General features: G+C 42.1%; 1 protein-coding gene across 2 annotated transcripts; it reads left to right on the top strand.

Moving 5' to 3' along the window:
- The first annotated feature begins 35,047 nt into the window (after window positions 1-35,047).
- Window positions 35,048-45,468, top strand: OSGIN1 (oxidative stress induced growth inhibitor 1). 2 transcript variants are annotated; one of them, XM_009947243.2, is made up of 6 exons: window positions 35,048-35,164; window positions 38,717-38,819; window positions 41,345-41,481; window positions 41,802-41,993; window positions 42,312-42,403; window positions 43,065-45,468. In XM_009947243.2, exons 2-6 carry the CDS (start codon window positions 38,735-38,737, stop codon window positions 44,056-44,058), a joined length of 1,500 nt encoding a protein of 499 aa, XP_009945545.1. In that variant the 5' UTR covers window positions 35,048-35,164; window positions 38,717-38,734; the 3' UTR covers window positions 44,059-45,468. The 2 variants fall into 2 exon arrangements, with proteins under 2 accessions (XP_009945545.1, XP_086325687.1); XM_086469561.1 differs by having other exon boundaries at window positions 37,485-38,819.
- The last annotated feature ends 19,148 nt before the right edge of the window (window positions 45,469-64,616 follow it).

Here is a 64,616-nt window from a genome sequence, read left to right as displayed (position 1 = left end):
ACAATGACACCAGTCAAGACAGGAGATCATTCCATGGATCTAGCAAGCTTTGCGGGCACATTTCAATCTCATTTAGAGGGCAACATTCAGGAATGCTAAGTGAATATATGCACTTGCTGGTACAGAGTATGTATTTGCTTGATATCCTTAGGATAATCTATTTATCCCAGCTTTCTGGTATATTTTTACACTTAGCTCCAAGGAATGTTACAAATGTAGTGCCAATATGGCAGAACTACAAAGCATTCTAAATGTGTGAATCCAGGTTATTACTTGGCTCAAACATGAAATATGTTGCAGGTATTAAATGTTTTGTAAAAGTTGCAGAAATTCATGAAACCAGAAGAGCAGTTGTGCCAGGATTTAGAAAAGGTGAATCCTGGTTGCCAGGATTCAAAGACAAAATGAAGTAGTAACTGCAGATGAGTTTGCTTCACGTAAGTTTTGGGCAAAATCATAGGAAAGCAGCGAAAAGATTCAGCTGAGAAGTAATCAGAATATAATGTCAACTAACATATTTTGATAGGAAATATTCACTTCTGAGAAAACTAACTTTATTCTTTGAGATTACAAATTCAGAGGATAACTACAGAGATATAACAGACAGTTTTGTTAAAAGCTTTAGTATGCCGTGATATTTCAAATAAAAAGTTTTACAAAAGTAAACAGGCATTTTACAAATGTTAAGCAGACATGAAGTTGATGATGAGCTAGTTTACAGGAAAATCTAAGTAGTTGTTGGAGAGAACTGCCATTTATTAGATTTATCACTAGTAGGGCTTCACAGTGGTTTGCAGGGTACCTAATACCCCTATCTAATCTGACAGTAAATGTGAAATATGATAAACTTTTGTGATGGATGCAAAAAATGGTAGAATATCAAAAAGCAATACAGAAGAGAACTAGTTTCTTTGCTTGCTGGGCTCATTCCAGCAAAATGCATTTTTCACGAAGGTAAGGCTGAAGCTAATGCATCATGGAGCAATAAAAAAGAGCCAGTCCAGACAATAAGACTCATCCTGGAAAGTAGTACCTCCAAAACTGAAATGAGGGCAGAGGAGATAGAAACAGGGCAGTAATGTTCATACAGAGGCACCATTGAGGCAGAAATCCACACACAGCTGCGGCATGTCTCTGCAAAGAATACTGAAAAACTGGAAAGAGTAAAGGATGGTTTGCCAGAAAAGCTGAAGATTGGCAGGAACACCTCACAGCAAGACACTAGAGAATGTTGTATGTTTCATTTATCAAAAAGACACTGAGAAATAAGATGTTTACAGGTCTTCAGTTCTTTCATGAGGAGGGAAGATGGGGGATCACAGAAAGAACAAGGACACAGTAATGAACAAATGGCTGGAGACAGAAACAGGCAGTGTGAAACAGAGGCACGCGTTTTTAACACTGAGTGTGATTGACCGTGGGAAAAAAACAGACAGGCACAGGAGTATAGTGTCTGCTATTTGATTTATTCAGTCAATAACTAGGTATCTTTTAGAAGTCGCATGTTACTCAGGTGAAGTTTTCACCTGCCGTATAGGAGCTAGGGGATCAAGCTGGATCATATATAGGAAGTCTTACAATCTGAAACGGCATGGATATGTGTGTATGCATAGCACTAACAAAAATACAGCCAGATTATCATTATAGCCAGGGTTCGTCTGTTTCTTATTGTCATCACCACGGCTGTTGTCTGTAGTCAACCTCATATGGTTAGACACATCTAAATACCTTTTACCTCTGGGCAAGATGACTGGTCTGGTTTTGCATGTCACTTGGTATATTCTTTTGAAGGCCAGTGGGTTTTCTCTCAGCAAAGCTTGGCTTGAGGAAAGGACAGTTTGCCATGTTCTTCTCAGCAGAACTTCTGGAATTTGTGTTAAGTATTTTGAGAATGGCTGCATTTGATCAGTAGTACAGTATACTGCACTAGCTTTCATTTTATATTCTTTCAAAAACTTTTTTTTTTCCCCATAATTTCCTGATACTGATGTATAAATAGGGATCTTTGTAGCAGTCCTGGATGCTCAGTGGTCTTAAGTTGAGAACTCAGAACCCTCATACTTCACAAATTCAATACTCTCATGAGGAAATCCATAGGTGCAATCTTGATCCACAGCTGGCACCACCGTTTCACTGATATCACCAGTGAGCCAGCTTGCCACACTTGCTTACTGTCCTTTGCCGTTGCACATCTGACATTCATATTTTGAAAACTCTTTTTACTGCTGTTATCAGCTGAATTGGATGTCACTGGCAGTAGTAAATGAGTTATAACTTCACAACCTGCCAGGAAGCTTTCTGCTTGTGGCTAGAGGGTTCTAGTGAAAGTTTGCTGCTTGCACAGCCTTATTTCACCACACAGAGGCAGCGTGGGATCACACAGCTTTGCTCCATGCACACTAACTTTTTTTGGACAGGACAGCGTGCAGTAATGCTAGACTGTTGAAGGGGCCAGACTTGAATTCCTTATGTGTGCAATATAGGGACAGGTCCTGGTCCCTTGGAGGACCAAGTGGAGAGAGAAGAGGACTTAGTTGTGGGAGGAAAGGAGCAGGACAGAGTGTTTTACATGATGCTCCCTCTGACTGAGCGGAATTTATGGTTGCTCAGGACTTCATTAACAGCAAATCAAGAGGCTTATGACTGCTTTATGGGACTTAACTCTGTTTGATCATATGAGAGCACAAGAGCAGAAAACAAGCATCCTGTCTTTTTTCCAGTTTGAATTATTTTCCTTGTCACATGAGCAGTATGGAGTGTAATAGACAGGCATGCCGTTTACAGTTGGTTGATATTCTGCTGATCCTGCACAGGAAAGGGAAAGATGATCTTGTGATTAAAGAACGGGGCTTCAAATCATGATTTCCCCTGAACTTGATGTCTCCGCCATTGATTTTTGGGTGTGACTGCAGGCAAGTCACCCAGTGGGTTGTGCCCCAGTTTCTTTCCCAGTAAAATTAACAGCAATATTTTTGTGAAGGTAGTTCAAAGGTTCATTTAGTGCTAATACTGTTTTTGATAACCAATGAAAGCATTAAAACATAGTTGTGGTATGTTCATGCCAGTAACTTGAAAAATAATCTTCTATGGTTTGCAGCCCTCCTATTAGTATAAAGAGGAATGCTCTTACCTTGAAGCAAGAATACTTGCTTTTGAAAAAAATGTTGGTTTAACTTATCTGAAAGAGTATTAACAGCAGGTTTAATTTGGCAGAACAAGTATGAAATAGCATCAGCTGTGCAGTAGAGGTCACTGCTGCGTTGTTTGGATAAATGTTGCCATGTGGCTGATAGACCTGACCAAAAGGATTTCTAATTCACAAGAAATACTGGGGTTTCAGTGAAATAACCATTTCCCTAAAATTTGTATTTCTTAGAAACAGAGAAAAAGCACTAGATGAGCTATATATACAAGTCTTGTACTCGCAGAGTTCTGCAGCTATTTGAAAAACTTGGTCTTGACAGTTTCACAGGCTGATAGGAAACTGTCACAGACAGATATAATACAGGCAGCTATTTTCACATTGTGTCTTTCGCTCTTAACACCCGTAGAATTGACAAGAATCACTTTTACAGAGAAGTCAGCTCAGGTTTATGTCTCATGGGAAACAGGGCACCTGAAAGGCTCAAGGTCCACAGTGGAGATCCTCAAGCATATGCTCTGTGGGGCTGATGGTGTGCACATAACTGGTATGCCCGTGCTGTGCAGGGCAAGTCCTGGGGCTGCTTGGCCTGCTAAGGAACAAGGGGAGTCGTGCACATACCTGGTGCCTGATCCTGGAGCAGTTGAGGTCACAATGTTGGGGTGAGTCCACTTGGCAGATCTGTTTTGGAGACACTGATTTGGAACACAGCTAGAAGTGTGCCACAGCGGTCAACAGTTTGGAGGGGAAAGGATGGGAAAAAGACACAGTCCTGGAATACTGGACCAGGACTGTAGGCAGGAATTCAGGTAGACCTGTCTTGGGTTTGATGGAAATTCATCGTAACTCAGGTGCTTAAATCATTTTAGTTTTAATACATAAGTATTTTCAGATGTAGCTGAACTACATCTGCTACATAGAAAACTACATTTTCTGCAGAGAAAATATTAGGCCTAAACTAGTTGTGCAAAATAGCAAATGTAACCTGGAAGAGCATCAGTCTTATTTTCCAGTGTTTCAGGCAAGTGTCACAGGTGGGTCTTTTCCACACAGAAGTTATTTGCTCTATCCTATTTGTAAATGCACAACAGCAGTAAATGGCACAAGTAAATCAGTTCAGGACAAACTGGTGATATTCTTTTGAGCAATGTAAGAAAAAATAAAGAAAAACTATCCCCACAATATTTTACCTTTCAAATAAAAAAATTATGAATGTGAAAATTACTTGCTATAAATAATACAAAAAATACTAAAGCACTAATATTTTATTACTAAATAAAATATAATACTAATAATACTATACTATAATACTAATAATACTTTCTCAACGTACACATTAAGTGTCAAATAATGTGTTAATAAAGAACAGCTCATGTGCCATAAATTTGTAATTCAGTTACTCCTTATGTATTATGCCTTAATAATACTTACTTGTGTAATAATGCTTACCCATTTCATATCATTGATCCGTTATAGATCCCTGCAATATTTCAGCACCGTTATGAAGTGAGGTGGGATAGACAAGTGGTGTGGTGTCAGATCTGCTGATGTTGACTCAATAGCATCAGGCATCTCAAAGTTTTTTCGGGATGCTTGTCAAGATAAGAATTCTACCCAGTGTTTTACCCTGTGCTGACTATTGAACCTGGAAGAAAGATGAAGAAAAGTGGTATTCTGCCAGGACTTTTTTTTTCCTTATTTAAGCAGAAGATTCATTAGTAACTTTAGATTCAAGTTTGTAATAAGCATTTTTATGCAGTCATAACAAAAGTGAGCCCGTTGTGCTTCAATAATTTTTGGAGTGTTATCAGGGGTTATTTACCAATTTGATCATGGTTTTGGAGAGTATTTGGAAATGTGGTGAACTTCCTAAATAGAAAAGTGTAATGAATGGCCTTTGTCCATTAAATGGAACAATAATTAAGCACAGCACCAGATCTCTCTGTTCTCAGGCATAATCCTGTAAGAACAGTGATCAAGGGATAAGCAAAGAAAAAGAACAGGGATGCAGCAATTATGATTTTCAAAATGTTAGAGCCTGCATTGAGGTCAGTCATGATGCACAGACCTAGGGAGACAGAAAGGAGGAGGCAGTGCATGACCCCACTGTTCTGAAGAAGCCTGTCAAAAACAGCGCTGGTGCAAGGAAGAAGAGTTTTGTTACCTTCCTTTGTTCCCAGAAAGCAATGCAAAAAGTATTTAAAACCAGAATTTGGGTTACAGGAGGCATAAGTGGCAAAGCCTCACTGAAATGGAAGGGGTTGTGTGGAAAAAAGTATTTCACCTTTGTCAAACAGCTAGCAGGGTCAGTGTCCAAACCATTTCTGAACAGTGTTTACATAGAGATTATTTCCAATCACAATTGAGCCAAGTTAGTATTAAAGTAAATTTCTGCGCTTGATTACACAGCGCCATACATTCTGGTTCCAGTCTAGTAGGTTAAGCGTGTCCTTAGTCTGCCTAAAGAGGGTTGTAGAATTCAGGAGGTGCGCTGTGAAATCAAGACCTGAGCTCCTGACACTAAGCAATACCAAAGCTACTCTGGGCCTTTCTGCACCGCATGCTTAGTCCTCCAAGCAAGACACTCTTCACATGACTCATTATATTAACCACTGCTTCACATTTTTAGGCCATATTTTTCAACAGGAACTTCTGGGTTGTTGGATCCTTAGCTATTTTCAAGAGAAGTCACAAGCTGTCTCTTCTCTTTGTAACTGTTTACATCTGTTTGGTGTTGTGAGTCCTCAGGCTTTCTGAAAAGCCAGTCCAAGCTATTTATCAAACTGAGCTACCAGCACAAATAAACCTCTAACAAACGTATGGATCTGCCCATACCAGTTGCAGTTCTGCAATGGATACAGAGGTTAAACCTCCAGTCATTGTGGATCCTGCTAATTCAGTGCTAGCTGACCATTTTTAAAGCAGTACTGAATAATTCTATCATCACTTTATACATGGAGCTTGGACCATTTTTAAAGCGGTATTGAATAATTCCGTCATCGCTTTACACATGGAGCTTATATAACTCTTCCCAGGAACTTTAGTGGATTTTAGATCGTAGATATTTACATATTATGATCACACATCAGTGTTGGCATAAGGAAAAAGTTCCTACAGTTAATACATAAAATCAAACCGTCCCAGGAAATCTTAACATGAGCACTCCAGAGTAATTTTGGCACTTGCCCCTGGCATTAAAAGTCCTTTACATTGTTCCATTATAGTCTGTTCTGTTCCTAATTATTTAAGAAATCAAGCACCTTGGATAAATTCCCACCTGATACTAGCAGGCAAGTGCTGTGGAGGCCTTTATATAACCATCCTTCAGCTGTGAAAGACAGCAAACCATTAGCAGCACAGGCTGGAAAGCAGCAGTAAGAATGGGAATAAGTGCAAAAATCTGTTGGTCTTTTCAAGGGAGTTGTGCCAGAGATGTGCTGCAATCATGCTTTCAGTTAGCCAGGAATGTCTGGACCAGATTAAGTGTTCAGCTGTCTGCAATTCTGACAGTGCAAAGCAATGGGGGTGAGCTTTTTTAGAAGCATCCAAGGGACTTACGTGCTTTCAGAAACTTTACCAAGAAACTTCTGTGTGTAGAAATAAGTTGAGCTATAAAAGATGATTAGTGATGTTTTTTAAAACAAACAAACAACAAAGCATTGCTTTAGTATTTTAGTTAGCGCTTAAGTAAAGCAAAAAATGTGAGCTATTTCCTGAGTCGATAGTTCTTCTTGCCAAAGTCTACAGTGAACACTCAGTCAAGAGTGCTACTTCATCCTCATGATCCCTGACCATGCTGAAACACATTTTTGAAACCTCCTGCTCCCTTGACTCCTGATTGTCCACTCTTCCTCTGATTGTTCCCCTTGGTGTATCTTCAGAAGTTTTTCCAAATCCTCTCTTCAGTTTTCTGTATGTGGAAGGCTCAAATGCCTCTTTTCTGCCACATTTTTTGCTGTGATTCGTATACAAAATTATCCACCATCAGTTGTTGAGGACTAAGAAATCTACCTTTTTATTTCTGTCTTCTATCCACAAGAGAGCCTTGGCTGAAATTTATACTTGTAGGTAATTTAACATAATGTTAAATTCAGAGTGGCTGAACAGAATAGTTGAGGTTGAAAGAGACCTGTGGAGACCATCTAGTCCACCCCCCTTGCTTAAAGTGGGGTCAGCTAGAGCAGGTTGCCCAGGGCCGTGTCCAGTGAGGTTTTGAATAGATCCATGAAGGCTCCACAACTTCTCTGTGCAACCTATTCCAGTGTTCAGCCACCTTCACAGTAAAAGTATGGCTCAACTTTCTCCCTCCTTCTGCAAGTCATTTTAACTAAGTTGCTGTGGAGATCATTGTCCCGCTTGTCAAAGAGCTCACTTTGAGTTTAGATTTATCTTTAGGTTCTCGCTTAGCATTTTCAGTTCTTGCTGCAGGACAAATACAATAGCTAAGCTTTCACCAAAACTCATCCTGCAATTGAATTCTCAGCCTGAGCTATTTTCTTCCTTTTCCATGATAAAAGTAGTCTTGGCAATTGAGATGTTTATGGAAGGGTATTTCTTTTAAAGTCTTCCCCACCTGCTATATTGTCTTGTCCTTTTTTATAGTTATCTCTCCTAGCTTCTGTCAGTTCCCAATCAACGTTTGCTTCAGGATGTAGAACCAAACCAAGAAGCCCTAGTAGATGTATACTGGCTGTCCTGTTTCTTCCACTGTGACATATAGAGGTGGGCCCAGTGAGGCACCTTCCCAATTTTCTTAAAACAGGTTTGTCTATAGAAAGGTCAGAATAACTGCTTGCCTGCATTTCCAGATCCGTCTCTGCATGACCTGTCATTGATTACAGTCTGCTCTCAAAAGCTGTCAAACAAACACTATTATTTGTCTCTCAAGGTGCACTCCGTGCTTGAGAGTAATTACTTCTATAATGTTGTATGGGTACTGGGAATGTGCCTTATCACTGACAAAAAATACCAACACCAAAATTGTACCAAAACTGTGACTTCTTTCTATTAACATCCAATCTGATAGCCTCATATTCAGCAAATGCAACTGATGTTGAAAGTCATGGTAAGGGACTGTTTTGTGTTCTGTAACTAAGATTCATAATTAATGTAAAGAATTGGAAATTTACTGAAGCCTCTGTGAAACTTCTGTACCTATCTGCAATTTTGAAAGCTGCTGTTGCTTGGTTACTAAGATATTGTTATTACTCAACACAAAACACAATCACAAGGGCAAGATGACGGCTTCTTTGTAAAGTTACGAGGATACTGATGCCAGTGTCACCAGTGTAAAGGACAATACTTTGACTGCAAGTCTGAGAAATTCAGAGAAGCAGGTCTGCTATTAAAATAGCAAAGAGCAAAATCAGAAAGTATCTGTTACTCATTATTTGTTCCTGGCACCTCACACTTCCCCCCCAAAACAGGCTTTAGAGCAGCAATCTAGAGGTTGATCCATCCACATATTCCAAGACAGATCAATACATCTGTCTTCCACTGAAGATGTTTATACAACCTGTTTTCAAAAATCCTCTGGGATAGGGACTCCAAGGCTGCCTCACACAGTTTGTTCCAGGCCGTCTATTAAGTGGGTGACTCTGCTTTCTGAGAAAGTTCTCCCAAATACCCCACTTAGATCTTCTTTGCTGTAATTTTATAGCATTGCATCCTGCCCTGTGTGGTCTGCACAGAGCTCTGCAGCAGCCTTTTGTGTTTTTAAATTCATTATCATGCCTCAGCCTTTCCTCTCTGGAATGAGCAATCCTAATTCTTTCAGTCATTGTGTGGTCACACTGTTCTCAGTTTCTCTTCTTTTCTACAGACTATATGTTGGGTTTGGTATATTCATTACCTAGGAACAGTATGTGGGATAGTTCTTGGAACTGCGAATGAATCACTGATTCCTATTCTAGTTTCTGGACATGATCTGAAGGCAACTTTCAGAAACCATAAGAAATTGTGGTACAGAAGTTCTTGGGGTGGCATTCAGTACATCGTTACGTTATTTTTCAATCTGCAGTAAGCATACTGTGACTATTCTATCTTATCACTGATGTTATTTAGAGTAGAACTGACCTTTTTATTCCTGTTGGGAGTTTGTGTTGTTTTACTTTGAAACCAGCATATATGTAAGCTTTTGTTGTGTCCTGTGCATATCATATTGGATGGAAAAAGCCTGCACTGGTATTGCCTGAGATCACTTGTATATTTAATGTGCTATATTCATACCATAAGCTGTAAGCACCAGTAACAAAGTACATCTATGAGCAGGTTTATTTAAGCTTCTTTGGACAGGTTTGATTTTATTTTGCCTGTTGTCTGTAAGATGCTGCATACTTAAAATATAAACTAGAAATATTTTTTTTAAGCCCAGATGATGAACCTATGGCATCTAGAACACATAACCCTAATCTATTTCTGAACCAAAGATCAGACTGTAGGAGTTATTTGGATTACAGAACACTATCCCTTTATATCCTTTGGGTTCTGACTCGCAGAAAGCAATTGAATTCTGACAGCGCTGGAAGGTGATTTTTTGAGAATGCTCACAAGGATGAGAGCTAATTTTGCAATGAAAGATCACATCTTTCATATTTGTAAGTGACATTTTAGACGTAGTATGGGACACAGACTGTTAGTTCCAAACGTACTACAATAAGTAAATACAGTAACAAAAGCTTACATTGTGTATGAATGGAAAAGGGCCAAACTGAGCAACATAGACCCATAGCAAAATAAAGGTTTCCCAAAGGATCTAGAAACTCCATCTACTGTTTAGATTCAACTTGTTTATTAAGCAACTGCTTCCTCTCACAAGCCATCAGCAGGCATGCACCTTGGGCTGCTGAAAATGTCATTAGATAGAGGAGAGCCTGTAATAAAGAATGGCAAACTAGCTTTTAGAAAACCAGCTTTTAGAAAAGAACTGCTGACCAGCCTTTAGAGATAGGGAGGGAGGCCGATTTGTGCTGGCCGTTATGCATATATCCATTGCTGACTAACTAACGCTTTAAAGATAAGAATGAAGCAGAATCCGCCAAGCAAAGGACACGAGGTGTAATCCTCCAATCAGACTGTGGGGCTCAAGGAACACAGAAGACTAAGCAGGAGAGATAGGGAGGGAAGCGAGCAAGAGCTGGTTCTGCGAATTGGAAGAGACCCAGGACGGTACAGGGCATGCGCCACAGGACAAGTTCAAAAGTTCAACCATGAGGAAGACTCGGACCTTCATCCCCAACGACCGCCAAGGACCCCCCCAACGGGGGCGTAACTTGGGCAGACTGAGGCGGGACTATGGGAGGAACTTATGTTAATGAATTCCTGGAAATAATTAGAATAACGCTTTTCTCAGAAATGTAATGAATAAACATGAAAGCTGTAAATATAAGGCAAGAATCCTAACGCTTGGGCACGCACGTGTGGAAGGAGCTATACCCCACGCTGCCCAGCGCCGCAATAAAGAATACCTGCTTAATATAACACTTAGTTGTTACTGAGTTTTCTCGACTTCAAGCCTACCAAAGGATTCTAGCTGTGGCTTTAGCTCCAGCCATGAGCAAATTGGAGACCCTGACTAGGTTCTTCCTTTTCTCACTGCTCAAGTTAAAACTTTTCTCAGCTCCCTTTCGTTTGGGAGAGTTTCATTGTTTTTCAACTTGATCCCTTTACAACAACTTGCTTTTCTTATGCATTACTCACCAAGCATGCTGTCAGGGAGAAACAAGAAAGGGATGCTTTGCGAGGGAAGGTGAGCAGGCAGGGGCATTGGCAGTGTCCTTCCCAGAAAAGGCTGCAGTCCTCTGGTACATGGACAAGAAAGCAGAGCAGGTCTGGTGGTCATTGCACAAGTCCTAAGCAGTAAGGAGTAGGTCTGAGAGCAAGACAGGAGCAGTAAGGCACTAGACTGTGTACAGCTCAGACAAGGACTAAGAGCAACGTCTGGAGCTTAAATGCAGTTCCTGGGCCAACGGGATGACAGTGCATGGGTGGAGACCCAGATGATTTTGATGAGGGCAACTAGGACCTCTTGGTGCTCTCGGGGTCCTGACACATTCCGGTGGGTAGGAAAAACTTGCACAAATAAGATTTTGCTTTTGTAAATGGAAGTCTTATGTTTAGTAATGCGAGGAGCTAAAAGTGTGAGTACAGGATTAGCTGAGCGACCAGGAGCAGATCTGGACCGGGGTGCCAGAAAGCTTTGTAGAAGGGGGATTTGGTATTCAGACTGTTCCAGGGATGTGTGGTTTTGGAATGCCTTGGAGCAAGAAAAACAAGTTATTTTTCTGGGTGGTGGGTTGTTTGGGGGTTTTTCCCCCTTGCCTCCAGTTATCTAACACTATCTTGGGTAGGCAGATTTTAAGTTACATTTTTCACTATCTATACTTCTGCAGGAAGAATTTTTTCTCTACATTTCCTTCTTCCACATAACTACATTGCTTTGAGTATGTCTTCAACCTAACTCTGCAGTACTTTTGTTTGGACACTGGTCTTTGAAAACAGCAAGGACACTGATGGTTATTTATCACATCACGCTAATCTGGGTATATTTTAGCTTCCAGTACAGTAAATATTTATTGGACAGTAAATAAAACTCCTAAATAAATGAATCCTTACAACGAGGAGGATGTAGAAGGATAAAGGATCCAATCTGAGCTGAGACAAGAATGTCAGTTAAAGTTACTTAATATCTTTGCATGTTGTGGGAGAATAGCTCCTCCATTTAATGGATTTTATTTCTCAAAATATCTTTGCATGCTCCTATCTCATTTAGAAATAGTATAAAAATTCTTCTATGTAAAAAAATCCATGATTTCACAAGTTACTGGAAGGTACAAATACATCTCCATATAGTACTGTGCTCAAGTTAGTAGACTAGAAATTAAAGAAGCTGGCTACCAATTTTCCCAAAACAAAAGGCAAAGATAATTTAAAAACTACTCTGTGAAGAAAAGTCACTTAAACTTGTTTGAACACAGAATATACATGGCCATTCTCAGGCTAACTTGTTTTCCATTTCTATTAAAACATGTGCCTGGCAGCGGTACTGTCCTATGAAACATGGTTAAAAAATCAAATATAAAGAAGTTATCTACTTGAAGCCCTTTCTGCCTGTAATACTGGCATTGGGATATAAATGACAGGGTGAAACTTTTTTCCTTCTCTAATGAGATAAAGTCAATGTATAAATCTTTACTAACAAGCTTTTCTATCTATTTCTGTAAATAAAGTCTTTGGACTTTCTTATTGTCTTCCATTTCCTTTTTGAAGGTAGGCAGAAATCTTAGCTCTCTGAGGATGTTCTGGTGGACTTGGAGGAGTATTCTCCTTGTGGGTACATTGCGCATCTGAGAGCAGAGAATTATGAACCAGTATTACTCTGTATATTGTCACAAATAGTCAAAGTTTTCACTCGGGCAGCTGACAGACCTATTGCTTGAAGTAGAAGCTAGGCAAGGTTGGGTAAAGTTCACGTATGTTGAAAAATCTTTCAGCTGGGAAGGTTTTGCTTTATTTTTTTAAGTAAATTAAATTAAAGGCAAATAATAAAGCAAGTAATCACATATACCTTGCTGTTAGGTATGAAAACAAATGATAAGGTTGGAAGGAGACACCTTCACACCAAATTGAAGTAGGAAGCATTTCTTAACAATGGATTTATAACCTATTTAAGGCTTCAAAAGTGCAAAAGATAGTTTAAATGGCAGATAATTCCCAGAAGGAACAGGAATTCATTTGGGGCATTTTGAAACATTTGGGTTTGAGAGTCCCAATGCCTGGGACTCCAGGCTGTGCAAGCTGCTATGCACAGTGCTGCCACCCCTAATTTTTGCACCCAGTGTATCATAGCTGGAAGAAAGGGGATTATCAGAGGTGCCAGTGGGATGAAGGAGCCTAGGAATTCATGGTGCCAGAAGAGGTATAGAGGGTCAGACAAGGTAATAGGGACCAGCTCATTCTCACATGAGGCTTGACTCATTTTCTCTCTCTTGAGAATAATTGACATCTTAGTGTTTGATAGCCTTGTCATGTGCTCTTTGCAACTTCTTTGCCTAGAGGACATATCAGTGAGAACCTCGTGGGAATTTAATTTCGTATCTTTTGTTACAGGAAGCTACACAGCTACATTCAGTTTCCTCTTGCCTGGAGAATCATAGAAAGTTCTGCCATGCTAAACAGGCTAGTTTTCTGGGTTTCTATTAGGAGGGTGATGTGATGAGGTAATGAATGCTAACCTGCCCTTATGATTCAGATAACTGTCTTACCTGTCCCCAGAATCCAGATTTCAGAACTGCCAATGTCAAGTTTATGTTTTAAGAGATTATGTAACAGAGATTACATTGGTCAGAGCACTGGCAGGAGAGCAGAAAGACTGACTAGAGATCCTGTTTCATGCAGAAGAAAATTTGCTTTATGTTTGAGTGACATGGGGTAAACTGACCTTTATGCATACTGTCACAGACAAATTTTTCCATTAGATCCAGAGCTGTTCTGGAGACAGTTCAATCTGGTTGAGCTGATGTCCTGGTTTGGCTGGGATAGAATCACAGGCCAGCCATGCTAGGCAGGCTGTTAGCAGTTTTGAGTCAGCCAGGGCAGTTGACCTGAGTTAGCTACAGGGGTAGCCCAAACCATAATGTCATCCTCATGCTCATGCTTATAGAGGGAGAAGGTTTACTGAGGAAGGAAAGCTCCTGTGGGATGCTTTCTGAGGTTCTCTTTGTTCCTCCTCTGGCTTCTCCCTGCTCCTGAGGACTGCTCTCCTTTTGGTTGTGGCTGCTGCGTGTTCATTTGGCTGAGTATAACTTTGTATACCTTTGTTGGTACTGGTGGTGTTTCATTAAATGTGTTTTCACTTCAACCCATGGGTCTGCTCTCCTTTTCCTGATTTTCCTTCCTGGCTGGTGAGGGATTGTTGGGTGATGGAGCAACTGTTATAGTTTAGCCCTGGGTACAGGCTAAATGTAGACAGCTGAATAAAATGTTAAAAATCATAAGTCGTTCCTGAGCCCACCTCCAGCATACTCCAGTATCTGCTGTAGTTATTTCTTTAATAACTCCTATTATTCCTGAGAACCATGTTGTCTGTGCTGCTTTCAAAGGACAGCAATCAATACTCAATTCAACACTGTTAAAACCCAAATTTTTTATTTATGTCATGCTAGGAAATTTTTGAGGACTGCTGCTCAGGAAGATCTCACACAACCTATCCTCCCTTCCTTCCATTCTTCCTTTTAGCTTCATTTATAAAATCGAGGTATGATTCAGACTGTTGAAGTGAATGAAAAGACTTTCGCTGATTTTGCTGGCCCTTCAGTTAGGGCCCCAGATGTTAGATGAAGTTTGATGCCAGTCATTTCATATATGTGTATACATATGTGTATATATAATAACTACCAAGTGTAAGGAGAACAGTAGTGTTCATGAGCCATCAGATTAATAACCATGGAGGTGAAAATTGCCTATTTATCCATGCAGCAAAAGGAGAAAAAGTTAGCCATGTTCTGCTGAATGTGCTTGCTTTTGTTGCAGAAGGATACGTTTCGGAGTATTAGGGAAGTCTTACTGACCACTGTGATTTATTTCTTTGTTTTCCTGGACAGATTGACAGGAGCCTTGATGGGACTTATTTTTATAATTGTGAGAAGCTGAGGGCAGGCTTTAGTAGTCCTGGGCAGCCTCACCTGGGATCTCTGTCCCACCCACCTCATGGGCCCAGGAACTCATTTAATCTTGGTCCTATGCCTCTGGTCTCTGCCTGAGCTGTGGATGGGCTAGTCTTGAGGCCTGGCAGTGGTTCTTGCTGCTTCTGACCTTGTCACTATGGATCTGTTTAGCAATCCCTGGCTTGCATCTGACCTTGGTTATCCTTACTGGAGATGACCTGCATATTGAATTCATAGCTTGACCTTGGACCTGCATTGTTGCCACGAACCTTTCTCATGAGCTGGGCTCTCAGCTGGCCCTGGCTGTCCCCCCTGGTCCTGGTCGTAGGAGCCTTCAGACAAAGTTTCAAGGCCATTTTTCCGGGTAGCTACTGATTTTCATGACCTACCTCAATCTTTCACTATTCTTAATCAGCTTGGAAGCAATGAGATATTAATCATGAGATGAAAAGCAAAGCAAGAACCTAGCTTGTCCTATGATGACTAATACAGTGATTGGAGCCACAAGGCGAAGTGGATTGGTATTTACTGGCCTAGAGAAGACGCAAGCAAGCTTTTATTTTTAAGTAGGAGTTTGCTTCTGATTCTAATTGACTGTCACAACAAACAGTGTATTGATACAAATGAGGGCAGAGAGTCAGTAGGATGAGAAACCACTGACAGAAAAGGTGGACAAGTGGGTTGACTTAACTGTTTCTGTTGCGATGGTTTGTATCATCAAACCATGTCCTGAGAGTCCTTTTCTTAATTACAGCATGGATTTGGGGGTTAGAGTGGAACGCAGTTTATAGAAGTGATTTTTGTGTTGAGATTTTAAGGTTGTTTAAAGTGAATATGAACCTGTGCAGTGAGATTAAATTCACTGAACAAGCACAAGGAGGTTGTTAAGATTGCCACCCCTCTATGCCAAGCCTTCTTCACTTTGACTGCAATCCTGATTCAATTTTTAAATATTAGCATTAATTAAAAGCAAATTATTTCTTTTTTATAAGATCAAATATGGGTTAAATAGTTCTTGAAACTCATCCGGAATTGTATAGCAGTGATATAATCTGTGACAGTTTAATTGGATCTGTAGCTTCTGCTGAGTGTTCCTCAGAGGCTCTCAAAGTACGAATTCTACTGAAATCCATAATATCTGTCAGGGTGTAATCTCTGAAACTAGGGCTTTGTGGTTTTAAGTCACCTAGTTGGGAAAATACTGGTCTTTAATTGTTTTCAAAGCATTTCTGCTAGTTGAGAAGTGAAAGGTAGAGCTAATACAAAGCTGCTATAATGTAAAACACACTGATCTTTCTATTATTATCTTAGTATCTGTAGAAAACTGGTTAGTTATCTTTTAAGTGGTTGAAGGTACATGTATGTGCTTGTTTGTATATGTATGTTTGGGAATCAGAACAGTATGCCTTACTACTGTGCATAAACAGTATTGATATTGCCTAAAAATGAACACTTCTGATATTGGGCTGGAATGTTATAAAGCTTTTGTAAGCTCAGTCTTGTAGTAGAGAAAAGTAAATGTGGTAAATAAAATGGAAAATTCTTTTTTTCTGGAACATTGTCTTCTTTCTAGAACCTTTAAATTGTAAACATAATTGTTAATGTTGTCGTGAGATGTGAGTAGTTAAGGTTTTTTTCCTCCTCATCTTATTAAATGTATGAAAGTCTAAGCTTAGGCAATGTTGCAGCTGTGCGATGCCTGCTGGTATTTATTAGCTGTGTAATAACTTGTGTAGTGTACCTTCCCCTCTACCTTCTGCAGGAGCAGCTGTGTTGGTTCGATGCAGTCAATGATTACAAGCACAAAGTACTATTTAAAAGAATTTTAGTGTTTTCTTGCCCCCTTTTATTGGAAAGAAAATACTTAATCTATACATTTGCTCTTCTTGGTCTCATGAAGCAGGCTTTATCCTAGCTTTTCTTGGCTTGCACTTATGCTTGTGTGGACTGGAGTTGAGTGTAGTATTCATCTCATAGTTAAGGAGCCAGAACCTGCTTTGTTACTTTCTTGGGAGCCAGACGGTATTGTGTCAGCACAGGATTTGTTCTCTCTGCTGTAACTGGCAGCTATATTATTTCTAAAGCAAAGTTTCCTACATAGTGCCTTTCATCCAGAAAGTACCTCATACCAGTCTAGAACCCTCTTTTCACACCTTTTTCACACAATTGTTTTCCAGCTCTCTTGGCTGCAGTGGGATAGTTTCTGATTGAGCTGGGCTAAGCAGACTATCTTCACAATATTTATGGATCTATAATGCAAATAATACCAGACTGAGAGCCAGCAGCCTGTTGAATGTTACTGTATTTTGCTGATTCCTCAGGCTGTAATGATAAAAATCTGAATTTCTTTTGTAACTGGACTTAAAATGCCTGGTGGTTTCTTTGGTTGCTAAAGTTGCTCAGTATCTCAGACTGACCTTCCACAAGATGGCACTTCAAGTATCCTGATGGAATCTGTTGAGTACTAACATATAGAAAACTATACTGTATTATGTATTTCAATTTGTTTTTTCAGTATCTTTGGACTGGAATCAGACTGGACACCTACATCCCCAGGTACAGACTCTCTGAGTGCAGTCATATCATGTAATCTCATTCAGACTGTCCTGCTCAGCTTCATGCTTGTTAAGTTGTTTTCCTTGGAAGTCTCCATCTAAATATGGCTTGGTCAGTCCTGTTGTGAAGCTGTATGAGACAAAAGGAGGTATGGCTGCAGGCCACTTAATACAGATATGTGGCCAGAAGTCTTCTGAGTGTGTCAGCTGCAGTTCAGAAGGACCATGCCGGGTTTAGAGACATGACAATGAAATACCACAGGAAGAGAGGCAGTGTTTTTATGGAGAGTAATATATCATATTGATTAATACAAATGTAACTGTATATAACTTTAAAAGACCTCAGGAAACCATGAATATGTAATTCTGGAATATGTTCAGTTTCTATTGTGGTGTTAATATACCAAATGTTGGGATTTTCAGATCACTCATCCGGAGGCATGAAAAGTATACTTACATATTTGGAAAAGGCCTCCAATTATGTGGTTAAAAAAAAATCAGATGTGCATCGTTATAAGTCTGTAGAAATGATCTGTTTAAACTGTTTGTATTAGCTTTTGAAGCTGTAAAAGGGATTGCAATCTCATTTTTCTCAATACTGTGCAAACATTGTTTGAAAAATATTCCCTGCTCATGCAGTATAACTACAGAGGACAAAGTTCAGAGAGCTCAAGTGACTTACCATTTAAGTCTGGAGATAACCTTAATATCTGGGTTATTTTTATCTATCAGGTAATACTTTTGTTAACCAACAATGTAAACTCTTCCTTTCACATAGATGTCTTCTGTTATTCCTTTGCATCTTTCCCACTTCTCATAGAAAGAGGTCAGGAAGTAACTCTTTTTATGCTAGAGTGATTGTGTCAAGACACAGGACTTCTAAATCTTTCTACCCATTGCTTTTAAAATTATATTCTGAGTTTAAATTATTACTTTTAATATCTACACATAACTGAAAAATGCTCTGGAGCACCGGACAGACAGAAGTAAAGCCCCTTCTGCTACTGTAAGGTGACTTTGGTACTGTCACATCTTCCAGCAATTTGGGTGTTGGATAGTGGATAGAGAACATCCAGGGAGGTATAACAAGTTGTGTAACTGAGTTACTTCTTGAAAAGGATGAAACCCTTTTTTATCTCTCTCATAGGACTCATTACTTACTGTTGATCTTGCTGAGGATGCACAGGTCAAAAAGATCATGTCCCTGGGCAAAGCAGGTGCCAATGCTTTTTGCTGTAATATAGTGCACTCTCTTGGGAAGCTGGATGCCTTTGCAAAGTAACAGGCTTCTGGTTTCTCTGGGTGTAAGTCTTTATCTTTCACAGGATCTCAGACTTGTTCAGATTGGATACTTCTAGTTCAAGAAAACATTGAAACCCTTTCCATTTTTGAATTCTCAGATAAAGTATTTTATTCTTTGATTATGTAGTGAAACTGAATTTGGAAGTGAGGGGAATGTGATTGCAAAACTGTGGGTACTGTTGTCTTGAGTTCAGTACTACTTGCAACTGAGCTTCATATGTGTTGCATTCAGCAATTTTTTTCTGCCAACTGAATTGTAGGAAATAGCTGGTTGTTAATCACGGATGGTGAGATTTTTATTTGCCCATTCCTTGTTTGATTAGTGTGTATGTGAGATGCAGGTAAAATCCAGTTTTATATTATAAATGAGCCTTGTCAGACACAACTTGGTTTTGGGGTTTTTTTGAGATCTAATAAAACACCCTGAATGGGGCAGTTAGAATAAGGGAATTTGCTGGCAGATGTTTAATAAGATGAGGGAGGGAGGAGGAAGCTAAGAGACAAGTGATCAGTGTGGATGAGGGCAGCATCCTGCCCTTGTCAGCATGAATAAAACCCTGGAGCTGAAAGGTTAAAAATGTACCTGTCAGTCTCAAACTGGCACTTCAGGAGTTGCCTGCCAGGCTTTTGTAAGGGGCTAAAAATGTGCAGGTGCTAGATTGGAGGAACTAGAACATCGTCTGTGCTGCTCTCAGCAGCAGTTAGAGAATTGAAAGAGCAGCTGAAGATGTTTTGAAAGCAAGAAAGGGATATCTGAACTCCTGTTTTCACATAAATGGAAGCGGCATGTGGTGGACTGCAACAGACTGTTCAGATCAGCTCTGAATTATTTGCACAGACTGCTGCTGTGAGCCAGGGGAAGAAAAGACTTGCAGATATAACTTAAAGAAGCTGATATAAATACAACTGCAAGCTGGTCAAGGTTTCTATAGTCTGTTTGTTTTTATTAACTTGATGTTTTGCACAAACATTTAATACTCTTGCATCATGTAGGGCTGTGTATTTACTGTGTGAGTAGTCATGCACCTTCTTTCAGGTTTTTTTGTTTCTGAGGAGAGTCTAAATAAACGCCTTCGGTAGAGGTTGTTACAAAGACTGGTTAGGAGCATATCCCTAAGAAATGGAGAGTGACTGGCAGCTGATAGCCACAGACTGTACTTTAACTGGTTAGTGTTACTGTTTTACCTATGTACATGAGCTGGAAAATGTTTTTCTGGGCTTTCCTTTGAGAGATGTAGGATGGAAGGGAGACTGGTCCAGCTCAAAGCGCTAGAAAAGACTTATGCTCATTTTTAGTATTAATTTGACCCTCTGTGCTTAGGAATGCAAGTGTTTTCTAGGAAAACACAAAGCCCTACTAGAAAAGAAGCAATCTGATCCTAGTTTGATTAATCTTCTCTTTACCAGGCTTCTTCCTATAACTTTGAGATTACTGCCTTGGTGTGTAAAAAAAACATTGTACCTTTTCCGATATTACAAAAACATCTTAATGTATCAATTATATAGGAAGGCTAATCCAAATGCCCTTGAAACTAATTGAAATGCTTACCTTTGTTTCAACAGGCCTTTCTATTTTATGTGGTGTGATTTGGCTCAGACTCCTCTTAAAAACAAAACACAAGGTGTTCCAAAAGTAAGTTTTCAGGAATGTTGACAGACATCTTCTCCCTGAAACAGAATAATTCTTGTTAGTGTTTCGGGTGAGGAGATTGAAGTGGGTAATTAACATGTGTGAGCTGCATTTACAAGCTGAAAAAAGTTTCTTGTTTTATCCCTTAAAGACTGGCTGCCTTGCTCAACACTAAACTGAGTAAAACCAGGAAGAAAATGATCCCATTTTTTATGAAAAATATATTTCTGAAAGTAAGGAACCAACTGGCTAAGGTTGTACACAATTCTGGCAGCTATCTTATGGTATCTCACCTAACAAATTACCTTTCATCCATCACTGATACTCAGCCAGAAAACTCCTTTGTGATACCGCATACTAGGCTGTTATAATGAAACTCTATAAACTTGAAATTCAGGCTTGCTTTAATGTGTTGCTCAGACACTTTTTGTATGTCTTTGACTTCTTTTGATACAGCTTTATGTTTTGGACTTTAAATAAACAAACCAATAAGGTTTTGATTGAATTGGAGGGATGCAAGGTACCTGCTGGTCTTGCAACAGTTGATTTCCCCAGTAGACAAGGCATCTCTGGAGATGTGGTCTAGTGTCATTCAAATGAAATACATTATGATCTATATTTCCCAGTTTTTTAGAGTGATTCCGTGGTGAGCAATGTCGTGGGGAATAGGATGTATTGTGTGATGCCTCTCTCCACTGGTGGAAGCTGGTTGCTGCTGCAACTAGCAAGTTTCCTCCAAGGAGCTGTTGCACCTATCAGCTAGAGAAAGGTTTATTTCCCTTAAGGCTCTTTTTCTCCCTCTGCCAGCTGTAACTAGTGAGCCTGCCTTCCTGTGCTAGGCACATTCTTTTGATGCACCAAACACTCGTGCAACAAGCTGCTGAAATATCTGTTCTGCTCAAGTGAATACACCAGTATTATTCCCAAAGTAGTATTGGGCAACTGATTTCCAAAGACTTTGGCAGAATCTTTAAAGGACTGGAGTTGGTATTTGGCAGAAGAGGTTTGGTGTGGAGTTCTGCCTGACTTTATTGTTTCATTTCTCAACAAGAGTCCCAATCTCAAGCTCTCTGCTTTGTGGCATGTTGCTTTTGATGAGCTTATACCTGTACCAGGGCATGAAGCCATCTTTTGCAAGTTTTAGAAAAGTATGTTGCTTCTTGGCTGAAGAAGTAAGGAACAGAAAAAATAATTTGGTAGGTTTCAGTAAGGATTTTTTGTAGGGAAAAACCCGTGGAGGCAGCACAGTTGCAATATATGAGTCATCTGAAACACATAACATGAATTGGGTTGTAAAGTCGCCATCCCTTTTTCAGAAAATTAAGTTAATTATTATTTCTAGAAGATTAGGAAGAGTAGGGGAGAGTGGATAGATGTTTAACAAGTTGACCTTCCAAAGTTCATGGAAGTAATTTCTCAGTACAGGCTAAAGATAAGATCAGAACCTGTGGGACAAACATACCTCCAGAATAAATGCAGCATACAAATAGTTTTAACACAAAGTTCAACAAACTTTCTGTAATAGACTACTTGTTTTAGTTATTAACATATATATTAGGAAATAAATGCTTGTATATTGGAAAAGATGCAAAGTTTCTGTAGACACTGCAATTCTGTAGAAAATTGCAACATCTTGGAGAGATGTGAAACTGAAAAATGATGTAGTTATAAGATGCAGGAACATCTAAGTCATAGGCTGTTCCCATAGTGGCCTATCACATGGGTTGTTGGGGGATTTCAACAAGAATGATTGATAAGAAATGCACCATATCCTAGTGATTCTGAAGGGTTTAGCAACTGTAGCAGAGATGCCTGTTTACAACAGAACATGCCTGAACAGTCCTTAGGTATGTTACAGGATGCTGCATGGCTGAGGAGACTGCACAGGCATCTCAGGCCAAAAAAAAAATCCTACTTAGAGCATGCAAATATGAATTCCTGGGGGATCATGTTCTGTAACTAAAAATGAATTTGTATTGTAAATAGCTATCACAAATCACTTAGTCTATTGTATTAGAAAGTTTTAGCACTTTTTAATGAGATGCTCAGTATTTGTGATCAGGCACAGAAAGGTGTGACACAGGTTCTCTCGTAGCACAGCAAGAAATCTGGGTAACTTTTGTGCTAGAGTAGCTCTGTGGCTGAAGCACAGGCCAGGAGATCTGAGTTTACTCCTTGCCTATGTTATGGCAATTACTAAGCAGACACTTAATCTCTGTGAAAGCATTTATTTGACACCCAGTCATACCTTTGCAATACTCATATGACAGACTGACACCCTGTTAAAATTAGAGGTTTTCCTTATATTATGAAATTCCCCTATTGTTTTTTTAAGAGGATTTCTGCTATTATATGTTCATTTGTGTGCAGCTTGGTTATTTGATTGGACTTTTTTCTTTTCTAGTATACTTTTGTGTGTTTGTGACAAACAGTGCACTCTCAGAACACAGTTTAGTAATGACACTGATTTTTAATGCTATTCCAAGACTAGCAGCAGTACTGTGATAGCAGGGCAAGTTTGCTTAACCTTTCCTAAATGACAAGGAGAAAAACATCAAGACTTTATACTGAATGCACGTTGCTTTCAATGCATGAAAGCATCCCAAAGCTAAGTGGTACTCAAAATCCTGTAGCAAGGTTTTAGGGGAAACTGAAAAAAAAAAAGGCATATTTTCCAAAATTATGTTCCGTTGTAATAGTTTGTATTAACACAGGTGAAAAACCTCATAATAATTGGAGGGATATATGGCAAGCTTCTATAATTCTACAGATGCATGTAACTGAAATTATTTTGCTAAAGCTACTTTTGTCTCATTCTGTCTTAAGATCAGTGACTGCTGTAACATTTGACCTGAAGTGGAAAGCTTTGATTCAGCAAAGAACTTGAGGATACGAAGCATTGTGACAAATCCTTTCCTCAGCAAAAGTACTTGATCATATATCTACCCTTAACTGTGAGCACAGCTGCTTTTTTGTAATGACGTCTGCTTAAATCCAAATTAAAATCCATGAAACAGAAAAGGAAAGTAATTCAAGATAATTGTTTGACAGTGATAGGTTTTTTTACCATGTAAAGCTTGCATGAAGTACAATTTATTTCTCAATATAGTTGTACTCATAGTTGATATTCACAGGCTGAAGACTTGAATCAGGTGTAGTCACGTAGACTGATGGTGGTGGTTTTGGTAAGTGATGTGAGGAAATGAAAATTCCTTTTAGAATGGAGTGAAGCATGTTACTTTCCTTGCTTTTTTAATCTTAAATTGAAAATTCTAAATTTTTTTTTTAAATCATTTAAGAAGAGAAAAATATGCTTTCTTAGTGTTAAAACAGCATAATATTTAAATACAACTGAAATTATAACATGTTTTTTGCTGAACTTACAAATTCTCTCAACAGGACTTTCAGTGGAAGAGATTTGTCCAGAAACTCAGCTCTCAACTCTGGAGTCTTGATCCTTTGCAGTGCGTTTTGCAGTGCCGGTCAGCATGCTGGAGCGATTCTGGGCCAGGAGCTGAATTCCTAAGTGCCACAAAACATGCCCATGGCAGGGCGTATGATATGACTTTTCAGAGGCACTGGCTTTGCAATGCACTGAATGCTGAGTGCCAAAAATCTAGGAACTGATGTTTCCTTTACAGTTTACCGTAGTGGGGACGTGAAACATGAGCAAATTGACAACTGATACATGACTTATTGTTGCTGCTGAGATATTTATGAATGCCTGGCTGACTTTCTTTGTAGTGACTAATAGAAAAGCTTTTAACATAACTCCGTGGGCTTAGGGGTCAGAAAAGGGTGGGGAAAGGCTGCAGGGAGAGAAGAATGAAGATTATAAGGTAGACCACAGTGGAAGATGGAGTTAGAGACAATAGGTGGGGAATGATGTAGTACAACAATGAGTGACTTAGTTGTATGCTGGGATTGTTGGCCTGAAGTGGAGAAGCAAAACTCAAAGGAAGGTCAACAGAATGAGGTGCTTTTCTAGCAAGACTGCATGCAAAAGGAGATTTAATATTGCAGTGTGGGTAGCAGACACAGATAATTTGGCTCTCCCAGGCTCAACGGCCTCAGCTGTGTTTCCCAGTTGCAATAAGGGTAGGGAATACTTTAGTAGTCCTGCATGTTACTTTGGTGCTGCTTAATATCCATTGTGTCTATTCCAGGCTAGCTAAAGGTTCAGTGTATTCACTGGCTGTGCACTTGCTTTGTCTCTTTCAAATATGCATGGGTTAACAGCCACTCCTGAGGCAAACCTACAAGTGACTTTGCATAAACTCTCCATGTATGCTTTTTTGCAGGTGAGAGAGTGAGCAGATCAAGATCAGGCCAGGGGATGGAGCGCAATATGAGCTCTTCGTGCTTCTCTACTGTGTTTACCTAAGGCCACCTCCCTCTTGAGGTACAAGGTGAGAACATGTTTCCTCCCACATGGTTGCCCTTCAGTTATTTTGTTGAGGTTTCTTTGTGAACAAGAATTATCCAGAAAGTCTCTAATGCTTTCCACTTTGCCATTTATCAGGCATCTGGGTGATTGCATTGGTTTGTAGAACAAGCTGTGCGATGCAGTGCCATTACTTCACACTTTTGCACAATTCCTATGTGTTTTCTCATACTCTGGCCCAGGTCCAGGCAAGGAAGCTCAGTCAGAGTAGGGACTAGCTTGAACTTGAATCTAAGGTCATGACAAATAGTCCTATGGAACTGTCAGCTCAGTGCTTACTGGTAGTGAAGCAAATCAAGTGCTAGGAAAGGATAGAGGCCAAACCAGAAGGCTGTGGCATAAGTCTATGATTCTGTGCTTAGATTGCTGGATGATGTGCTGTTTTTCTCATCTCAGCATGTGAGACATCTGGAGAAGGTCTAGGGGAGACAAAACAGGTTAATATAAGGTATGGAATGGTTTCTGTATTGGGAATAAGTCAGAAGGCTGAGAGGAATATAATAGAAGTATATAGAGCCCAGTGGTGTGGAGAAGGATTGGTTGTGTAACCTCCCTTCAATACAAGTACTAGAGGCCACATGTGAAATTGCTAGGAACTAGATGAAAATAAATGGGAGGTGCTAGCAAGCGAGCAAACCTCATCAGATTTCAGCCAGTTCCCTCAGCTGCAAATAGCTGGAGGTAGTGGGAGACACAAGACAAGCGTCACATGCTTGTCCTGTTCTCTTCTGTGGGTGTCTGCTAATGCCCACTGCTGAACATGGGATACTAGGCTGGATGGACCCTTTTGAGCCAGTCTGGCCTGTCTTATGTTTGTGCCCCTACAGGCAGTGCAGATGCAGCGAGCTCTAGTTACCTAGTGTGACAACTCGGGCGTGTGTTTAGGCACAGTGAGCTGCAACAGTAGAGACAAGGGCATAACCTCCCTGTGACATGGCAGAATAGCTCTGATCTGCAGTTGCTGCTGATTGATACCTTGAATGTTAACCTTCAGGGTGGCAGGGGTGCAAAAGAAGGCTTTGATAACACCCTGGTCAGAACTCCCAGGGAACTTAGATCAGATAGCCTGTGCTTCTGATCGTCTTGCTGCCACACCTATACCCTGCTGAACACACAATCAGATTGGACTGACAAAGTCAGGTACTTCATTGTCACAGCTCTGCTCTGTGGCTTCAGCTTTGAGGTAAAGGATCACTCAATATTACAGTCCTCAGGCTCTTTGGCAGAGGTTTTGCTTGATGATTCAAACTTAGCATTTTCACAATCAAGACAAATATTGACCAGAGAACCAGAAACACATCCTCCTTTACATCGCTGCTTGGGACAATACCTCTGTGGAAAAGCAGAAAAGTTGGGGCATGCTGCAGCTGTTCTGACAGCTGCCAAAAATGTGAGTGGTTTATAAGTAAGTTATTTCTCTCTATAGAATAATTATTGGCAAGGGCATAGGACTAATCTAGAGTCTCTCATCTCTAGTCTATAAATAGCTGCTTGATAGACAAAACATAAAGCACACAAAAAACCCCCAACAAAACAAACCCAAAGTAATTCAAGCAAAAAATACACCTGAAACAGGAATAGTAAGCTTTTAGTAAAACATCTGGGGAGGGAAAGTAAGGAAGACACCTTTAGTGAAATTTCTCCCCCCCGAAAAAAGGCAACTCAAACAAGATTTTCAGGGGAATTTGGTTTTTAATCTGTAGATGCTGAATATGTATATTGAAAGATAATTCTTGCTACAGCAGCATTGCATGCTTGTTTCATTGACCTATGCTCAGCTTTAACCTCTGACATGTGCAAAACCGGATGACTGTCAGCTAAATGTGGAATTACACAAATCACTAGGTATTTCTAAAACATGCATTGAGGAATTAGTTACTGAATTTGCTTTATTCTTTGCAGGAATCCTGCCTCTCTTTCTTTCCTGTAAATTCACTGTGCCAAATCTTTTCAGTGTTCATAGTGTATATTTATGTTCCTAAACCACAGGAATGACCACAGAATATATGCATGTATTTCAAAATAACACATTCTATTTTACAGCACGTGGCAGCTCCTTTCATGTTCCAGCCTCCTTAAACTAGACTAGAAACAGAGCTGTGAATTACAGGTGAGAAACCTTGACCTATGAGATAGTTTTGTTACACTTTAATGCATTACTGTTTTGCTGGGACTAAGTGATAAGATTGTCTTTGAAAAAGATACTGGTTTATCCAGTTTTATGTGGAACAGTTCCAAGGGACTTTAAATTTTACTCCTGGCAGTCAGTGTTGCAGCACATGGTGCTACTGTGAGGGGAAATTGGGATCTAAGAAAAAACTTACATTTAAATATATTACTTCAGCTGACCTTTCATTGTGCATGAAAGCCCTGTTAAGAGGCTTGGATTTGCATGCTAAAAATCTCTTAAAATTTCCCAGAGACTCTTAAAGTTACAGCAGAAAGAAAATGTTGCAAGTCATGAACATTAGAATTGGTATCCTGGACCTAAGCAGCATCTACCTCTGATAGTCAGTATCCACTGCTTAAGAGGAAGATGAAAATAAACCCTGAGGGTAGAAAGTTGCACGATAACTCTAGCACAGTTTTCTTCTGAACTGTTCCAGCTAAAAACCTATTGTGCTCTGCTGCAGAAATGCTTATTTTTCTTTGAGGAAATCAATGATGTTGGCTATATTAGCTCTGGGTGCCCTTAGCTGTACATGTTTCTAAGACTTTTGGGAATGCTACTAAATCCTTTATCTTGATTAAGTGATTCTTGATAAAGTAAAGGAAAGAAAACTTTAAAGTTAGGCTAAAGAGCTGCAGAATGGCTTAAGCTGTGTCAAGGAAATGGATCTAAGATCTCCAAAGGCTTTCTGCAGCCCTCTTTATTGTGGAATAATTACTGGGGGTGACTTGGAAATTAAACTTATTTAAAATACAGCATTGTTCACACATTAAGGAAAGATACAGAACAGAGTGCAGTGGGTATGCAAGGAATATGTTCCACAGAAGTTCCTTAGGCAACCTTGGGTGTTGGCAACATCAGGGGAGCTTGATGTGCTAACTCTAAGAGAAAACAGCACGGAGGGTGGAGTGAAATCACCTCAGCCAGGCTCTGCGATACCACTGCTGGAATGGGAACTTGATGGTACCATGGAACTGATAAGCTGCATAGTTGCTACCCTGGGCCAACACTGTCATTTTTTGACAAAATACTGTCCTTTGGGTGAACTTTGTTCGTTATAATCTCATTATAATACCAAAACACACCTCCATCCCAAAAGCTACCGGCCTTCAAGGTGTGACCATGCCTAACTGAGCTTGCACCCTGAATTTCTTTAGTCTATATCTTTAAAAGCAAAGCAAGAGAATTTTACACCAATTGTGATAAAGGTATGTATGACTATCACTCAAGCTTCACCTGAAAGGTAAAAGTTAGTATAAAAATGGCCTATGAGAGAAGGATGTTAGGGAAGATACCATTGATGATAAGTCACAGACCATCTTAGACTTCTGGGATCAGTCAGCGGGCTAAGCCTCTCTTCTCCCCCACTAGGGACACTTTTGTGTAAGACTTGAACACTCAGTTACACAGAGGGTCCCCAGGAAACTTAGAAATCTCTATAGAGTTGCATTTACAACTTAGTATGTTTTATAGCCAGGCTGTGTTGTTATCTAAACTTTCACATGCTTTGCAGACAGTGAGTTTATCACTGGCAGTCCAAATTGTGTATCTATCACTGCTTTAATAAACTGTGCTATCATTGATTCAGCTGTGTGAGCTCTTTTGAATGTGACCACACTCCTACATGTGGCCCTGATAGTTTGTTGAGCGCCGCTAGACTGATGGTGCAGGGACGCTGTAATCATGATAGTTCAATTATCTGTCTAGCTGTGTGAGCTGTTAAGTGCTGCTAGATTGATATTGGATGCAACTGGACTTCTAGAGCCAAGTTGGGCATCACTCAGAATGTAAGCCCAGCCACCCACAGCCCCTCTGATACCTGAGGACAAGCTGGAAAGCAAGGGGGTTTATTTTCTGCCACATTCCTTTGCCCTTTAATGTGACAGTTATGAAACTGTGTAACTGAGTTAAACAAGCCCATTGCACTACATACTCCTTTACCAGTTTTGAATTATTCACTTGTATTTGGAAATTACTGTTTTGCCTTGAGGGAAAATATGTACAGAAAATAGACTCAGTGCCCTCAGGCTGTACCTCCTACTTCAAGGTTTCTTCTCTGTTGGTTATTCCAGTCAAGAAACCATGAGTTATCTTCTGTGGGATATTTTCTGCTTTGGGGCATATACTTGCCAAGTTGCTCAGTCTGGCACATCATAATATGATGTAGCAGTTTATTAAACTATTGGTTTCTAAATGCCAGTATAGATTAAAAACATAGCTGAATGCTGACTGTGAGATTGTAGAGACTAAAAACTGTGTCTTCAAATGATCCTGCTATCCTGAACTCATGTAAATATTTATGAATATATTGATGTTAAGATAAGAAGAGGAAAATTCCCTACCAGCTTCATGTGCAGTTTAATCTTTGACTAGGTCATAGCTGCTGTTTGTTTGAAATGAAAGTGCATGTGTTTACTTTTTCCCCAAACAACATCAGTGTTGAGATCATGATGGTCTGAGGGCAGAGCATGCGAGCTGAGCTTTTCCTCTTCATGTTGCACTTGGAACAAAATCTGCAAAGGCCTGGTCCTTCTGGGAAACAAGCATGTCTCTAGTCCCTTGAGCCTCTTTGCATACTACCAGTTTTTGAAAGGAAACATATGTACTGGGAAGTAGAAAGCACACTAGATTTTGCTATCATCCCCATACACTCTCATCTGAGGAGAGAACAGTGATCCTGGCCTGTTTTCTAAGGGGGACCAGGGGAAATGCACGTATAGCCACTCATCACTCTGCACTTCTTGTCTACGTGGGCACTTCACATGTGAGCTCAGAGTGACTATTTTTGCAAGATATCCACTGCTATCTCACGGTATTGTGGGCTACTTCGTACTTGCTAGGAACACCTTTTTCAGGGTGTGTTTACACAAACTAGCTATATCCCTGCTAATGCTCTCCATTATTATTCCCTTAGCCTGGATAAAGATGTGTGAGAGCTCCCAATAAGGCATTCTTAGTATACACTACAGTGCCCACGGAAGTCTTTACTGAAGAGTAGTCAAAGATATGACTGCAGACAGTAGAGCTTCATAGCCCCCCTGGGTAGTAAGATTGATTCTTACCTCCTCAAGTTTATTTCTTCACAGAGGTTTGTCAAGACAGTGGTGGAAGTGGCTGATGCCTCTGGACAATGAAGGTGGTGCAAATCTTAGGTTTGGTCTCAGAAAGAGTAGTCAAACATTGGAACAGGCTGCTCAGGGAAGTGGTGGAGTCACCATCCCTGGAGGTGTTCAAAAAATGTGTTGATGTGGCACTTGTAGACATGGTTTAGCAGGCATAGTGGTATTAACAAAGTGGTCCAATTATTATGATTGGACTTGATGATCTTAGAGGTCTGTTCCAACCTAATGATTCTATGATTGATTTAGGAAGACAATCCTCTTAGAACAGATGGAGAATGATTTCAAGATAATGAGCTGAGAGCAGGAAAAAGCAAAATTCACTGTTTTAAAATTGTTCCATCAAAATGAAAGGTTTTACTTTTTACTTTCCTCAAACAATTTTCCAGGTTACTAGGACAAAACCATTTCAATAATTTATCTGACGAGGAGGTCAATGTTCCATTGAATAACAAATGGATGTGGTGAACCTTTAGGTCTTTCCCCTTGGACCCAGTTGCCTAAACACTGCAAAAAGTATGAACATAGGACAGATATGGCCTTGGCAGGGACATGGGAAAATAGAACATGCGCTCTGGGCCAAATTTTTCTTTAGAGGAAGCCATGTGAAAGCACAAACACATGGAAGAAGTCACAAGTAGAAGTGGGTCTCACACTTGAAAAGTTGCCTAAGCTGCTTTTTCTGTTAAGCATAGCAATTATCTGGGCTTCCCCATGGCTTTTTTCACCTGTCATCTAGCAGAGCAAGTAATGTACTTCAGAGATCCAGCTGCTGTCAGAGGTGGTGTGGCCACAGCTTGCTGCTTCTGATTCAGGGGGTTCCAGGACATCTACAAGGACTATCTTGCTGATGTGGGTCTAAGTTATGGTGTTGGTGACAAATGTGGGGTGGTTTTAGTTGAAGCAAAAAGAAACCAGGTAAAATGTTTCAGTATTGTTGTCAAACCATTTATTATCATTAAATACATGGGTTCTAGTTTTGGTGCATAAGCCAACATACAGTTTTGTATGTGGAAGTCTTCCTGTGTGAAAAACGTGGAGATGCTTTAGGCAGCAACAGAATGAATCTGGATTTCAGGTACTACACAGAGGTCATATAGAACTGAAATACTTGATCAGGTTTTCTAAGACTTGAATTTGAGATTCTGCCTTAGATTAAATGGTGTGCACTAGCGGGGTGGGTGACGCACTTAATGTTCTCTTAGGCAGAAAATGTGCAGAATTTTATATTTGTGTTTAATCATAATTGAAAGAAACACCGAAGCATCAAAGCACTACTGTGGCTCATGGAGGATCAAACTGAGGGTGTTTCTCTAATTATAAAAAACTAGCAGAACATGAACTTCTGATGTGTGAAACAAGGTAGTATGTCATGATAATTTGGCACGGAGCGATGGTACACCTTGAGTCTGGCTAGAGGGGAGGGTGGATGCTAGAGAGGTACTGTAAGAAGTGTTCTGCCATGAGTTGTCAGCAGCAGAAGTAATGCAATGAATTCTGACACCAGAGGGGTGTTACTCCTTAAGCTCCCTCAAATTAGAAGACAGCAGAATCAGGATTATCTGACGTGTTTCATGAGTAGGACACAGATAGGTAGAACTTAGTGACCTGAGGTGAAAAGTCAGTTGGTAACAAGGAAATTTCTTGCGGTAGCGAATGGTTCAGGTGCAAAATGTTCTCCCACAACAGTGCTTTGTCTGTGTCCATGTTTCCTGGTGTATTCTTCAAATTTTAGCTTGGTAGAGCACAGTATCAACTTGTTAGAGTTCTGAGAACTGTATCGTGGCTGACCTAAAGGGAAACAAACTAACCTTGGCAACAAATGCACCCAGGTTTGCTGATGGCGAGCTGCAGAGTATGACTTGAAGGTGGAATGAAGTCTGCCGGTCTTTTCTGCAGGCCAAAACCTTCTCAGGTGGGGACTGATGAGTGGTGCAGGGTTTTGAATTCCTCCCTACACTCTGGTAGAGGAAGGTGTGCCTAGCTAACATTATAGTATGTGCAAGGCTTATTCATATAGAAGGAAATGTGGTGCTTTAGCCCTGTGCCCTGTGTTTTTTGCAAGTGCAGACAAAGATAGAATTGATCCTTTATGTTATCCTTAATGTCATACATCCTATTTAAAAAAAAACAAAACAAAACAAAACCAAACACAACTTTTTAAAGAAGCTTTTCACAAGCTGTTGCATAAGTATTATTTTACTTTTGCTAGATCATGTGGTGGTGTCTCGCTCATCTAGCTTAGTGTCTGTTTTCTGGATAACGTTCTATTTTATTAGTAATGTGCTATTTTATTTTTAAAAGTAAAAAGTTTAAAGAACAGAGGAGAAACCCTTGCAAATAATTCATTCTACTGACAGTTTGCACTTAAGTCTGACAAATCTATTTGTACCCTGTGGATGGATGTAGATTCCTTAGAACTCAGCTGGAGTATAGTGCAATACACCTGAATGAACGAGCCTACAGGCTAGTAGTTTAGAAGTTTTTCTGTAAAAACTTGAAGCCCTCTAAAGACTCTTAAGCCTGTGCACCAATAAAATGTTTTTGTCTGTGCAAAGAAAGAAGTTAATATTGTTAGTCAACTGCATACTCTGACAACTATGAATAGAAAGTGCAAAGTCATGCTGGAAATCTCTAGATAAGCTTTTTATTTAGGCACTTAACTAATCTGAATGATACTGCTTGTAATAATATAAGTGAATTGCATAAATTTGTAGGTCAAAGGCTGGCTGCCAGGCTGAGTGCAGATTGCACAATTGCTTCCTCTTCTGGAAAGTTTGTGTAGACAAAGTGTTGGGCTGAGTTATTTGCTTCCAGACAAGGTACACAAGGAGAAACAGTAACACTGATAAATATTCCATGTGATATGTTTGTTGGGGTATCTATTCAAAAAGCCCCCAAATTGCTGTATTCAAAGGTCTTAGTGTACAAGCAAATAAAGGACAGTGGGTTATTGTTGTACATGAAACTTTTCCTTTAGAGATTCATACTGTGTGCAAAAATATGATAGACCTTGTGGTTTTGGAAAGACATCCTGGCTTTATTTGCAGAGGTAATAGAGATTCTAGTTTTCCAAAATCTACTGGAAAATGGAGAGGATCTCCTCTCCTTGTACACAGAGGACAAACTTATTTCTGCTAATTTGCACACATAGGAAGTATTCCTGATTTTGCTGCTTATAAAGCCTGCCAAACCATCGTGTCTTCCTCTTGTTATCTATGCTATGAGCAAGTATGGATGTGAACGTCTTTGTTCTAAAATATTTGACACGCAACACTGGAATATATTGAAGATAATTTTTGAAAAACCTAGTAACAGGATAGTCTTAAATCACCTAAACAAACAAATGCCTTAGTTTCTCTGGAAACTTAATTTTTCCTTGACTGATATGGGTACAAAGATGATTGAGGGACTGGAGCATCTCTTATGAGGAAAGGCTAAGAGACCTGGGTCTGTTTAGCCCGGAAGACTAAACAGACTGATGAGAAGACTGAGAGAGGACCTTATCAACACTTAAATATCTAAAGGGTGGGTGTCAAGAGGATGGGGCCAGGCTCTTTTCAGTGGTGCCCAGTGACAGGACAAGGGGCAATGGGCACAAACTGGAGCACAGGAAGTTCTGCCTCAACATGAGTAAAAACTTTACATTGAGGGTGACAGAGCACTGGAAGAGGCTGCCCAGGAAGATTGTGGAATCTCCTTCTCTGGAGATATTCAAAACCCGCCTGGATGTAGTCCTATGCAACCTGCTGTAGGTGAACCTGGTTTAGCAGGGGGGTTGGACTAGATGATCTCCAGAGGTCTCTTACAACCCCTACCATTCTGTGATACACTTGATACCTGCCAATAAATATCTGAATAATACATATAAAAGCCTTTACTCCTGTCAAAAAATCAGTATAACTTAAAAGCTCTGTACTCTTAACCAAAAATCAGTATAAATTAAGAGACTTGGATGAAGGCCCAGACAACTTGAAAGAGACCTTGAAAAAAGCCCACCCCTCAGTCTGACAAGTATTTACCGAGTCAGATTTTCAGAGGCATCACTGTTAGTTAAATTTTAAGTGAAACAATGGCTTCATATTTATTAAAACAACTTATTCTGGTGGAATTGAAATATATTATAAAATATCCTATTTTCATGTGGGTTGTGAAAGTATAGAATTCCTTCTCATGACCTGTTTCTATCTTTTATATCACATAGTTGAAAGTATGCATCTTAACTGGGTATTAGCAGTCCTTCTGGTTCCCTGGAGATTGTAGTTTCAAAACGGATGGCCTCAGAGACAAAAAAATGCTGCACTTACTACTTGAACTGAACACTTTGGCACAAATGTATTTCATTTGGTAAGGGCACTTTAAATTTAGCAAGCTTGATTGATTATTCTGCTGAATTAAGTAAGATACCTTGGGTGAAAATCCTGGTGTGTTGTAAGTTTTGCAGGAAGTGGTCTGACTCATTTTACTGCTACTGTGCAACAGGTTTATAAGACTTTATCTCACTGAAGACAAAAATATAAACTGAAACCTGTATGTTTAGACCTACTATATCTATGATATGATAACAAGGTGAAGCTAAAACCGCAAACTGTCCAAAGTAGGAAGGAAGTAATCATGTTTTCTTGTCCTTTTGTGGCCAAAAAGATCACTAGTTTTAAAATAAGCATACAGTGCTGTCGTATCACTTTTATTCCCACCTATGATTATAAATAGCATTTTGTTTTTTAAATACAGAGGAAAAACCTGGTTCTGCCCTAAGAAACATTGCCTTTTATAAAGTCTGAGGTTTTAATTTGCCCTGAGGGTTAATGCAGGACTTCTGCCATGCATGGCTCCTATAAGGCTGCTCTTGCTGTAGTTATGTAGTCAGCTGAACATTACTAAGGAAGGTCACTACATCGTTCATTCACAAGCTGCGAAGGAAAATATTCCTGCTGACTCATGCTTATAAGTATTTTCCTTGCTCCGCCTCCATTCATTTCAACTCCTCCTCTCCTCTCTTAGTGCTGGTAGCCTGCTATATTTAAACAGCTGTCTTTAGAGCAGAGACAGGATTCAGGGCTTGTAGTTTGGTTGGCTTTCCTGACTGCACAGGCATTCTCATAAAGGTTCCACTTCTCATCAGATCTGCTGCTAGAGGTAAGAAGGCTATGAGTAAATGTAGAGAGCTCTGTCTGGCATACTGTAACATTTCTGAATATCACAGAGGTATTTTTAGAAAAGTATTATTGCTATGTACTGTGAAGTAGAATTTTTTCCACAAGGTTTGTGTTTGTGGGATAACTGGCCTGGCATGTAAGAGTGATAATGCAAGTGGCGGAAACAAACTTCTGAAACTTGTAGGAAAGTATAAAATGTGAAAGATATTGATTTCTGTTTTTCAAAAGCACCAATTAATTAAATTTTTAAAACTGCTGGTAAAATGAATGGGTTGTTGAAGAAACAAAGCTGAAGAAAACTGTTGCATTTGTGTCAGAATTGTTCTTGTTTAAACCCGAGTGTCACGGTAGCTCTTTCAGTCTCTTCTATTATTTATATGCTGACAGCACTGCTCTTTTGAACTCTCCCCTTGTGCTGTACAGGCCACATTTGGTGGTCCTGACTTGAGCAAAAGTCTCATTAATGTTAGAGAGAGAGCTGCTTACATATGGCTGACATAACTTGGCTTTTTATTTCTGTCAAGTTCATTTAGTGTCATTGTCTTGCTAAATGTATCTTTGCTTTTTCTTTTACTCACTTTAAAACCTATTTCAGATATGTAGCCTGGAACTGCTAGAGGCCACACTGACGGACTTTATGTGAGTTATATTCCCTCTAGGCTTAAGGCTGTGTCAGGAAGGTATGCAGTTTGGCCCAGAATGAGCTGGGTGCTTTTCCAAGCCGAACAATTATGTAACATCACATAGACACTGAAATGCTTTGGAAGCAGTGAGGAGATAAATTATGGAGCTTGCAGCATGCTCCCAAATGAAGAGGAAAGAGACACCCATTTAAAGTAGGAAGCCTAAAGCAGGAGCCAAAACAGGGATCAATGTCACTAAGTTGACTAAGTGTGAGTGCCCAGCAGCCTACTCTACGTAAAAGGAGGGTGAGAAGAGCAGTCCTGGGTTTCTCGCTAGCTCAGGCTTTCTCTTGCTGCTAACTAGTGAAATAAGGAGAGTGTTATCACTGAGCCCACAGCTGCTAGCTTTGCCTTCTACCAGGACTGTGTAGGGTGGTATAGTGCAATGGCCAGGAGCCAAGGCAACCTTCCTCTAAAGCAAACATGACTGCCAGGCTGAGTTCTACCATCTTGAGCCTTTTTTGTCCCCTTTAGGCTCCCCCAGAAAAACGCTGGCACACAGCAGCATGACTTTGTGCCCAAGTCTTACAAACGGGCTTGCAGGCTTGTTATTTATATGCTGGCTTTGCTGCTCGCTTGAACTGTTGCTGTGTGCTGTATTGGGTTGGTTCAGCAGTCCTTGCTTCCAGCAAAAATCCCATGGATGTTGCTGGGTTACCACTGTCTACAGAGTGCATACAGTCTTTCTGTGCATGCTGCTGCAGAGTGCTATGGAGCAGAAACCTGGAAGATTGCTTCTAGAGATCTTGCTTTCCTCTTCCAGACTCCCAATAGTTTCACAGAAATAAGATGTGGACTCTGTGTTAGGAAAAATCAGTAAGAACTTGTCTTCTTGTATAGTACAGCCATGGAGAGGGATTTATTTGTTACCATGGAGAATAAACCTCTGCTAACCTTCAGACAGGTACTGTGCTTTAGCTGTTTTGAGAGGAATACCTTACTGGTCACACCAGTGTCCTGTTCCTTTGGTGTCTCTGGCCATCCTAGGCGCTAGTGCTGAATCCTACCAATTGCAACTCTGGAGTTTAGTGGTAGGGAATTATTTGGGGGTAAATTTACACAACAACCTGCTGAAAGTGGTGCAGGTTTTGGTTCATGTAGCAGAACCTACCCAAAAGGCTGGGGAAATACTTCAGCAGTTATGCTGTGCTCCTGCAGCTACCAGGGTTGGGTTAAGTATGCCTTAAGGGGTTGATATATGCCTTGGTATGGACACAACACACTGAAGTGTTCGTCTTCTGTAGTGTATGCATCTACCTTTGAGTCTTAATTAAGCTGGGAACCTGTTTCCTTGAAGTCCAACTCTCTTTAAACCTAGATGCTTGAAATTACTTAAATTAGAAAACATGACCATCATGCCTTTTAAGTGGTTCTTGCCCTGTCAGGTAAAATGCATGCAAGTCTTAGACTAATGCTTAGTTAAGTGGTAATAGGCAACCAGTAAGTGTTACTAAACTGTGATCCAAAAATTTGGACAAATCTGCTATTTTTGATTTCAGCTTGTGAGCCTTAATATGTGTCTCTCTACTTGGATGAACCCAGCCCTCTTGGAATAGCTCTGTCTAGCCCAGCAATTGCTGTGTATTGGCATATATGAGAATTGTCATGTTCTTGCAGGCAAATGCAATTACAAGACTCCTCCTGAAGCCTGGGATTCTGCAAATCCTGAACTTGCCTGTGGTTTTCTGGCTGCTCATTCAGTCACCAAGGTCTTACCACATTACTATAGTTACTGGTGATGTAAATGTCGGGCTTAAAGTGAAGCATTACACTTGTAGGATGACATTTGCTGCAATACCTGTGTCAAAGGCAGTGATGTGGCAGACCTTATGGAAGTGTGCAGTGCACTTGCTAAAGATCTTTCTGTGCTTGAAAAAGGTGGGAGAGCATGCTCTACTGAACAAAGTCATGCCATTCAGTGGATTTTTACTTACCTTTCCAAAATAAGAATAATGTTTTTATAGAAGACTGTATTCTCTGTAGAATAACTTAAAAGCTAATGCTGAATTTAAAAAGTCTCATGTTTATTGTGGTAAAAATAACTTTTACCTTCTCTAGATTAGTGGCAGTATAGATAAATTCCCTGGAAAACTAAAGAAGTCATTATTTGACATAGTAGGATTCCTGAAGGAATTGCAAGAAACTTTGATTCACTGTTCATTGAACATCTGCATAATGATTAGGTTAGTTTTGTAGATTCCACTCTAATGACACCTTAGCCTCCAAGACAATTATGATGTATATTTTGTTTAAAGACTTGTTATTTACTTGTTCAGACCTAGAACTCTCTGTTTTCTGGAAAAGTGAGGAAGGTTCAGGAACTAAACTAGCACTTCTCAGAAAACCCTGTAGTGATAGAATGGTACATATTTGAAAATGCAGCCAGGAGATTTCCAGCCTTTGGGCAGAAGTCTTGAGTGAGGTTTGCTCTACTTATGGGTAAACGTACAAGTTTCTTTTAAAAAGTACAAAGTGTTCATGATAATTATGACAATTTTCTGCACAGTATGGGCAGAAGTGAAGTCTTCATTAACAAACTGCGGTACTTCAGTTACTGTAGTCAGAGGGTTACCGAAGCTGCCAGCTGTTCTGGAGGGACTGGAATTCATGTGTGGAAGAGAAAGATAAGGGTTCTGTCCCCTTTTTTTGTGGCGTATAATCAGGGAATGATCCTTCAGTTTGAGGGACAGGAGGAGAAAAAGATAAGTAGGCCTCTCCTGAGTGTAGAAGTGTAATGTAATGTTCTGCAATGCAAGGATAATTCTTCAGACCGACCTGGATTTCTGGACTATAGAAAGTAATAGGTTTTTTTATTCGAACAAGCAAATAATTCAAAACTTATTTAACAGGTAGACTCCAGGACCGAAATGCTTCCGGACAGGAAGATGTATGCGTTGTTGACCAGACCCCAAAATAAAAATGGGTTCATGCCACTGCCTGTTGTGATCATCGGTAAGCTTTCTCCTGCCAGCATGACTGTGCTGTTGTTACTCTTGTGCTGTTGTTACTTGGGACTTACTGTCTTCAGTTTTTCTTCCACAAGTTCTTATTCAAACCAGAAATGCCTGACCACTGTTTCTGCATCCTTTCCCTGACTTTAGTACTAAGAGGAAGACCACTAAGAGTTGTGGAAGTAGGGAACCAGGTATTTGACAAACTAAAACACATAACTTTTTTTTTTTTTTTAATAGCAAAATTGGTAACCTTTTGGACATCAGTTCAGCTGGGACAGATTTTCTGTTGGATATTTAGAAGCATTTGAAACCTTTTCACTACAGATGGTTAATCAGCTTGCCATGAAGTGATTATCTGTAGTGCTTGAATTCGAGGTGGGGTTGTGTGATCTTTTTTCCCCATTGTGTCTGTTTAGAAAGTGCTCCAGATGCTGTTAAAGTTTCTCAAAATTTTTCACAGATTTCTTTAAAAATGCAAGTCAGCTACACTGATTTTGTATATTGATTTTTTTAATAGAATGGTAAAAAGCTAAGGGTTTTCTACCAGTTTAGGAAACAGGTTATGTAGTAACTGTCTTGTCCCTCTTGCAAGAGGGGAGCTTTGTAATGTGAGGTGATTCTTGGAGCAAAGCACAAGTAGTGATGTCAGTGCTTTCCTCTCTGTGACTGATCAGGAGCTGTGCATGAGTGCAGGTGTTGGACCCTGTTCATCTGAGTATGTGTTTAAATACCTTTGTAGAGCTGGTTTCCTTCCTTATCTGTGATCTAATTTATAGCAACCAAGAGAGCTAGTCCAAAGTTAGTGCACCGCATAAATCATGTTTAATCCTTGCTAACAGTGAGTTTGACAAGGACACTACTACCAGCAGCTTCTAGTCTGAGAGTGACTTTGTACTGCCCAGTTGTGCAAGTCTTCAGGTGGGAGGGAGGATATTTTGGTACATTGCTAGTGCACGTATACAGGGATCAGTTTTAGAGATGTCATTAAAGCCTCCAAAGCACCAGCGTGAACATAGGCACTCTGAGGAGGTTGTTGGACTGAAGCAGCTCAGCTATTTCACTGCAGCTGGACGTTGCACACAGGTTCCAGCTACTCCCCCAGGCCCTGCTCCAGGAAGGCTGTGGGCTCCCTCCGCTGTGCTGGCAGCCTCATAAAAGCAGTTGCTTTCTAGAATAGTTTGAGCCACAGAGGCAGCTGTACTTGTGACCATCCATAGCAAATTTGGATGTGATTCAGAGTAAATCCTCTCTGTGTGTGTTACTGAGTGTTGTATGCTCGGGTGATTAAGTTTGGCTTGGGTACCTCCTTGTACTTCCTAAAGCAAAGAAGGAACCTGAAAAGTGTTATATTTTTACTATAACTGAAGTTCAGTTTGCTTTTAATTTCTGTTGCTGTTGGTTTTAGATAACTTTCCTGCAAGTGGAACATTCCAAACACTGACCTGCAGCTGCTGGTCCTTGCTCAGCACAGCGGACTTTGGCCCCAGCTGTGGCACGTCCTGCCCTTCATAGCTCAGTGATAGCTTTACAGCCTCAGCCTCCCTCTATCTCAAATCCCCAAGCAGCAGCCTTTGCTCCAGTTGCTCACGCATGCAGCATGGGCACTGTGTCAACACAGGCTGCTGTGTCACTTCAGCCCTCCTCCCCTACATTGTCACTGCATTATGTAGTGGTGGTTAGTCACATACTAATCAGCAGCAAAGCCTGAGCAGCCAGAGAGGCTGACACCTAGTTATGCAGGCACTGTAAAATATTAAACATCCTGGAGAACAGCCATATGAAAACTTTCCACACGCTGCTCTCACTGGACTTTGGAGTCACATATATCAAGTTTTTCCACTGGCTGTTGGGTGGTCAGCAGGAGTTCAGTCACCCAGCAATCTGGGTGGTTGTCTTGGCATGGCAGAGAGACTTTTGTCCTTAACATACTGCCTGCAGCACCATGGTAGGGCTGGTTCCTATTTGAAAGTGTCCTCAAGACCTGTTAAGTCAAAACTGCTATTGCCAGATACCTCATATGAGATGGGATTTCTTACTGAGCAGAGCCGTTTCCCCTTCACTTCAATACTCACACGCTTTTCTAGACTTACTCTGTATCCTATGCACAACGAACTACTTTGCACTGGTGTGAAATGTATGTCTGGGTGAGCAGAGGCCCCCAGTCAGTATGTGATCAGTTTCTAAACCTTTGAAGTTAATAAGCAATAACTCAATTCATCAGCATGCTAGAGACTTCAAGCTTCAGGTGAGGTTAACCTCTGGCTTGTTTAACCCAATATCTTTTCAGCAATTTCTGAAGACCTAGCAATGCAAATAGATGCAAATGAGGAGGAGAAGGGGACATACGAGAGTAAAATGGCTTCCCCAACTCCATCCAATAGGTCAGTGGTCAACCTGGAATAGAAAGTCATCTGTATCCACAGCAGTGTCAGATCCTTTGAATTGGTCTGGATATTAGAAACACTCCTCAAAGGGCTGTTCTATCTGCAGGAGTATAAATTCTTCTTCATTGTGTCTTTTTAGGGAATGGACCTTCAGGAATCTGTCTCTCATATTTGCTGTCAGGTTACATCCCTTACTTCAAAAGAGATTCTCTTCATCCTCATCCCATTCTTCAGAGGAAACTGGAAGAAGCACCAGATGTCTCCATTTTGGACCAGGTTTGTGTAAAGACTAACAGTATAACATAGCAAAGCATCCTAGACATGTATTATAAGTGATAACCTCATCTGAGTTTTCAAAATATACAGACAGGATGAGCCTTAGGCAAAGTACTTTTAGTTGTCCAGATCTCCCTTGTTTGAAATGCTTTGCATTGCTACTAAGATACTTGAGGTAGTCCTCAGGCAATAACAGGGTCTGTGTGTCAGTAAATGAGCTTCATAGAACACCAAAACCACTGATTGGAAATACTGGAGTAACAAGCAGCCTGCTGCTTGGCAGGACATGCATTTTGAGCATCTGATCTGCCTCTCTTTAGGATTTGGAGTATCTGTCTGAAGGCTTGGAGGGACGATCACATAGCCCTGTGGCTCTTCTGTTTGATACTCTTCAGCGGCCAGACACAGACTTCGGTGGAACAGCAGAATCTGTCCTCACTTGGTGGCACGAGACTGACAGAGCCATCCCGCACCTGGTCCTTGGCAGAAACGCTCCTGGAGGTGCCTGGCATGTATGTGAATGGATGCCTAACTGCTTAGGTCTGCATGGTGTAAGACAGACAAACGTGTTGACCGAAGAGGCAAAAGCTCCTCTAATATGCCAGTCAGCCACGTTTGATTTTATGTATATAGACAAGTAAAAGTTTAAAAGGAAAAAAAGCATGAGAGGCACTTATATTTCCAGTCTATTGTTCTTTTTGGAAAACGTGGTTTCATACATGACAGCAGATCAGAGGAAATAATTGATTTCATGATCTTGAAACATGACAAAATTGCATTTCACTTATATTAAATAACTGAAAGTCATTTTACTGGTTTTCTTGTTCCAGTCTATTGAGGGCTCTATGGTTACCCTGAGCAGAGGGGAATGGATGGGACTCCCAGATCTCCCATTCAAAGACTGGCTAAAGCAAAAGAGAAGGTAAGATATCTGTGGTGTTATTTGCAAACATCCAGAGGTTATTTGGGAACCTAGAGTGGAGTGGACTTCTTGAATGTAGCTACCCATCTGCTATGGATGATTCTAGTGAGAGAAAAGACACTCTCCCACCCCCCGGTAAAAGTCCATTCTGCACTCAGTGATTCAGGTGAATCTGCAGTGCTGCTTGGAATGTGTCTTTCTCAGCATCCACTGGGGAGGTGGATCACAGTGTCTATGAGTTCTGAGTAAAGCTTGGAAAAGGCACGGTCATCTGACTTCTGTGTCTACTGCTGCTGTCCCTAATGACAAGTATAATCAGCTTAGCTACTGTGCGTTCTCTGAGGTGCTTCTGCTCCAGAGGTGTGTAAAAAGTCCAGGAGTTAAAAATGGAATGGAAGCAAAATGAGAGAGGAAGGCATGAATGAGAAACCATGAGAACATGGGATGAGATTCATGCTAGAGAAAGCTGTCTCTGTCCAACAGCTTGTCAACCTGGGTGTTAGCTCTATATACCAGGAATAACTTTGCTGAAGTTGGGGAAACTAGATAAGTCTTCTTTGATAGTGCCAGGATAGATGACTCTAGGGATAGGTTCAGCGGAAGAGGGGAGAAATTCCAGTCTCTTACTTAACTGCTGCTTGACCTTTGTACTACATTACAGAGGCCTCAGAAACGATAGAGCCACAGCAGAAGACATTGCTCAGTATTACCAACACTATGTGGTGAAGAAAGGACTGCAGAAGAATTTTAGATGTGGCACTGTTGTGACCTCTGTGAGAAAAGTGAGTGCAGAGAGCATCTCCAACCACGCACACAAAGATCTGCAGGAGAACAGTGACTCACTCTGGAACATCAATGAGAAAAGTACAGAGGTCTTTCAGGTGGATGGATTTTTCAAAACTGTGAAAGGTGATAAAGAACCCTTCTCCATCTATGCAGAGAATGTGGTCTTGGCTACAGGAACATACGATAGTCCGACTTGGCTCGGAGTCAAGGGAGAGAACCTTTCCTATGTCCATCACCAGCTGTCTGCCCTAGAGGAAGCAGTGAAGAGCAACAGCATTGGCATCATGTCAGATCCAGTCTTGATTGTAGGTGCTGGTCTGACAGCAGCTGATGCAATTCTCTTTGCTCACCATTGCAATATTCCAGTAATCCATGTTTTTCGGAGACGAGTCAGTGATCCAGGTCTTATTTTTAACCAGCTCCCCAAAATGATGTACCCTGAATACCACAAAGTCCATCAGATGATGAAAGAACAGTCAGCTGCTTCTGCTGGGCCCTATGAGTGTTACATTAGCCTTCCTGAACATCATGTGCTATCCTTCGGCAAGGACAAGAAATGTATCTTTCAAGACAAGAATGGCTATCAGAAAGTTTATAAAATTTCCATGGCTCTTGTTCTAACTGGCTCAAACCCCAATCTCTCCTTTCTGCCAAATAATGGCATTGACTTGGCAATGGACAGTGACCAACCAGTCAATCCAAAGAGAAACCCCATAAATGTTGACTCATTCAGCTATGAATGCACTCTGGAGAAAGGGCTCTATGCTCTAGGACCTCTAGCGGGAGATAACTTTGTACGCTTTGTACAGGGAGGGGCTCTGGCTGTTGCCAGCTCTCTGTTAAAGAAAGCAAACAAAAATCCCCCTTAACAGAAAAAGGATATCACTCTGCTAACTGTATCTGAAGGGGTGCTGCTGGTTTCTTAGAAAAGCAAGTCATCTGATTTGTACATCCTTAAATGTAAAGCCCACTCCTGGTGTTCTCCAAGGTTATGCAGAGAGTTAATAAGTTCTTGTTGAGTTATTTGAGAAGATTAAGTCACCAAATATGGTGAGGGTTTCACACATGGCAGTACCTTCAATCCCTGGGGATTCAGCTCCTTTCCTGTATAGCTCTGCAAAAAGGCTGCAGGGGTTTGGAAAAGTAGGGGGCAAGATAGTGCTTGCTCTTCTATAAAACACCTTCCAGGTTGCTGAAAATTGAATTGGGGAACAATCAATGTTAATTGCTTCCAGACAGCAGGCTGACAGCCCTGTGTCCGTTAGTGTCTTACAGTATTTTTTCAAGGAAACAAAGTAAGCTGATGTGGTTTTATTTGTTCCTGTGACTTGGCTGTATGTTCTTATTAGGCCAGAAATCACTGAAAGGTGCTGCAGGTACATTTCTGGCACATGAAGTGGTACTCTGCAGATAAAAAATGATATAGAAATAGTCAAAACCCTATTGTCTCACTGACACCAGCAACAAGTAATATATAATATCTTTTTAATCAAGAGATGCCTGTGGTGGTTTTTTTTCTCCTCCTTGAGAAGGAATGGTATGGATTTACGAACACTTCATTTGCCATCTTGCAGCTTTCTACTTTCTAAATCCTAAAACGGCGATAGCCAAATTCTTGGCAGCTGCTGTAGAGACAGCAGAACTGAAGGGGAGCTACTGCTCTGTCTTGTAACTGTCCAGATACTGTATGGGGCTTCTGCTGCACAGAGTGTTTCAGAAAGACACAATATGTTACATATTGTGTGAATTTCTAATGTAATGTGATTTTTTGTTTGTTTTTTTTTAAAAGAATACTATTTGTGTAAAGGGGAAATTGGCACAGTCACTTTTCAATAGTTTTATGCTATATATAGCAATTTTTAATACTAATTTTCTAAAAGATTTTTATTGGCAAAATATTTTGCTACAACCTTTCAGTCAGTGTTTTGAATGAGCCAGGGTGGGTGGGAATGATGCCTTCTGTTGCAAACAGCATTCTCAACAGACCTACAGGGCCTTTCATACCTCTCACAGGAAAAAAAGGAGAGTCATAGCTAATCTTATTTGCTGTAAAGACAGACGCTGCTCCCTGTGCTGCACTGAAACTCACTGACATGACAGGATGCTGCACAAGTCTCTGGAAAGCTGAGTATGTGGAGACAGTGGCTGTCTGTAAATGAATCAGCCTTAAGTGGAGATGTGTAAGGAGATTGTCTGTAGTGTTGCTGTATCACACTTGAATATTTTTGCCACTGACTATTCTTGTATGAAATTTTTCAATAAAGTGATTTCATACTTAATCTGTGTTTGTTTTTTAACTCTGACTTTGAATCTCTGACCCAGAGAATATCTAAAGAAATGTTCATCAGCTTCTTGGCAAGCACCAGGGTGTGGTTTGTGCCTGCTAAATCCTGCATCTTTCTGCTCCCTAGGAGCACAACACTGTGGATTTGCTTTCTATGTATTTTCTTCTCTCCAGTAGGATGGAGAACCCTTGTAGAGTACTTTGACAGTGTCTATCTCTTGTGAGGCTAAAACACTATACCAAACTGAGCTATTTGCCAAGTATGTTCTTGCCTAGGGGATCTTAGATCTCTTTCCTGTTACCTACTGTCTTCTCCTATCTGGAAAAATCCCAGATCAGGGCCTAGTCCAGTAAGTCAATACGACAGTTTACATCAGAAGGGACATTTGAAAGTCTCTGGTCCAACCCCACTAAAACAGGGCAAGCTTTGAAGTTAGACCTGGTTACTCAGTGCCTTGTTCGGGAAAGCTTTGAGTATCTCCCAGGATGGAGATTGCACTATCAACGTTTTATTGCCCCATTCAACATTTGACACCACCTTTGTTGTTGAGAATGGTGGGGTTTTTTCTTAACTAGTTGAAGTGTTTGTGTTGCAGCTTATTTACTGCCTCTTGGTTTGGGTTGGGTTTTTTTCCTTTCCACTGTGCAGCACAGAGAAGAGTCTGTCTCAATGTGTTAAAACGCCAATCCTTGTTCTCCTCTGAAAGCTGAGACTAGAGGGCCGTCAGGATTTTGTGGGCACAAAAGTGTGGTGTGGACGAGTTTCCTGGTCTGTGTAATTGCTCACTGGTCAGAGGGGTGGCAATGCCCCAGGGCTTTCTTTGGCAGAATTGTTCTAAATGAGATGGTGGTTGTTCCCCTGAATCTGTTACCCTGGAAATATGGGGATTCCTGAGTATGGATAATGTGGTCCTGTGCCATCTTACGTGTTTTTTATACTACCCAGGAGAGATGAGCTGATATGACTTTCACCCTGCCTTATGCTCCTATTAGGACCTTAGGTCCCAAGCAGTGCAGGATTGTGCTGTTCCCCTCCTGCAGCTGACCTTTGCTAGAAAAAAAAAAAAAACAGTGATCAATGTTCACCTTTCTAAAAATATTATTTCTGGCTAGGTCTCAAATTCCTGCATCAAAAGCAAATGAAGTGGAGAATGAAAGCCAAAGGGCATCTTAAAAAAACAAGGGGCATCAGAGTGTGCTGGGAATAAGGGCATAGGATTGGTGTCAAGTGAAATGCTCTTCCCATCACTGAGGCCAAAGTCACAGTATTCGTGCTGATCATTCCTGTATCCCATATTGTGTTACAGTGATCTAATTTGCCCTGCATTGGGGAGCTCCTAACTCAGGCAGCTGCCTGTGCCTGTGTCAGGAGAGCTTGCATGACCGTATTTTAAATAGCCAGCTTTCTTGCCCAAGAGGGATGAACTGATTGCCTGCCCTGTGTAGGACTGGAAAGGGAAGTGGTTTTTCACAACTGATGCTTAGAAAATGTCCTACATTCTGCCCCGGAGGGATGTCAAAGCAGAGGTGGTGGTTTACTCATCAACAAGGAGTCCTTGGGTTAAGGCTGTGTGGTGTTAATCCAAGTTGTCATTCAGTTCTCTGTATCCAGGGAGGCAAACATGAATTATTGTTCCAAAATAATCAGCTGTTAGAGTCAACAGATATCAGCTTTGTTATGTGTGGGATTCATCCATGCATTGTAACCTTGACCTACAGCATGTGATGGGACCAGGAAAAAAAAATAGTCTCCTCCTGGGCCTTCTGCACATTACATGCCACCACTGGGAGTGACACAGCTTTGTCAGGCGAGATACTAAACGCTTTCACCGCTGTTTCCATTGCTGCAATTGAGGCCCAGCTGGGCGGTTACCCTGGTGAGTTAGCTACCTTCATTTCTCTGTCCCCTGCAAGTCCTTTCGTGTCCTCTCCATGCTGCCCAGTGGGAACCTTCTGCAGCCACAGTGACAAGCCTCAAGCAACTTTTTTTTTATTCAGACCTCTGGCTACTGTGAAGAGATGATTGTCACTCCACAAGGGCTCCATGTCAGGCACCCATTTTCTGTCCTTCAGGACTCCTCAGCCCACTTTGGTTTCCTTCCTGAACTGATCAATCCCCAGTTTGTGTCTTTGCAGACCAAGTTTCTAAGACCCACTGGCACTCACCAGGAACAGTTACCCAGAACAGAACAAGGATTTGAAGTTTACCAATATGACAAAAAAAAAAGAGAATTGTGGGTTTTTTGGTTTTATTGTGCTAGTGAGTCCTCGTAGTCAAGGCTGATGTGTTTTAAATAAACACGCTTGCGGGTGTGGCAGAATTGACTGTACAAGTCTAAACTCAGGTACCTTTTATTATGCAATTAATGTACAAACTTACTGCTTCTACTTTTGCTTTGGTGAGAGACACGAGATCTCCGAGCATGTTCGTTGTGAGCGTTTGTTTCTTAGATGAAGGGAAGGGTATCCTCTTTTTAAAAGACCTCTTCTACATATTATTATATGTATGTATATGTATTATATTACATATTTACATATTATCCTCTTTTACGTATTATTTGGATTGAAATTATTCCAGTAAAATAGTCTTGGGAACCCCTTTGGTTGTTCAGCATTCACTTTTTTTGGCCACACTTCTGTCTTTGAGCACAGGATTAAATCCAGCCACATCTTAGCCAGACCACTCTATTTAAAAGGTCTACAAAGCATTACAACATAGTGCAAGTCTGATGATTGCCTAAGTCTTAGCTTTATAAGGACCCTTAGGGAGCTGTCAGACTGTTGCAGACTGTGATGGCTTAAATTAACCTGCTTTATTTCTGAAATACAGATATTTGTAGGCAGGCCAGCAGCCAATGCATCACTGATAACTGGCAGCTCCTGAGGTTGTGCTAAGCTGCTTGTAATTGGGGGGCACTTGCAGGAGGGGGATGGTGGTGGTGGTCTTCTAGCAGAAGAGGTTTCAAGCTAGAACCAAGCCTGGAGGCTCCAGTGAAAAACATCTGACTTCCAGGGCTCTGAAGCAAGCCACGAGGGTCAAAGCAAGCTCCTGGCCGGAGAGTGGCTAAGTGGGGAGTAAGAAAAGGGAGAGCAAATTTTGTTGCTGTTTTTGGCTGGATCCTGCCTTCTGCCAGAGCCTAGAAATCTGCACGGATCCGCTGTCCAGGAGTTTCCTTTTATCCTGGGGACCAAGCCCTGAGGGCCAGGACAAAACCTGGATCTTCCACTGTGCAGCTCACAGACAGATTCTGCTCTGGCGTGGGAAGGAAAATGTCTCACGGCTTTTCTGCCTTTGGCTGTAGGAATGCGCCCTTCTGCTCCGTATGGGCACCCATGTTACAAAGCTTGGCTCAGAGAAGCAGGACCTACTAATATATCGATTTACAGGAGCCTGTCTGAGGAGGGGCAGAACAGGCAGCTCCCGTGAACTTTCTGCAAAGGAAGTAGAATGGATTTTGTTTTCCAGCCCAATTTTTGCCAATTGCATTCATTTCTTGGAAGCCCTGTTGACAGTTCTTGCTTTTACAGCTATGCTGCAGCAAGCTGGAAACAAGGGAAAGGAGGGGAATCCTGAGATAGGCAGCACAGATGCATGGGCAGTGTGGCCCTGCTCCATAACCGGCATCACAGCCAGCTGGGAAACAGTTTGGAAGGTGAAAGCACTATTTACCTAAGATATTTACCCCACAGGTGAATTTCCACATCTCAGTCTCACTGGAAGCAAAGGGGCTGATGAAATAACTGCAGGAACCACCTTTATGAACTGGGACACAGCTGCAAAGTGCTGCAGTCCCCACTGCAGCAGCAGAGCCGGGGTGTTTGATTACAGCCCAGCTATCTCTGAGGGTAAACAGAGCTGGTTTGGCTGTGGTGTTAGACCAGAGCCAGGTCAGAGCGGGTTTCCTCGGTGAAATAGCAGCTAACTGCAAGCTGGGAGTGAAGAGATGGTTCAACAGAGGTAGTGAAAGTGTAAAGTTACTGCTGAGGACAAAGTATTTGGGATATTATTATTGGGTAAGTCTCTAAATTTGAGTCGAACTTTTACAGGCAACTGAACCTTTTGCCAGGGAGGCAAACTTTAACCAGAGGACAAGCAAAGGGCAAGATGAAATAATTCCTTTAATGGCAAAGAAATAGAAAACCAGGAGAGCTATGCTTTTTTTATGAGACCACAGACAGTTTCAGGCCTAAAACATTCATTTCTTTTGAGAGCTGGCCCAGTGGAGCAAACCTCATTTGCAACTTGGCATTAATACCTGAGTTATCCAGTATTACCGTAACTCCGAGTCAGCAGAGGTCTCAGAGGCATAGATAGCTTTCAAAGCTAATAAACTGACCGATAGATCTTTCAGCTGGAAAAGCCAGGGGATATTTATGTCAAAAAAAGATTCTTTGGTGTTTTTCTGGGGTAATAAATGGACATTTCAGTTTAAACATCAAGGTCTAGCAAAACCAAGCAAATGACAAAGTGGTGGAATGCTGAATCTGGATACCCCAGTGGCTGCAGTTCCGGGAGCACCACAGACTGTGCCAGATTCAGCCCATCTCTTGTAGGGCATCCTGCTTGGGGGCCAAAGGGGACACAGGGTCCGTATGACCTCATCCAGCCAGGAGGAAAGGGGTATGTGTGATGGGCGTCATGCCACAGAGGAAGATGAGAAGTTTGTCTTCCCAAGCTGCAATGGGAGCTGCAAAAAAGATGTACAGCGAGTCATGTTGCACAAAGTTAACTTAGCAGTGTCATTTCTAAGCAAATTTGAACTGGTGGAAAGTTTATGCCCTGTGAATCGCTTGTGCTGTGAGTTTTCTTTTTCTTCCTTTTTTTTTTTTTTGATCCAGTTGCTGGGATGCCAGTGCTGGATTTGCTGTTTTATCAAACCGCAGCCTGGGAAAAGAAGCAGTGGCAGCAGATGCTGACATGTCATGGCTCGAGGCTAGAGGGAATTCACAGCCGAATTCTGAACAGCTTTGCGGGTGGGACATGCTGTGGTGGGTAGCAGCCCTGCCCAGAGCTGGCAGCTCTCCCCAGGGCATGTGTGAGTGTCTGTTGGGTGTGGGGGACGCGCGGATGGGACAGGTTCGGCAGGGTCTCACCCTGCAAGTGGAAAATGCAAGGAAAGAGAAACTGGAGATATGGGACATCCACTCCCCAGCAGTTTTCCTGCAGCTGGTTGGGAAGGACGGTGCTAGCATGGCCAGAAAGGTGAGAGCCTGTCCTGGCACTGCGATGGGAGCACCGATTCCAAGCTCAGATGTTGCAATCAAAGTTTTCCCTGAGCCCTTTCCAGCAACTGTTTGCCAAACTCCCTTTCACAGGGGTTGCTAAAGCAGTTTACCTGTAAATGCTGCTCTTGTCATGGCATCTCTGGCAGCTGCCCAGGAAATTAAGGTGACTAATGAGCAATAGGATACATGAGCAGTGGGAGGGAAGGGCGATGTTTCATATGAATGAATTGCACGTCATTGACACTGCCTGAAGTAACCTATTTGCAAAAACATACCTCATGCCCCATACTGCACTTTTAGGAAGTTTAAGCAAAAGAGATTTCTCTGGAGGGTGAATAACTGGCAGTATTTTTGCTGGCTGGAATATAACTAAGACGGCTTAAGGCAGCGTGTTAAAGCAGTGTCTTGGTTTGAAAGACAGGTGTCTGCGGAGGAAGGCAGGAGCCTCCCTTGAAATGGAAAATGCAACCCCCTTCCCTTCAAATTATTATAATTTTGAAATTAACGGGCCTTCAGGCAAAGATATGAGGAATAGGAATAACAGTTCTTTACTAATATATATATATATAACACAAGGCAGAAAAAAAAAAAAAAAACAAAAACCAAAAAAAACCCCACAACCCACTGGTTTACACTGACAGAGTCAGAAATACAACCTGACACCCTGTTAGGGTGGCAGTAGCAGTCCGATAAGATGCTGGCTGCAGTCCTCCTGAAGTGATGGGTGTAGTTCTGTTGAAGCAGCGATCTTGTAAAAGGGTCTGGTCTTCCTTGGAAGGTCCAGTGGTAGGTGGGTAGCTCTTGTCCTCTGGAACTCCAGTGAGAGGGGAAAAACTCCTCTGGGAATCCAGTGGAAGAAGGCTGCTAGGGTGTTCGAGATCTCAGTTTTTATTTAGCATGGACTGCTTGGCTCCTTCCCCCTGGGCAGAGCATCTCACAATGGGTTGGTGAGTCGTGAGGCAGTTCCTTGATGGGCCATTAACAGGAGATAGTCCAGGAGCGAGTTATCGATGGGTCAGGCGATAAGGCATTGTTGTGCCCATTAACAGGAGATAGTCCAGAGGGGGGAGGCAGGGAGCACCGCCCCACCTGGTCTCAACAGCTCTTGAAGATGGTAATAGAATCCTTTTTTTTTTTTTTTTTTTGGCACATTTTACACTGTAACCTAGGACAGCAGGCAGCATGCAACATCTGCAATACATTAAGCTGACCAAATGGGCAATAGTAAGAAAGTTTTCTCCCTGAAAACGAAAAATCTTTCTGAAATCTTCTAAAATTCTTCCTTCTGTTTTATGTAGAGGTGGAAGTGAGACCTTTGAAAATTTTTCATTAGAAACAGAGACAGAAACCAGTGTTCAATCAGGGATTTATAGCAGAGCGTCAGATGTACTGCTCTGACATCGCGGTGAACACTGTAACCTCTGGGATTTTAGGGTGGATTTCTGGTTCCCTTTTTGGCTAGCACTTCCATCTCAAGGCTGAGAGACACTTCCAGATTTGTGTTTCACCAGAACTGGTTTCTTCCCCTGCATATTTCTGGTTTTGGTGAACTAGAGTTTGTAAGAGGCAAAAAAAAGTTCCCAGGCAATCCTGCAGAGGTCTGCAGCAACCACTTGTACCATTTTATAGTTAAGGTGACTGTCATCCTGAGGCTGATATAAATAAGTTCACGTTCCTGAAAATATAAATATTTTTCAGGAAGATGGAGAAGGAAGTGTGTGAGAAAAAGATTAAGTTATATAAACAAATGTTATCTGTCTGATGTAACACTCCAAATACCTCATCCACTGAGTAATCTGGATATGACGTAACAGGGGAACTGCATGAGGGCTGGCCACATGAAATGTTCTCACTCCAAAACAAAGGAAAGCAAATCAAAGGGAGGTGGATTTGCCTGTTCCCAGGCTGACTGCCCCTATGACCTTCCTTGCACTCTGTTACATCCATTTCCAACAAAAGGCTTTTTTTGCCCTCTTCCTTTAAACAATCTAATGGATACCTTCTGTCAGTGCGCTGGGAAAGAGCTCGCTGCAGAGGAAGCGATGTGGATCTGCTGGAGCAGATCCCCATTTGCCAATGGACCATATACCACTTTCCCAGTGTTAGGTGAAGAAAACTACAGGGCTTTGAAAGCAGTCCTGCAGCTGAAACAATAAAGTCTTACTCTGGTTGAATATCATTACGAATGAACCATCCTTCCTCTTTCTTCATGTGAGCAGTCCCAAAAGTTTTTGAATACTGCACTGCTAAGGGAAGTGGAAATGCAGAGGTGGAAGTGCTTTTTCTGTTAAGAGCTGAGCCCCAAATTCTCACTCTTTCCAAGAAGGTCCCAACGGCCCCTGCTTGGTGAAAAAATTAATACTAAATATTTTCCATATGGAAATACAAATATAATTTCCATATTCCTCTGATCCTCCAATACTCAGATTTGTCAGGATGATATTTCACGAATTATTTACTACTTTGATGTTTATATGACATGGAAAAAGCTCAGCAAGAAGGATGGTGACTAATGATGTGTATTCAAGTAAACACAGGGAAGAGGTGAATGGGAATATTGCTGTTCTGATGAGATTTTTTTTGCTACTGTTGGTAGAGGATATATTACTTCTTTTTTTTTTCTGACCGAGTAACGTATTACTTGTAGCTCTAGCAGCCCTTGCTCTTTCCTGAACACACTTCTGCTTCCAGAGACAGGACCACAGAAGTCTCGGTCCCCACACACCAAGCTGGTCCAAGGCAGTAGATGATGGGACAGAGTCCTATAACGTGACTCTTCCGTTTCATGCTGTAGCATCAGCCTCTTTGCTGATGGAAATTCAGCATAGTTCAGGTTTGAGATCAGAGCGGAGCTGTTCTTGTGTGGGGTTGTGGTTTGCTTGGTATGGTTACCTCACACTGACAGCCTTTAATTTAATCAATTCAGAGCAGGCTGCCTAAACAGATAACAGGGGGACCCGACAGCCTTGCTTTCTCCATGCAATTTCTCAGTTTGCATCCTTTGATTTCTTCCCAACTCCCACAAGGAATCTGGGCTCTTGTCCTTAGTTGTCATTTATGACAGTTTTGAGTCCATATTGAGTAATTCCTCTCACCATCCCCCCAGATATCTCTGTTCTCCAGAGGCATTTGATCACGTCTTGAAACTGCTGGCTTTGTTTTCTTTTCTTTTCTGACAGCTCTTACAATAACAAATGGGAATTACAACCTCAATAAACAATCCACCCAAGGCAATCTGACTGCCAGCCAAGCTTGGCTTTGAAATCCTTACAGTGGCCATAGGTAGGCAGCCACCCCATCTACGAGAAGGATTTGGTGTGTCCTAGTGATGGACAGTGCCCAGTTCAGCAAACAGGGTTGTCCAGAACAGTGAGCTGAAGGAAAACCTTTAACAGGGCAGAGAAGGTGTAAAAGGCCGAAAGAGGACAAACCTGAAGAAAATTAACTATTTGAGGAAACTTCCTTGAATTGGGCTGGTAGATCTAAAGGTGGCAACTGCGGTGGTGTGCAGGGTGCTGGTGTGCCCGGTCCTGCAGCTGCTGATGGGTCTTTGGAGGCTGCTTCTACGTACGGTTTTGCTGGTGCCAAGGCAGAAACTAGCTGGGCATGGGCTGCATATTTCTTGCTCTCCTTTAGATGAGAAATGCAGCACTTTTGTGGAGGAGGAGGAGTGAGAGTATCACAGGGAGTTGGGAAATTACTGCTTTTTATTAAAAGTGGACATTTTCTAGGGGTGCTTGACTGCCCTTCACCAACCCCATGTGGCCCTGGGTTGAGGAGGTCAGGCTGGACCCTGCCGGATTTTTAGACTGGGAAGGACAGATACTTTGCCGTGCTACACTGTCGTGTAAAGGTGGTGTGTTCAGAATGGTGTGTTCAATCCAGCATGTTCAATCCAGCCTTCATGGGAGCCACAGGTACATATGATGCTTTTTTCTTTCCAGCTCTTCTCTCCTTTTTTGGCTATCATAAACTGAAGTGGTTACATCAAGAACCCCTTCAGCACAGGTCACAGGCGAGCATCCTCATGCTGATTTAGGAAGTGCAGTGTTGTATTTATCGCAGCCTGTTCACCCAGGGTGGGACCGCTGAGCCCTGCTCCCCAGACAGGTTATCTCCCAGCATGACTGCAAACATAAAAACTTCCCAATGTGAGCTGGTGCTTTTATTTCAGTAAGGATTAAAAGAAATAATTGTTTATTTGTTGAAGGAACAGCTCCAGATAAGGCCTCCCGGCAGTACCTAACCCAGCTTTCAGAGCTGGAGGGCACTGCCCATACTTCTAGACATTTTGTGGTTAATACTGGGCCAGGCTGTTACCTAAGTGTGTTGTATTGTGAGCTTTATTTATAATGTTGTCATGCGAACCATCACGAGAGATCAAGCATGGGTAGCAAGTCATTCAGAAAGAGAATGAATACATGATGCCATTATGTTGTCATAACTCCATCCCCAAAAGTAATTGAGAAAACCTCCTCTTGGCAGGTGGACTCAGAACTATTCCCTTAGCCAAAGCTTTGCCTTAAAAATGGAGCACCCAGCACTTTTCTGCAGCCTGGTAGGTGAGTGAGCATTAGTGTCTGTGGCAGGGGGTATAGGAGGCAGCTTTGCTGTTGGGGATGTCATGATTGCCAGTGTGGGGCTTGCTGGCACAACAGAATATGAGCAAGAGCCGTCAGCTAGGACTGGGGAAGGGAATGGGTTAGTAAGCCAGCGTCACACATAATGGCCAGTTTCCAAAATCCCAGGTGGCTGCCTGGGGGGACTTATTCTCCAGCCAGTTCAGGACAGCAATGTGCAGCCAGTTGTAATTCCAACCAAATGCCTCCGGCACCTATTGATAATTTATCTTCCTGATAAATTTATCTTCCCAATCCTTGAATTTCCTAGCAACAAGACTAATCCCAGCAATATGCAGTTGCAGCCACACCAGCCCAGCTGGCCCTGCTCAGGGGCTCCGCGGGCACCCAGGTGCTTTTCACCAGGCTTCGTGCCCTCTCTCAGCCCTGCTCCACCTCTCCCCAGGCTGACAGCCCTGGTTCTCCAGCCTGCTGGCTCTTTGGGACCGAACCGTGCCCACTCTTCCCAGGAGTGGTTGTTGGGAGACTCACATCTCCCTGCTGCAATCAAAGCTTTTATGTAATTTATGTTTGATTATTAAAGTGTGCCCTCTCATGCTATAAAATAAACAACTCTGCATTACTTTTTTTCTACAAGTTTGAGACTAATAGCTAGAAATGCTTCACAGCCATAAAGAATATATAGCAGGAGGGGAGCTTTGTGCTGAGAATCTGTCTGCTGGAGGTGGAATGGTTTTCAAGTCTATAATGGGCTTCTGGAGTCACTTGCCATAATCCTGGAGGCAAAGGTGAAGCAGTAAACCTGCTGTGACTCAGTGTGCACCTGGTAGAGAAACCCTCATAAATATTACTGCAAGGCACCAGGTTTATTCTGGAGACAGCAAGTGACGCACATTGGGGGAATCCCTCTAAAATTGTCCAGAAACGAAGGGAACCCAAACGAGGATCTGAAACAACCCATGGATATAACCCATAAGCACTATTTTCTCTGCCAGGAAGAAAACTGGAGATTCAGGTAGTTTATATAGTTGCAATTTAAGATTTCTGCATTTCTGCGGTCATGGACACGAGCTTTATTCTGCTGTTCAATATAGCTACTCTCCACAAAACTGAAGTGACACCTGAAGAAAACTGCTGGCAGATCTGTCAGCTGGGAGCCTTGTGTCCTGGTACCCAACATCGCACCTGATGCTCACACTTGCTGGTTACCCATCATGAGAAATGGGCTTCTACCATGTAAGGGTTGGTGCTAAGGAACCTGAGAAAGAAAACTCTCCTTTTCAGACAGAGCTCGCTGCAATGAACTTGGACAATCTGAGTCCTTTGCAGTTATGTAAGTATAGCATGGTTTCATTTAATAGCTCTGTTTCTGCCATTTTCATGAGAAAAGTCATGTGGTAAATAATTAGCTTCATATTTCTGCCAATGTGTCTCATACTGCATTGTCTCTTACTGAAATATACGGACCATCAGGCACCTAGAAATTGTGAATGAATGCATCATTGGGAAGACGTTACAATAGGTCTTTTCCAACTCAAATTTGTGGTTTGCTTTGGATCTTTTTTCCATGATCTTCCAGAATCTATACAAAGTCAGAGTTAACCTGGAGTTTGCCACCCTGTGTCTTGCTGTCTGAAATTGCTGAGTAGCAGAGAGAGGGAGGGTAAGCCTCTTCAAATACCTTTTGCTTGTGCTGGAAGAGGGGTTTCTCCAGAAATCTGTGCCTGGGAGCCCCCAAAAGATGCTGATCACCACTGGGCTGAGGGATCCGCACGTTGACCTGGCAGCAGGAGCAGACGGCCCGGGCTTTGCCAGCAGTGTTCAGGGCGTTTGCACAGAAACGATGTGGAGATCTTCTGCATCATATTTTGGACATCATATTATGTAATTATCTGGGTACAGACTGTACAGACACGTCTTCAGGGTGATGATTAGCTGCCTTGCCAATCCCAAAGTACCGATCTAGACTTGCACAGGGTGGTAAGGCTGTCAGGACAGGTTTTGCCTGGGAACAGTTTCAGGCTTCTGAAGGTGTGATTCAAACTCCAATTAAGAGGATAATACCTAAAAATGTGTGTGTGACTCGGGATGCAGTTGGCGGTGGGAAAGACAAGTTTTAAAATGTTGATGCATTTATTTAAAACCGCTTTAAATCAATATTTTAGTTAGGGAACACGAGCATATTATGCTGCAAGTTCTCGTGGAAAGCAGGTTTTCAGCGCTGCCTGAGGTGTCCGTGTGTCCGTCCCGCAGCAGCACAGCTCCCTCTCCCGACTGCAAAGCTCACCGGCACCGAGGGGAACAGTTTATTAGACTTGCTGTGAGACAGGTTCAGTTTTGCATAGTAAACATCCCTTAAAGTAGGAAGGGACACACCCCTACCTGCGGATTAGATCAAGACATCCCAAATCTGTGATTATTTCAGGCTCTCTGTTGAACTGCGTGGCCCAGTGGGACTTTCCTTTTTCCAACCATCTTCTCCGAGTCTCATTTAAAGAAAAAACCCCTCTATTTTACAGAGTGAGGGCTGCTGCCTAAGGAGGAGGCGATGGACACAGGTGTCTGCTGGCAGTGCCTCGGTGCAACGAGTTTCTGACTCTCACTGCAGTGTGCTGCAGCACTCAGCTGGGCAACTGCCCTCCCCACGGCCATCCCACGTCCCGGGGCTCTGCAGGGACACTAGCAGTACGGGTACTACGCAAACGTGCCTAAAACTGCTGGTACATCCGTGTGTCAATCTGTGATGCTCTGACCTTGTATCCTCATGAGATGGTTCTGAAGTCTTGATTGTCCACCTGCCTCAGCTGTGGATAGCTTAGATTATCCTCTGCAATACAATATTTCTGCTTGCACAAGGGCTTGACAAGCCTTGTTTGTGGTGCCCAAGCAGTTTTAATGCACCAGCTTGACTACTGATAGCTTGGACTGGAGTATGTACTCTAAAACCGGGATTAGTTTCTTATGCTGCAAACTGTGTGGTCAGCTCCATCCCCAGATGCAGCATTCAGTTAGGATGCTGGGTCTATGCCAGACTTCGAGAAGGTCACAAAACAGAGGAATAGAAAGGGGGGCACTGCAAGTAGACGGAGACACAAATCTCACGTTCTCATCAGTCGTGCTGCATTACCTGCGTTGCCCCATGAGCCATGCTGGATGTGTCGAAGCCCAGCTGGGGAAACAGCCCAAAACTGCCCGAACTGGACTTGTGAGAGGAGCTGTGTTTCAGGCAAGGGCACAGAGATTTGGGGAGCTCCAGCTGGCGAGACGAAGCCCCAGGCATTGTAGACAGCTGAAATGCATATCACAGCCTTGCAGAGATTCTCCCGCTGGGACCCTTCTCTCCGAAGCACTGCTGATGCTGGGTCCACGGGGACTTTTGTTGCTGCAAGGAGGTAAACCACCAGAAAAACATGCTTTGCCATAACCCAGTGCCTCCTTGCAGCCTCAGCATCAGGCACTAGATGTCCTTGCATGCCATGCCGTGGACGCGCAGCCCTCCAGTGCCCCACAGGCTGCAGGTGTGACATTTCTACGAGGGCGATGACCATGGGACAAAGGTGGCCCTTTTCCAGCTCTGGCCTTGTGGGACGGAGGGGACTTTGTTGGGGAAAGGCACTTGCTGCTCCGCTCACCTTCATGCTCCCCTGAGGAATCTGGGTCAGGAACTGCCTTGCTCGGGGGGGTCATTTTCCGTGATATCCCAGCGAGCTCTCATCCATGCTCAGCCCAGCACCTGCAGCTTGAAGTCACTTAATGGTGATCCTGTTAAATTGTTTCAAGAGCAGCCCGTTGTTGTGGGAAATCAATAGCTGCCTTGCGAGCCTGTTGATATCTCGGTGAAACCCGTTAAATTACATGAGTTTGATCTCAAAGTGGCAAACATAGCAGCATTTTAAAATATCTTCACGGCCAGCAAACCAAGTAACATGCTCATAAAGTGATTTTTTTTGTGTGTTCAGCGGTGAGCAGGACTGGAGAAATGGAAGATGTTACTTGCTCAAACTCTTGGTGAATAACTACTGGGGTGGTATAAGATATAAATAATTTCCCTACTTCTGTCACTTTGAGGGCAACAAATAAGGACAAATAAAATCCTGCATGAAAAATTAATGTGCCTGGTGCTTAGGCAGTAAGGAGCAGCCTTGAGTATATTACTAAATTGATGGTCTGTACATGAAAGACCAGTTCACTCCTGGGAGTTGCAGCAAGTATCCTTTGGGGAGCCCTAACAGCCTCTCCTCCTTGCCACCAGTGCTTGCTGCTGTGCCATGTGCTTACCCTGAACCTCAGCTGTGGTGCGTGCTTGCGGCAGCAATCCCTCATCCCTGGGATCTCATCTAGGAGTACAGCCACCTGCACAGGTAAATACACCAGCAAATCTTGGAGCTCTCAGTCCCAGGTGTCCCCAGAGTGGCTGAGGAAGCCAAATGACAGCCACCTGGCAGCTGCTTGAGCGGTCCCCGGGGCGCTAGCACGGTATGCCAGATTCCTCTTGCATTTTCATGCCCAACCCTTCTTCCGGCCACCGGCAGGGCAGGTTGGGGGGTCCTCCCACCCTCCGGCTCCATCATGGTGCCGGGGTTGCGTACAGCAAGCCTGGCATGTAGGTTAAGCCTCTCTCAGCACCGGTTTGTGCCAAAATCTCTCCTCTCCTGCAGTTTCAGCAGCGCTTTGAGGACAGACAGCAATGCCGCTGGCAAAGGGATACTCAGGCAAATTTTATGCCCTTCTTTATAACCTACATGTGTTCACAGCTTTAACCACAGGCTAAATACATCAAGAATAAGAAAGGTTTCTATTTTATTTCTTTAAACCAAGCATCCACTTGGGCAGCTCTCAGCCAGCATCCTGCCTGTGCCTTGGCTACACCCAGCGACCTTGCCTGGGCTCTTGCCAGAGAGGCTTTGCCATCGAGCCAAATATTGGGCATCACACAGGGAGTCCCTCTTAAGTTGAACGCTGTCAGATTTTGCCCTCTGAGCAGTAATTAATGGTATTTGTTGTTCCAAATAAATTGGGGGAATCTTCTTGTCTTCCCACAAATGCAGAGGTGGTATTTGCTGGGCAAAGGACAAAAATACTTCAGAAATTAAATATGAAGGGTATGAGCAATGGGAAAAATGTCAGTCCTTCCCTCCGCACTTTTGTTATGAAGAAGCTTGATGGCTCTAATTTCAATACATTTACAGACATATTTTGTCCATTAAAGTGATGTAAATTAGCTGTTTTATGTTGCAGTTGGGGAAAACATGATGTCAATTATAAACAGGCATTCATTTATTTAGGTGCAATAACTCAACTGTTTTTTTAATTGGTGGTCATGCCCACACACAGGCTTATGAATCTGAAAGTCTACAATTCTCCACTTCTGTGCATTTTGTACTGTTACATGTGATCTTATACGAGGTGTACCAGGCACGAGAAACAAAGAGTAATTTCGAAAGGTCACTAGAAATGGATTATCTTATTCCAAGGGTTCTTAATAGTTCTGACCTAAGTTGGCTATTAAAAGGAAAAATATGTCGGTCTGCTTTATGTGAACACTATTATAAATAATAAACACGTAAGAAAAATGTAACAACATCTCTTCCCTACAACTACGCAATCACAAGTTCTATCAAGTCAGTGGCCTGTAACTTTAAACAAGAACGGGCTGGGTTAGGTGCTAAATACTCTCAATTTTCTCAGTTGCCAAAATAACAGAGCTGGGCAATGCTCACTTAATACCCAAACAAGCAGGCTAAAAAACACTGAATCAAAACTGACTACCACCCTCTGAATTTATTTATCAGCCATCAGCAAAAGGGTTTTACCTGCTGTTTGCCTGCATCCCTGTGCCTCAGGATAACAAAAATGCAGTATTCTTTGGGTTTGAAGGTTTCTGCTAAATGGTGGCAGCTTCCCTGGGGAGGAAAGGCCATACCTGGAGCTGGTGTGGAGCACCCAGCCCAGATGTCCTGAATTTCACAGGATGCCCAGAGCCCATGGGCAGCCCCAGCCAGGAGCTGTGCTGCTGCTGAAGGCTTGGGAGAAGCTGTACAGCTCCCAGGGCCTTTCTGGGATAAGCCTGTGTATGTCTTGGAAGGTGAGTCTGTTGTCATCTGGAGCTTTGATTTTTTTTTTTTTTTTAATTTATCTGATTTTTTTTCTTATGCTGGCAATTCCTCATACTGCTCTGGAGAACCATCTGAGAGCTCTGGGGAAGTCTGGGCATCTGAGAACTATGATCTCCTAATGCTGCAGAAGTTCTATTTGATGGTGAGGTTAGTTCCAGGTAATTCCCCTCTACAAGGTTTCCCAGCTGTCCAGGGGTTGCCTTTAGGATTATGACCAGGAATAACCTAAACTCTCATACCATGTCTGGTCTCCATTTGCAGTAACCAGGTGCATTGGTAGGCTGAGTAATTCCGCAAAAAAGCCCTCTGTGGAGGGGATGTTTGGATGCAAGCAGAAGTGCTTTAAAAGAGAGGATTTTCTTTGCATGTTAGTGTAACTGTGGTTGGAAGAGGCTCTGGAGGTATTTAAAGCCAAAGTTTACCTTTTGTTTTAAAGCAAGAACCAGTGTAACTCTCTAAGATCAATGCGAGATAAAATGGTGCATTTGAAGCTTCATACTTGTTTCAGCTCCTGCCCTGATTGCAGGGCTTGGATCAGAAACTCCTGATCCCAGTGACTGGGGCAGACTCACACTTTATTAGTGGTGTGGGTGAGCTGTGTTTCCCAAACCATGAGCTCTGCATTCCTCAACTTGCAGAGGGGAGGGGGTTTGTTGTATTTTTGAGAGTTAACATACATTGCACATGTACATGGTCTCCCTATGTCTTCTTCAGACTGGTGTGTTACCTTGGTGCCGCAGTGTGGCATTTTCAAGCCGGGGTATAAATTTGTTATAAAGTCACCTGGTGATTACACATCGTATAATAAGCATAAATTAGTGCATGGACAAAAGTGGCATTTCAGCGTCCAGGCTGGGCAGGCAAGGTTGCTCTGACTAATTCCTGTCTCTGAAACAGGGTTGCCATTTCTTCTTTCTGCCATCGAACCTTTGGATTAACCTCAAACCCTTGATCATTAGTAAATATCAGTAAGTCATATGTGACATTTTATACTAAGTGAGGCTGGAAGTCCTGCCTGTTGGAAGTGTTTAATTAAATAAAGCTCCCTGTGGTGTGCAGAGGGGCAGGAGGGAGAAGCCAGAATTCAAAGGGGAGATGAAAGCTGCTGTCTCTGCCTGCCGCGCCAGGGTGCAGGCGGGACTTCTGCTCTGTCTCGCACCTTTCTTTCAGAGAAGCCCTTGGGTTCTTCAGATGGCCTCTCATCTGAAATCACAGCACATGGTCTGAGCTCCTGCTCCAACAGCCTTTCCAGAAGCTGCTGGACAGTATTTGTCATAGCATCTGAATAAGCCCCCTATGAAAGCTTGTAGAGTAAACATCACCAGTGATAGGGGTAAACCAGTGCTTTGTGCTGAGCACCACATTTGCCAGCAAGGAAAAACTGTTGGGCCAAGATCAGACTTGAAACTGGAACTGCAATAGCTTTTTCTTGAGATCTCTGAGTTTCTGACTTGGAGCTGGGGGTGGGGGAGAACAGGTCTGATCTCTCCCAGCCTTCAACAACTTTCCCGTCCTCACTGTATCCTTCATTTATAAGACTGTAGTGGTCCAGGACCACATGTGTGCCTGGCTAGTACAGCAGTGGGGAAAGCTCACCTTTAAATGTTGAGGAAGACAAGCTGGAGCTGCAGCTGCTGCCTTTCCCTCTGCAACTCACCCTTACTGCCATCAGGCAGGGTTTGAACTCTCTGACTGAAAAACAACGCGGAAAGGAAAATGCCACCAGGTCAGCAGCGGAGACAACAGACTGTGCTGCATGCTGGGCACTGCTGCTGTTGAGTGCTGCATGGCTCTGGGTCTATCAAGACCTGTAGTTAATGTTTGCTGCTTTCTCTGGGATGCACTTTCTCTGGATTTAACTGTGCTTTTTGTTGTATTCTCTCTATTCTCTCCTCTTTATTCCTATGCCACTCAGCATCTGCATTATTGCATATGCATAAAGCTTTCAAGGCAACCAGTGGCTGCTGGTGGGCCTGCACCCTCCACCTTTAATGAAAAAAGCAAAAAATGTGCTGAATGCCAAAGAGCAGCAGCTAAAGAGATGCTCCACCCTCTGGCTAAAGAGGCCAGCAGGTGTCAAAACCGTATTGTCTTCACTTGTCCATCACTTGTTTGGTTTCTTCTTCTGGCCCTGGTTGAAGGCTGCTTGCCAAGGACCTGGGCAGTGCTGTGACAAGTAGCACAGGGTGGCGGGAGAGGTTGACAAAGCCCGGATGCCTTGCCTGCAGTTGTGTTTATTTGCACAGGACAGACTGTGTCCCGTCACCTTTGGAAAGAAGCAGCGTTTTGGCCCACAGAGCCCAATCTGGGATCTGTGACTCTGCCTCCCCCTTGAGACTAGCCTGAGCACATGCCTTGGGGCTTCCTGCACTTTCTCACCTGGCTCAGATAAGTAGTAACTGTCTCCCATTTTTTCCTCAAAGAGAGCCTTCAGCCCCATGGAAACTTGGGAATAACTGAATCCCTGGCCACACAGCCCAGTGTGAATGGCTGGCTTCTTCCTAATGTCTGAGTGACCGAAGCTTTTTCTATCTAGATCCATTTAGGAGAAAAATGAGTATTTAAATTCTACAGAGCTGATTTTGAGATTAACAAGAACTGATTTTGACAAAAGCAGAGAAATAGCCCCAAACTTTCAAGCCAAGTAATGAATCTTCATGGCACATAGAAATTCAAAGAACCTTGTTTATAAACTTATTCTGTAAATAGTTTTAAATAACAAACACATAGTAATTTTAAACTGGATGTGATTAATACAGCCTGAACCAGCCATTTAGCAGAGGGATGTTTAAAGGAGAGAGAAGCCTATGAATAATCTGAGGATGATGAAAGTACAAAAAAGCACAATAATTGAGGCCATGAGGGTTACAGGCCAATTGGCACCGGTGGTTGGTGTGTAGGGATCCAGCCCTCCTAAGCCTGTGGCAAGGATGATATGTCTTGCCTTAGATTTCTTTGCTGTGAGATGTAAGTGGGGATTGAGCCATGGCTGGGTTGCACGCCAGCCTGCTCTGAGCATCCCTGTAAATGAACACAGGGCCATTAAAGCACACCACACAGCTCCCACAAGCCAACATAACCCCCCTGAAGTTCCTCTGCTCTCCAGCGATACAAAATTAATGGGGGAATAAGAAGGAAACCCTGAAAGGCAAGAGCTTGATGAAAGAGGGGCTCAACCCACAGGTGTCCTGGCCTACTGCCACATGTCTCTGTGCCCCATC

Source organism: Leptosomus discolor, chromosome 8, assembly GCF_034619465.1.
Source record: "Leptosomus discolor isolate bLepDis1 chromosome 8, bLepDis1.hap2, whole genome shotgun sequence".
Lineage (NCBI taxonomy): Eukaryota > Metazoa > Chordata > Aves > Leptosomiformes > Leptosomidae > Leptosomus > Leptosomus discolor.
Note: the sequence above shows the minus strand (reverse complement) of the source record. Positions and strands in the feature narration are given on the sequence as shown.

Bases quoted from the DNA above. Each gene is read 5' to 3' on its own strand.
- OSGIN1 (XM_009947243.2), top strand. From the start codon at position 38,735: ATGCTTCCGGACAGGAAGATGTATGCGTTGTTGACCAGACCCCAAAAT. The intron at 41,482-41,801 runs GTTTGTGTAAAG...GCCTCTCTTTAG, and splicing joins ATGTCTCCATTTTGGACCAG to GATTTGGAGTATCTGTCTGA. The intron at 41,994-42,311 runs GTATGTGAATGG...TTCTTGTTCCAG, and splicing joins CTCCTGGAGGTGCCTGGCAT to TCTATTGAGGGCTCTATGGT.